General features: G+C 40.4%; 4 protein-coding genes across 8 annotated transcripts in view; 3 read left to right on the forward strand and 1 right to left on the reverse strand.

The window, feature by feature from the left end:
* The window catches only part of LOC144706295 (ras-related protein Rab11C), a 1,773-nt gene extending 229 nt beyond the window's left edge, over positions 1 to 1,544 (forward strand). The window contains exons 2-3 of the mRNA XM_078579177.1: positions 63 to 252; positions 917 to 1,544. Of these exons, the coding sequence (XP_078435303.1) occupies positions 88 to 252; positions 917 to 1,402 (651 nt within the window). The 5' untranslated portion in view covers positions 63 to 87 and the 3' untranslated portion in view covers positions 1,403 to 1,544. The remainder of the gene's footprint in view (positions 1 to 62; positions 253 to 916) is intronic.
* A 28,917-nt stretch (positions 1,545 to 30,461) lies between these two features.
* On the forward strand, positions 30,462 to 34,200 carry UPP (uracil phosphoribosyltransferase). 2 transcript variants are annotated; one of them, XM_078579356.1, is made up of 13 exons: positions 30,462 to 30,681; positions 30,777 to 30,854; positions 30,936 to 31,014; positions 31,147 to 31,205; positions 31,404 to 31,481; positions 31,603 to 31,684; positions 31,774 to 31,822; positions 31,909 to 31,970; positions 32,093 to 32,160; positions 32,247 to 32,302; positions 32,388 to 32,435; positions 32,520 to 32,599; positions 32,687 to 34,200. In XM_078579356.1, the coding sequence occupies exons 1-12, from the start codon at positions 30,550 to 30,552 to the stop codon at positions 32,584 to 32,586; spliced, it is 858 nt and encodes a 285-aa protein (XP_078435482.1). In that variant the 5' UTR covers positions 30,462 to 30,549; the 3' UTR covers positions 32,587 to 32,599; positions 32,687 to 34,200. The 2 variants fall into 2 exon arrangements, with proteins under 2 accessions (XP_078435482.1, XP_078435481.1); XM_078579355.1 differs by having other exon boundaries at positions 30,463 to 30,681; positions 33,844 to 34,200.
* LOC144706419 (transcription factor ILR3-like) lies at positions 33,735 to 35,904 on the reverse strand. Its single transcript, XM_078579357.1, has 5 exons — positions 35,507 to 35,904; positions 35,258 to 35,320; positions 35,094 to 35,171; positions 34,861 to 35,026; positions 33,735 to 34,089 (listed from the first exon to the last, which is right to left on the reverse strand). The coding sequence occupies exons 1-5, from the start codon at positions 35,626 to 35,628 to the stop codon at positions 33,847 to 33,849; spliced, it is 672 nt and encodes a 223-aa protein (XP_078435483.1). The 5' UTR covers positions 35,629 to 35,904; the 3' UTR covers positions 33,735 to 33,846.
* Positions 35,905 to 38,769: 2,865 nt separating this feature from the next.
* Positions 38,770 to 42,481, forward strand: NEDD1 (Transducin/WD40 repeat-like superfamily protein). Of its 4 annotated transcripts, none has more exons than XM_078580084.1 (11): positions 38,770 to 38,832; positions 38,943 to 39,167; positions 39,291 to 39,403; positions 39,497 to 39,757; positions 39,871 to 39,975; positions 40,122 to 40,187; positions 40,266 to 40,487; positions 40,562 to 41,050; positions 41,133 to 41,510; positions 41,586 to 41,759; positions 42,215 to 42,481. In XM_078580084.1, the coding sequence occupies exons 2-11, from the start codon at positions 39,002 to 39,004 to the stop codon at positions 42,320 to 42,322; spliced, it is 2,082 nt and encodes a 693-aa protein (XP_078436210.1). In that variant the 5' UTR covers positions 38,770 to 38,832; positions 38,943 to 39,001; the 3' UTR covers positions 42,323 to 42,481. The 4 variants fall into 4 exon arrangements, with proteins under 4 accessions (XP_078436210.1, XP_078436212.1, XP_078436211.1 ...); XM_078580086.1 differs by having other exon boundaries at positions 41,586 to 41,711; XM_078580085.1 differs by having other exon boundaries at positions 41,595 to 41,759.
* The last annotated feature ends 12,144 nt before the right edge of the window (positions 42,482 to 54,625 follow it).

The following is a 54,625-nucleotide window of genomic DNA, read 5'->3' on the forward strand; positions in this document are numbered from 1 at the left end:
GATTTCTTGCTTGATCCTCCAATGCGGGCTCCAATTTGCTTCTGATTGCTGTTCTTACGTAGATCGGTGGCGTGTTGGACGGCTGGGATGGCTCACAAGGTTGACCACGAGTATGATTACCTCTTCAAAATTGTGCTGATCGGAGATTCCGGCGTCGGGAAGTCCAATATTCTTTCGAGGTTCACGAGGAACGAGTTCTGCCTTGAGTCCAAGTCCACGATCGGGGTCGAATTCGCCACCAGAACACTTCAGGTGGTTTATCAACTTATTTGTCCGCGATCTATGTTTTCAAATCTTTGTCCGTGAGACGTTTGGTGATATCGAAGGATCGATCCTCTCGCCCACATGTCGAACATATGATATCTCTTTGTGTTTTCCTTCTCTCTCTCTCTCTCATGGAAGACGGCTGATCCCCGTAATGATGAGTCGCATGGAAGACGATTTCGAAATTTTTGTGCAGTTTTCTGAACGAGACCTGAGAATTTTAATTGCCCATTTATTGAACGCTCGATATTTTCATCGTGCAGGGATAAAGATGACGACAACTTTGAACACTTTGTATTCACAAGTTTTAGCGTGTCTTATATTTCCAGGAACTTGCAACTTCAGATTCTCGAGAAGAGAAACTGTCAATGGATCCCTTACTGATTAAAATATAACATTTCTTCAGGGAATTGAATTGACGATGTTTTACTCGGTTGATCTATTTTCTGCTTGATCTCGAGAATGCTCTGCCACATTGATAACACATCTGCGGTCAAGATGATAAATTTTACTTGTGTCTAAGATATTTCATTGTGATCATAACTGCAGAGTAAAATGTGATGTGTTCTGTCTAAGAATTATTCGTTTGCTTGGTCCAGTCCACTGTCTCACGAGATCTTGATGTAATTTTGCTTTGTTTCTTGGGCGACAGGTGGATGGAAAGACTATAAAGGCACAGATATGGGACACTGCAGGCCAAGAACGATACAGGGCCATAACCAGTGCCTACTACAGAGGTGCAGTGGGCGCCCTCCTCGTGTATGACATAACGAAGAGGCAGACCTTTGATAACGTTCAACGGTGGCTTAGAGAGCTGAGAGATCACGCTGATTCCAACATTGTTATCATGATGGCTGGTAACAAGTCGGATCTGGCCCACTTGAGATCTGTTCAAGAGGATGATGGCAGGACACTTGCAGAGAAAGAAGGGCTCTCCTTCTTGGAGACCTCAGCCCTTGGTTCTGTCAATGTTGAGGAGGCATTCAGAACTATACTGGGTGAGATTTATCAAATTGTCAGCAAAAAGGCTCTTGCAGCGCAGCAGAACGCTGCCGCCGCTGGCCCGCCTGGCCATGGCACCACTATCAATGTCTCTGATGTTGGCGGTGGCACCAGGAAGGCCTGCTGCTCCACATAAGCCCTTGAAGCATGTAGGACAAGCTGTAGGGGCTGGTCTAAATTTCTAAAGGTGTGCCACATCCCATCCTGTTTTCTTTCTTTTTTTTTCTTAAAAAAAGAAATTCTAAACATCATTTTGGAAGTTGCGTTTACTTTGAGCATCGCATGTTTTTTTTTGGCGCTTCTTTATCTTCAAATACTTCGTTATAGGCACATAGTATGTGTGTTTCGTACGGTGGAAGACTTGCATTTTTCTTGAGGCATCATCATAGAATGTGTGGTTTCACAAAGACATCACCTTGATTTTTCTATGATGACTTTTCTGAAAGGATTATTTGAATCATTTATATATTATATACAATTTTGTGTTCTTGTAAATGTCTCCTTGAAATCAAAGTCATTATGCAACTATAATGGGGGAGTGATGTACATATATCCCTCGTCAAACATCCGAGAGTAATTACATAAACATCATGATTCCTACTACGTTGATTATTTTACTCAAAATTTATGTCATGGAAGTTAGAAGTCTGTGACCTGGAATATTTGGAAAGTTTTCAAAATTTTTGTCATGCACGGATGCAAGATTTAAGCTTCAACTTAAGATTACCAAGTTGAGATGGGTTCATCTGGATGTTATCAAATCAATTTAATTCAGATCCAGATTTATAGCGGTACAAAATTTTCTTCAAGATAGATCTCTTGTGGAGAAGTTTCTTGTCTAGAATTAAAAATCTATAGACGCTCCATAAATTTCACATGAAAGATGAGCATATCTAGTCGGCCCACAAGTGAAAAAAGTTCATTCTACCATGTTGCATTGTATTTCCGATATAACAAATTAAAAAGAAAGAACGATTATTTTGCAATTATGATATTGTTGTCTATTAGGGTCATGTGTTCTGATTTATTATGACCTTTTTTATATCATTTACCACTTTCCGAATCTGACAAAAAATCATTTTTTTTACTCTCATGTGTTACTATAGGCATCTAGGCATGTGCATCTATTCCTCCTAGTTACCTATTTATTTTTCCCTTTAATATTTGTCAAATGATATTGGTCGGTGATTCAAAGTGCGGTTTACTTTGAAGGTGTCTGATATAAATATTTATTTATTTATCTAAAATTCAGCTTCTCTTTTTGTTTGTTTTATATCCAAAAATTCATAAGCTCTGACTGATAATTTAGTAAGTTAAATAAGTGTTTCTTTGTCATCGATAATATTGAAGAAATCATATGATATGGACATTCACAAGCCCAAATCTATCTGGTATAAATATTAATTCCCATGGGTTGAATCGCTCTGTTAAATCCCACAGATTTTAGACCATGCTCTGTAGATTGTGTTGCGCAGATCAAATGCTCTGTCTCATATTTATTTCCAGCTCTGGTGTTTGAGATCGATTCAGTTCCAGTTATTTAAGAGTTTTACACGTCGTAACATTTTTTTTCATTCCATTTACATGTTCGATTTCATCTTTTCTTCTCTTATCATAGCCTAGATCAGTAAGAGATTTGATCAGATATAGGTCTCAATGTGAGACATAAAGACAGCAGTAGAACACAACACTCTGAATTTGATAACCATTCGCTCACAATTTCAAAATCCTAACCATTATGCTTGGCACAGTTTTGAGTGGAACTTCTGTTTGTGTTTAAGTTTATGTCGTCTTGCCATTTTGGAACTTAAAACTTGGCTAAACCAATTTACGAAATTTACTCGAATTTGATAATGTGCACATTTGGGCATACTTCGGAAACTGGATTAAAAAGTTCTGTATAATTTGTATTTATTCTTACACTTCTTTTAGGCAATTGCTTTTAGGTTGCTATTGAAATAAGTAACGTAATATATATAACAAGACTATTGCTTCAAATGTTGGTTCACCTATCATTTCATATGATGAAATTAATAGTTTGATGACTTACCATGATTACTGATAAAGGTTGAAGACTCAAAAGAAGCTGAACGATCACTAAGGGTGATGAAATTCTCATGAGCATTTCCAAAATATGCCCACAACCATGATAATTCGAACATATTTTGGAAAATGGATTGAATCATTTTTTTGTGATTTTTATTGATTCGTACAGTTCTTATAGCTCACTAGTTTTAGGTTACCATTGAAATATGTAACACAATATATATAACAAGATTACTGCTTTAAATATGATGAATATAATAGTTTGACGAGTAATCAAGACCATTACTAAAAGTTGGAGAGTCAAAAGACGGTGAAGATTCATAAGTATGTGAAAAATGAAAACCATAAGCTCAAGGACATGAGACCATATCGACTGTGCAAGCGATTACGTAGTGGAAAGTATTACTAATTTATAGAAAATACTAACAGCCCAGTTCATTAGAATCAAATATCGAACTAATAATATTATTATTTCCCATCAACAATCAATAATCCACAGCCAATGACTGTCCTGGATGACTACAATATCAAATGTCAATGAATATAAAAAGCTATAACATATTGGACAAATGACATTTCTGTCTTGAGTTCCATCTAGTTTAATAAACATTCAAAATAGAATTGATCGCAATTTTTCTATGAAATGTTGGATTAATCATCCCTAAAGAAATGTTGACACTGTCATCTGCATGGCGACATTGATCGATTGTCAAATATTTATCTAAAAGAAATGAAAGGCAATACACATTTTCATCTTCCTATTTTATGAAAAATAGATGTAATAATCTATGGGATGATACTTAAGAGTTTTACAAGTCATTGGTAATCCCTAAAAATATATATTTATTGATATTTGATGGGCATAAAAGTCAACGATCTAAGTGTGGTATCTCGTTTGTGTAAGAACCTTATTCTTTAATCAAATTTGGCATAAAATAAAACTCCATTTGAGATTCTTTCTTCAAATTTGAAAACACATAAATTATGAATAAATCAGTGAAAAAACTTTATTTAGTGAGATAAAATAGGCAATATCAATAAATATGTTTATATGTAGCTTTAATTTCAAAATGATATAACAAAAATTCAATAATAATATATAGTAATATTAATCTGAATATTTTTATATTCTATATTTTGATCAATATTCCCCTATGACGTTTTAAGGAGCCCTAAACCATAACTGTCTCAAATAGGTAAATACAACAATAAATGAGAAGAACAAAGTTAACTTCAAAATACTATGTGCTGTCTTTTACCAACAATCCGTACACAGATTGGCAATGGAAATATTAACCCCACGTTACACCAAAAAACATTCTAAATATTTCTCAAACCCTGATATTACATTATCCAAGACACATTGTTATACATTATCAAAAAATCAGTTCAAAGCCCTATATCAATTTTCACAATCTCTCAAATTGAACTTTTACCTCATGTCAAGTGTACTCAGAGAAAATAATTGGCTCAGAAGTAATTAGCTAACACAAATGTGTCAATACTAACAATAAAATACCCTAATCACTCCATAATTTTTTTATTCCCAAATATAACATCTCTTAACTATCAAATAAACTTTGTATTCTTCAAATCAACTCTCCATCCCATTGATATTTATTTCATTTAATAGGATACTAAAATTTTCAATTCAGTTATGTTTTATGAGCTATATTTCTCTCATTTCTGACTACACAATTTCTTTCACAGGAAGAGGACTTTCTTTGATGTAATTTTTTAAAATAACCTGGAAGCGAACATATCAAAAAGAGATAAAAGTCACGAAACCCACAGGAGGTGTAAATAGTATAAATAAAATTTATTCCACATTTCTCATACCTGTGGCCACTAACTATGAATGTCATGCATACATAAATTACAATTGTTCAAATTTAACATTAGAGGAAGGTCTAAAATTCCTCCTTGTCTCATCATAGTGCTTGATTTTGTCCAAAGGAAAATTGATGTCATGCTTTATTGAATAAATATCAACTTGGATGATTGTGCCAATATATTTTTCTATAAATCGTTAAGACTTAAAAAAAACTACTCGATGATTTATACAACTTCTGCAGAGTTGAATCCATAACTGTTCACTCGTCGAATGTGTTTTTGGAAGACACATAGATGTTTGACCTTTGTATGTATCGACACAGTCCTTGAGATGTTGGATATCCTCATGATGCTGGATATATTGGAAATATGCAGAATGTGTCAGTTGAGGACAACTTAGGGTTGGGTAGATCTAGTTATAAAACACATGAAAAAATAATGGATGAAGTAATGTGGATAACCAAGAATGAAGTCAAGGATATTATGTGGCAGTCAAGCCGATCACACCACCGTGTTTAATTAAAGGTCATTGAATAAAATATTAGTTCATTACTATTCTATTGTGATGTTTATAATAAAGTCCATGAATATGTGTAATGACCTTATGAATTATGGTGAGATCATATTACAGTGATTGCTCGTCTTTCAACATGTATCCTAAGTATTCCTATCTGATGGATAGTCAAAATGGACATCGAATTATATGGATTGAAGAACACTATATGATCCTACTTTTACAATAAGTATGGTTGATCTTGTGGATGTTAGTGTGGCAACACTAAGGACACATATTGGGTGTTCTTTGGAGAAGGGGTTCACTTAATTAATCCAAAGAATCCCTGAATGGTATTATACCTAAAAGTTAATCAGGTTGATTCATGTTGCATTTGTATAAGTGATCCATTGACCTGAGACATCACGGACTTCTAGTGGATGGATTACTATATTTTGGCTACAACTCACGAGTCGCTAACGATAGGATTCAAACAAGTCATAGCTCAGATCTAGGAAGAAGTCCACGAAGATGATTGTGTGGTCAAGACGGGATCATCTGCCCTCGGTATAAGAGGAGATTGACTCACGTAAGACGATGCAGGTTAACCAAATCTAAGACATTGAATAAAACCCTTGTCCCCCATGTAGATGGCATACTCACAACATACAAATTTTCCTCTGTTAGTTTAAGGATTGGGAACAGCCTGGCACTACAAGTATGAAACTTAGCGATCGATTGTCGATATTATCTTTGTTATAATCAGTCATTCTTGTAAATTGTTGTCTCCAATGCAGATGCATGCAAAATGACATGATCAATGAATGAGACACAATAAATAAAAGGCAGGAAAAAGAATACGGAGGTTAAGCTCTACTAATTTGATAGAATGACCATGGACGACATAGGGATTGTGATAATGTGCTATTAATACAAAAGATCAGGCATATTACAGTAATTTGTGCATTAAAATTTCCTTAACTGTATGTTATCACATTTAAAAATGCTTAAAACACTCTTTAATGTAAATTTATAATTTTCCTCAAGTGATTGTACTCTCACACACTTTCTGAAATCATATCCATGAATAAATTATTTTTTAAGTCATAAAGTTTCTCTTGAACTGCTAAAGCTATTAACTAATGTTTTTCAATTTAACCCTTATTCGTCTCAAATTTTCTTGTGACTAAATGACTGCGAAATTAATCTGTATGGTAAAAGACTATTTGTATATTTATGTTGATTTTTAAATTTGCATTTCTTTCGTTATCTTTGAGTTTATGTGTCACGTGCCATGCATTGACTGTGATTAGGTACTTAGTGTTGGGTTCTATAGGCCTTGACATGGATGAACAAAAAAAAAACGATTCGCAGCGGAAGACTTTTGCAAATTGAACGTCATCAACAAGAACATTGAAATGAGGTACCTTTGCACGAATTTCATTCATGATTTCTTCGATCCCGGAGCGAGACGAGTCGAGCTGCTCAAGTGTGCAGCCTCTAGACGTATCCACGCATTCCTCGACACGTCGGATCTCCTCCTTCTTGTTGACGAGCCCCGTTCTTTCTCCATCGGCGTCATTACATCATCCCGATCACATCAGGGATGGAGAGGGGGTGTGGGGAGAGTGGAGAAGAAGGGGAAAGGCCCCTAAAAAATTCTGGCCTAGGTGAATTTCGTTCACGGGCTTCTCTTATTTACACTAAGTGGGTATTTTTCATAAAACCACCAAAACTTAAGTATATCTTCCGACATCCAAAAGACCATTTGCGTGTGACCCTCTAGGCCCATGTATCAGTCTAGTTAATGACTCCAGCGACCCAATAACCTTTATTGGCCTTCCAAATTAATTAACTATATCATCATATAGATTCATTAATGTCGGATCAATTTAACCCAATCGATAGGTCAAGACTCCGACACGTGGGGTGCCAAGCTATACCTCGTGTCCTAGAAGATACAAAGGAGTGTGTATCAACTCACTCATGGAACCTGTTCATCATCGGTTACCATGTATGTATAATCCCTCATCCACTTGATGCTCCTTGGACGACTTAAGGTATGGTCAACTGTCAAACCCTAATCGATCATCTGAGTTAGTACTGATGCATTCGGAAATCATCGGAGAACTCTTCTCCGATATTTCACTTCCTTGGCCAAGGACTTCATTGCATCATCTTCCTTGAGTTGTCACCTCTTATACCGAGGGTGGACGATCCCATCTTGACCACTCAATCATCTTCATGAACTTCTTGATGTACCCGAACTAAGACTATTTAGAATCCCATGATTAGAGACTCATTGGCCATAGCCAAAGTACAACCGTCTGTCCACAAGATGTCTTTGGTGTCTCAGGTCTAAGGACCACTTAGACAACCATGACGTGAATCAACCTGATTGACAGTTCGATATAATACCAATCAGGGATTCATACGGATCAATTCAGTGAGCTCTTTCCACTAAAGAGCACCCACTATCTATCCTTAGTGTCTCCACACTAATGGCTACGGGACCGGCCATACTCATCATATGAGTGAGGCTAGATAGTGCTATTCTATCTGGATACTTCAATGTCCTTCTCACATATCCTTTGAATAGGAATGTTTAGAACACATGCTTAACGTCTAGTAATCTCAATATTACGATCTCATCATAATTCACTAAGTTCGATCATCTATTCATGGACTTCATTATACACATCACACGTGCACTATAATGAATATGTTCTATTAATGAACATGGAACGAGATGTGGAATGTGTGATTGGCTTGCCGGCCACATATATTTCCATCACATAGCAAGTTCAGCAATTAGTTTACCTAATCATTGGGTGCCATGTCATTTTGATCTCATGATTTGCAAGGTCAGAATTACTCATTATGAACTAATTAGTTTATTTTAAAAAAATAGAGAGGGATGTGTTGTAGATTAAATTGGAGAAATTGATTAGCATTTAAGTCAAAAAGTTCTGATGTATACATGGCACGAAAGAAAGAATGAAGCCCTTTTCCTGCAATAAATGCACGTGGAAACACAATGACATGGTGTAATAAAAAATTGATTTAATAACAAGTAATTGTCACATGTCAGATAATTGCCACATGTTAAACACGTGATATGACCACACTAGAAGACTAGTATATTATATTTTATATTTTACAGTTATGTTTTTTTATTTCATGCATAGGATACACGTGGAAAATTGGATGCAAATGGATTAAGCTAAGAATAACGGGATTTTTTACACCAATCACAATGCAAATTTATGGGAAAGTGATGTGCGCATAGAGTTAAATAATTTGGTTGCAATTTGGTGGAGTTGCTCTACCATTCTTGATCCTATTTTTTGTCGTCAAAACTGATTACACATTTTAGAAGGTTAATATGACCATATTTGCATCTTTATTTGTATTGAATTGATCATATATGTGTGTTATCAAGCTTAAAATGATTAAATCCATTTTTAGAATAATGTTTTGAACTTTGTGATGTTTAAAATATTTTACGTATTTTTCTCATGCGAAATTATCAAAGAACATAATGTTTGAGTCATGATATAATTTTCTTGAATATTTTGGCATTATATTAGAAGCGATATCATTTTTAGTTCAACATATTTATTTCTATTTTTCTGAATCAACGACTATTTTAAAATTATTTAATGGCTCTTTATTTTTTCCGGACTTCCAAATTAGAGGAGAGACCAAATCGAAGGGCTGAAAATAGTACACATTCAAATAGCAATGTCTAACAATATAGAAGGATTTTTGGCTTAAAATTTTGAGCAAACCTTCCTTTCTCCTGACTCTTTCCAATCCATATGTTGGATCTATAAATAGAGCCTCAGATCATTGTAAAAACTATATTTAAGCTAACTTCCTCCTAGAGGGGCGGATTGAAAGAAAGTGAAGTTTTGAAGGTCCATCAAAAGTGTTCTTCGTGTCTTGAGTGCTTGGGGACATCAACATTTAACTAGAAATGTTGAAATACATGAGGAAAATGTTGGGATCGATGTCTTCTTTTGGCCATGGAAAACACATTCCATGGATGGGGAAGCATGTTGATCGATTCACAATCAATCTTTAAAACAAAATATTGTAACTTTTTGGGTAACTTATTCCGCCCTTTACCTGCTCACTTTGAGATCGTTCTGAAGCCGTTCACGTGTCCGACCTCTAGAAGTATCCATGCGACCACTTGGCATGTGGATCTCCATCTTTTCATCTTCAACTCTTCTTGGAAACTCTCTCCGTGGTTGATGTAGAGAATGAAGAAAGGGGGGCTCTCAAATCAGGCTTGCATGGGTGCTTAAAATGAGACCCCTTTCCCTCTTTATATTTCACTTAAGGTTTTTCTCAAAAACCCTCCAAAGTAAAATATATCCGCCAATTCCCTTATGATCTTTTGCGTGTGACCCTCTAGACCCATGTATCATTCTAGTTAATAACTTTAATGTCCCAATAACATTTATTGACCAAATTTATTAATTAACTATATCAACATATAGATTAATTAAATAAGGATCAATTTAACCCAATCGATAGGTTAAGTTTCCAGCCCGTGGGGTGCCAAGCTATACCTTGTGCTCTAGAAGATACCGAGTAGTCTCAAACTCTCTCATGGAACCTTTACCGTCATCGATTGCTGTATATGTATAATCCATCATCCATGCGAGACTCTCGAATGACTTAGGGTATGATTTAGCGTCAAACCCTAATCCATCATTCGATTAGTACTGATGCGTAACGGGGATCATTGAGAACTCCATCTTAAATATCCTCACTGGCCTAGCCAGGGATTTTTCTGCATCGTCGTCCTTGAGTCAATCTCCTCTTATACCAAGGGCGGATGATCCCATCTTGACCACTCAATCATCTCCGTAAGCTTCTTACTACATCTGATCTATAACTTATTTTAATCCCATGATTAGAGGCTCATAAGTCATAGTCAAAATGTAGTTGTCCACTCACGAGCTGTCTTTGGTGTCTCAGGTCAGCGGATCACTTATACAACCGTGACTTGAATCAACCTGATCGACATTTAGGTATAATACCATTCAGGGATTCGTACGGATCAATTCAATGAACTCTTTCTCTAAAAAACACCCACTATCTGTCCTTAGTGTTGCCACACTAATAGCTACAAGATTGGGTATACTTATCATATAACTAGAATCAGCTAGTGCTATTCTATCCGGATAATTTGATTGTCCATCTCGACTATTTATAAAATAAGATTATTTAGAATACATGTTTAAAGACTAGCGATCATTGTATTATGATCTCATCATAATTCACTAAGTCATTGCACATATTCGTGGACTTCATTATAAACATCACAAAGATTAATCATTAACACAAATATTTTATTCAATCAACTTAAATGAACGTGGTAGTGTGATTGGCTTGACGGCCACATAATATCCATCAATCTCCCACTTGGACTAAAGTCAATCACCCTTGTTCAACAATGCCATTGTTTGACAATGACGCTCAAAGACTTCATGAGCTAGTGGCTTAGTTAGTGGGTCTGCTATGTTGTCGATTGATGGAACCCTTTCCATCACAATATATCGTCGTGCAATGATCTCCCTAATCAAGTGAAATCACCTTAGAATGTGTATTGACTTCGGATGAGACCGTGGCTCTTTCGCTTGTGCTATTTCACCATTTTTGTCGCACAACAACGGAATAGGTTCTGAGATGGAAGGAACAATGCCAAGTTTCGTGATAAATTTCTTCAACCAAACTACTTCCTTGGTTGCCTCGGCTGTTGCTATGTCTTCAGCTTCTGTCGTCGAGTCTGCGGTAGTACTCTGCTTGAAATTCTTCCAAGATATCATGCCTCCGTTCACTGTGAATAGGAATCCAAATGTAGATCTACTATCGTCTGGATCCGATTGGAAACTTAAGTCAGTGTAACCCTGGAGCTTTAGCCCCTCTCCTCCATAAATCAGAAATAAATGCTTAGTCCTTCTCAAATACTTAAGGATGCATTTCACTGCTACCTAGTGTTCCTCTCCTGGGTCTGCCTGAAATCTGCTCGTAACACTTAGAGCAAAGGCAACATCAGGCCTAGTACATAGCATCATGTTCATGATGGATCCAATATCCAAAGCATATGGAACTTTAGACATCATCGCTCTATCTTTAGAAGTCTTAGGTGAGTGCTCCCAAGATATTTGAACTCCATGTCTCATCGGTATGCGACCTCTCTTAGAGTTCTACATGCCAAACCTTTTGACAATGGTGTCTATGTACATATATTGGGACAATCCTAGCAACCTCCTCAATCCATCTCTATAGAGTATTCCCAATACGTAGTTTGCCTCTCCCAAATCTTTGATGGTGAAGTTCTTGGATAACCATGACTTTACAGATGACAACATTCCTACATCATTCCCAATGAGTAGAATATCATCCACATATAAAATTAAGAAAGTGATTGCACTCCCACTAGTTTTCTTGTATACACACGGTTCATCTTCATTCTTAATGAAGTCATAAAATCTGATAGCCTCATCAAATCTGAGATTCCAGCTCCTCGAAGCTTGCTTTAATCCATAAAGGGATCTTTCCAACTTGCATGCCATATCTGGAAATTCCTTGGATTCACACCTCTTCCTATACACCTCTTCATATAGATCTCTTCCTCAAGGTTTCCATTGAGGAAAGCGATCTTGACGTCCATTTGCCAGATTTCATAGTCGTGGTGTGCAGCTATGGCGAGAAGAATTCTGATTCACTTTATCAAGGCAACTGGCAAAAATATTTCATCATAGTCAACTCCTAGCCTTTGATGATAACCCTTTGCAACAAGTCTTGCCTTGTATGTGTCAACTTGTCCATCTGCATCGATCTTTTTTAAAGATCCACTTACACCCGATAGGTACTATACCTTCGGGAGGGTCAACCAAGTCCCATACTTGATTTTGGTGCATGGAGTGGATTTCAGAATCCATAACTTCTCGCCATCTTTGAGAGTCAACTGAATCGTCGTATGTCAAAGGATCATCATCCTTAAGATGTAGTGTCTCGACTTCACATGATACAATATGTCCGATATAGTGATCAGGTTGTCTCACTTCTCTTTCTGACTTACGTGGCTCTAGTATAAACATGTTCATGAACTGAGCGCTCATCTGATGAGCTAGTATTTGTGTCTTGATTTGGAATTTCTTCCAAACTACTTTACTCCCACTATCTTCTCCTAGAAGATATTCATCCTCTAGGAAGATAGCCCTCTTTCAAACAAAAACGGTTTGTTCCCCAGGCTGGTAAAAGTAGTATCCATGTGTCTCTTTTGGATATCCCACAAATCGACACAACTCAGTTCTAGGTTATAGCTTTCCTAGGTCATGCCTCTTCATGTGGGCAGGACATCCCCATACTCTAGCATACATAAAATTCGGTCTTCTCCCTCTCTATATCTCATATGGTGTGGAAGTTACTGCCTTATTAGGTAACATGTTCAGTATATGTGCTGTTGTTTCAAGCACATATCCCTAGAGGAACACTAGTAGTTTTGAGAAGCTCATCATAGATCTTACCATGTCTAACAAAGTTTGATTTCTGCTTTCTAACACCCCATTCATTTGTGGTATATATGGAGGAGTCAGCTGAGTCAAGGTACCACTGTCCTTCATGTATTGAGTGAACTCTGTACTTAAGTATTCTCCACCTCGATCCGATCAAAGTGTTTTAATACTCTTTCCAGATTATTTCTCTACTCCTTTCTTAAATTCCTTGAATTTCTCAAGAGCTTCGAATTTATACTTCATTAAGTAGACTCATTTGTATCTAGAGAAATCATCGATGAAAGTAATGAAGTAAGAACAACCATCTCTAGCTTGGACAGGCATAGGACCACATACATCAGAATGTACGAGTTCCAAGATGCCCTTGGCACGCTCACCATTCCCTGAGAATGGTGATTTGGGTAACTTACTCCAAATCACATGTTTCATATGATTCAAAATCAAACGAACCCAAGTATGCATCCTTATGCAACTTTAGTAATCTTCCATTTCCAACATGCCCAAGCTGGCAGTGACATAAATAGGCTATGTTCAGTGATTGTTTACTACTCTTAGGAGAAACATACTTGGAGATTATAAGAGGAAACATCCATCAAGTACAACCCATTGACCAATGGTACAGATGCAACCAATTTATTCTGAAAATAAATGGAACAGCATTTGTTCATAATGGTCACAGTGTACCCCAGTCTATCCAAATATGAAACAGATACAATGTTATTTATTATGCTAGGAACATAATAGCAGTCTTCTAAAGATAGGAAATTGCCAGATGGAAGCTTTAGGTTCACTATCCCCACAATGAACAAAAACTCTTGTGCCATTTCCCACTCTCAGCTCCACCTCGCCTATGCTCAGCTTTCTTCTACTTGTCAGCACCTGAAGCATCACCATGCTTCTTTTGAGCTATCTCATTGAGGTACTTCTTGCAGTTCCTCTTCTAGTGGCCCTTTGTTCCGTAATGGAAGCACGTGCCTTTCTCGGCGTTGTCCTTTGTCGGTGGTGCTTTCACTCGCTTCTTCCCATTGTCTCGCCTTGAGGCAAACACCGCCTTTCTCTTCTTGTTGGTCCTACCAACAAAGAGAACTTGGGGCTTGTACTTCAGAAGGTTGCCCTTGGCGGTGGTAAGCATGTTAAGCAACTTTGGAAGATTCGTCTAAATTTTGTTCATGTTGAAGTTAACAATGAACTGGGAGAATGAATCAAGAAAGGATCGAAGAATGAAGTCCGTGCTCATCTCAACGGGGAGTTCAACTCCCAGCACTGCCAACCTTTCATCGACTCAATCATCTTTAGTACATGAGTTTGCACGAAAGAGGATTTGGTCATGCAAGCTCTGAATAGGCTCTTTGATATCTCATATCTTAGAGTCCTACTATGTTCATTGAATAACTCCATCAAATGGAGTACCATTGGCCTTGTCTCCATATCTTCTTGTTGCCTCTACAACTCATAGCACATAGAAGCTCGCATGTAGCATAATATCCCCTTCGCATCGCATGTAGAAGACCGTAGTGGAGCCATCTTTCCACTTCTGATATTCCATAATATCCCCTTCCGTTGCATCCGATGCAAGCTCTCTCGGGCCATTAGTTTCAAGGACGTAGGCTATGTGCTCAGTGATGTCGGACGTCATCGCAGACGTCGTCCAATCGACACCGAATATGATTGTTCGCTGCTGACAAGGGATAAAGTACCAGATTACCACAATGTTGTCGTCTGATAGATACCCTAACGGGTTATGTAACTATGAGATGATGATGACGTAGGACGACTATGGAAAAGGTGACTGAGGGGATGGATGGATGATGACGGGTAAAGGGTAATAGACGGGTTTGTAGGGAGGGATAAAACAGCCACAGAAATACACGCGGTCGGATTCGGACTTTAAACTGGTGGTGCAGCTCCGACCCTTGTCGAGGGCGAGAGTACTGTCTTCACCCACCGCGACGATGCTTAAGCACCGAAATCAATATCCGAATTCGCGTCGCGAGGGGACACTCGAGAAAGAGAGAGAAGAAGTGGGAAATCCAAACCAAATCTAATTCTGACGGCGGTGGAAACTTCTCAAGAAAATACTGGACGGAGAACACTTTCGACACCAAAGAGTTCATGTGTACCTCGGCACCGTAGTGCGTGAAGAGGTTGCAGGGAATTCAGATCGTGACGAGGCTGGGCGAATCCGGGCGTTGAGTGGGCCACTGGACGAGGAAGATTTTGGGTGTTCCGAGCGTTGAACGGCCCTGGTAGAGTCAGGCGTAGGCGGCTCGAAGCGCGTGCGGCTCGAAGCGTCGGACGACATCGACGACAACCGGCGGCCAGGGGCGCTCTGGGCGGCGGCCTAGGACTGCCTTGGGCGGCAGCGTGGGGTGGCCTAGGGCGGCGGCCTTGGGCTGCCTTGGGCGGCAGCCTGGGGCGGCCTGGGGCGGCGGCCTTGGGCTGCCTTAGGCTGCAGCCTGGGGCGGCCTGGGTGGCCCTGGCTGGGGCGGCCTGGGCGACCTTGGGCGGCCCTGTTGGGGCGGCCTAGGGCTGCTCGTGGGCAGCTCTGGCCTGGGCAATCTGGGGCAGCCTTGGGCAACCCTGGCTGGGGCGGCCTGGGCAGTCTTGGGTGACCCTGTTGGGGCGGCCTAGGGCTGCTCGTGGGTGGCCCTGGTAGGGGCGACCTGGGGCGGCCTTAGGTGGCCCTGGCTGGGGCGGCCTGGGCAGCCTTGGGCGGCCGTGTTGGGGCGGCCTAGTGCAGCTCGTGGGCGGCCCTGGCAAGGGCGGCCTGGGCAGCTGTGGGCGGCCCTGGCAGGGGCAGCCTGGGCGTGACCTTGGGCGGCCTGGTAGGGGCAGCGCGGGCGGCCTAGGGACGCCAGGTCTGAGAGAGAAAGAGAGAGAGAGAGAGATGAGATGAGGAAGAGGAAGAGATGGCTGGCGACAATGACCGGCGACGCGAGGAGGTGGTAGTAGCGCTGGCGACGGAGGCGCCGGGGTAGGGTTGAAGAAGGGATAGGGAGGCTTGGGTAGTCCTCCAAGAAGAGTTAAACAAAAACTCAATTCTTGAATTATGACTGCCTGATGTTTCTTGAAAACAATGGCCTATATATAGGCCTTGGAGGAAAGAGAAAATGATGAGAAATTAGAGACGAGAAAGTAAAGACGTGCGTCGTGTCACTCCAAAGGGCAGTTGTGGATCTGCCTCTTGCGTCGTGTCATGACGTGCATAGGGACGTGCGCGGGTGGAGACGTGCTTGTCGACGGCTGCAGTGTGTTGACTTTGGTGTTGACTTTGGTTGACCGTGGCGACGCGTTCAAGGATGATGTGTTGGCATCCTCGCCATCAGATGAATGCCCTACGTGTCCTACGTGCAGGCTCTGACTCGAGGGGGCGCCGAGCTCCAAGCTTGGACAGTAGTCGCTGGGTGACAGCGACGGGGGCCTCTCGAACCTCGTCGGAGAGACGAGGACGTCAACGGCCGAACAGACTCAATTCGTTGGGCTTGCACGTCAAGGACGTACTCGTCCGTACTGGTAAGACACTCACAATCGTAGTTATCTCTCATTACCCTCTCTCACTTACCTAGCCCGAGCGCGGTGGAGATGGGACAAAAGAATACTGCAAGAGAATAATTATACGAGCGAGGGGAGAGGACGGCGTACCTCGTCGACGGTGGCTCGTAATGCAAGATCTCATCTTTGTCGGCGGCGTGTCGGAGCAGGTGGAGTGGAGAGACGCCGGAGTACATACGACAGCTCGACGTGCAGCGGATGGTGCAGGAGCGATGCTAAAGGGCGCCGGAGGGGAGGCGGAGTCGAGGATGCTTGCGGGTTGTCCCAACAGTGGCCGAAGGCGTGGAGCCGGGATGCGGCTCGATCGTTCTAGTCGGCCGGAGTGGGCGTGGTGGTTGGTCGGTTCGTCTGGCTTGACAAAATAGATCGTTTGGGTCGTCCGGTTTGGTTGACGGGGTCAACCTGGCCGGTCGGGTTGTACAACGAATCCAACCCTCCGAGATTGACCGGCCCCGGTCGATCGGGTTGGATCGGACCGGCCGATTGGGTCAGACCAATCGATCAGTCGGGTCAGACGTTGCAGTCGGGTGCGGGATCGGGGTCGATCCGCGGCGGCCGGCGTCCACGCCGGGGGCCCGTCGACGTGCTGGAGGTCCGGCGTGGATGAGGGCAGCGAAGACCTTGTCCTATTCGTCCTGCCCTGGGGTGGTCTAAAGGCCGGCGGACGCCGGTCGCGGTCCGGCGAGGCAGGTCGTCGGTAGAGAGCCTGACCCGATGACGGGGAATGGAGGGGGGCGGCAGTCTCTGGCCCTTCTCGACTAGGTTGGATGCCCCTTTCCCTTCCCCTCTTCCTCTATCATTCTTCTTCTCCCTGTTTCTTCTTCTTCTTCAACCTTCCCTTTGTGTTCTTCTCTTGACGAGGAAGGGAGAGGCCAGCAGCTGTTTGATGAAATGTCTCTTAGAAAATCACTGGTCTCTAAGGACTTAGGGCACCCATCTCCTCCCTTATATGGGGGGAAGGGGGGAAATGGGCCCTAAGTGGGCCTTAACTGGTCCATTTGGGGAGCCCTTATAAGTGGGCTCCCCTTTACAAACAAAGATACCAATTCTACTGGCCATCGCTGAAACGCGACGTCGGCAACATCGTTGCCCAGTGCCGCGTTTGTGCATTGGCCAAACAGTTCAAGAAGAGCGCCGGGTTATACACCCCGCTACCAACGCCCAAGCGTCCTTGGGATGACGTTAGCATGGATTTTGTTCTAGGACTTCCCCAGACCGCACGACGAAACGACTCCGTCATGGTCGTCGTTGATAAGTTCTCGAAGATGGCGCACTTCGTGCCCTGCGTGAAGACGTCCGACGCCACGAAGGTCGCACAACTGTTCTTCCGAGAAATTTTGCGCCTCCACGGTCTGCCAGCTTCGATCGTGTCCGACCGAGACGCCCACTTCACGAGCTATTTCTGGAAGACCTTATGGAGTCTCCTCGGTACACGGCTCAAATTCTCGACTCCATACCACCCGCAGACCGACGGTCAGAAGGAGGTCGTCAATCAAAGTTTGGGCAACCTACTACGTTCTTTAGTGGGCGAACACCTCGCGACTTGGGATTTGATCATCCCTCGCGCCGAGTTCGCATACAACGCCTCGGTGAACCGCACCACCCGGTTGAGCCCGTTTGAGATCGTCTATGGCCAAGCCCCTCGTAGCCCACTAGACTTAGCACCTGTTGACCCGCATGTTAGGGTATCCGAGGATGGCATTGCATTCGCCCAACATATTTCTGCATTGCATCAGCATATTCATGATATGATCACGAGCCAAAATGCATTGTACAAGCAGTCTGCCGACTTGCACTGCCGACCCCGAGTCTTCGATGTGGGAGAACTAGTGATGGTTAGGCTTAGACCGGAGAGATACTCTCCCGGGACGCCTACGAAGCTACATGCTCGTAGTGCCAGCCCGTTCTCGATCCTCCGAAGGGTGGGCGAAAATGCCTACGTCGTCGAGATTCCTCCTACGTGGGGAATAAGCTCCATGTTCAACGTGGCGTATTTGGCTCCGTACCAGACCCCTTCTCACCCCCACACCCAAGCCTCTCTAGACCCATTCAGTGTGAGTGAGCTTGCCGCGACCACTCCCCCATTTGTTTCACCCGATTGGCACAAGGCGATCGACTATGTACTGCAGGAGATAATTGACTATGCAGGGGACGAAGTTTCGAGGAGGTTCTTGGTACGGTGGCTAGGACGAACCAGCGCAGATGACACGTGGGTATCAGAGGCAGAGCTCCGCCGCCTTCGACCGGATCTACTTCAGCAGTTGCCATTCGACACCCCTGACTCGCCGGAGTCGAGTTCTTCCGACCCCGGGAGGATTGATGGCGCAGCGCCAGCAGCAGCACCAGAAACATCTTTGGAGACGTCATCATTGTCTCCGGCAGCTCCGGCAGCAACCTCGGATACGTCTTCTGAGACGTCACCGTCTTCCCCGACACCGCCAGCCGTACATGTTCAGCCCGCTCGGCAAGCCAAAGCGACGGTAACGGACTTTTATCTTCGTCTTTACATTTTTGTTCGTTCATCGTTTTCTGTCATGAACTTCGTCGTTCGTTGTTTTCTTACGCACTGTGATCACGTGTAAGGAGGGAGGTTCGACCCTATAAGGATCTCCCCTCCCCCCTCCCTGTGTTCTTCTTTGTTCTCCTGGTCTTCCTTGTTGTTTTACTTCCTCGGTCCTAAGTCATAGGATGTCCTTTTATTATGTCTTTGGGTTATTTTTGGTCTAAGCAGGTCGCCCCATTTCCCCCCTATATAAGGGAAGAGGGTTGCCCTAAACAGAAGTTATCGATGAATTTTGAAGAACTATTTTCTCTCGACGGAGAATTAGGGTTCCGCCTAGGAGAAAGAGGAAGGAAGGAGCAAGAAGGAGGAGAAGAAGGAGGGCAGAAGGGGGGTGGAATAGATGGACCTGGGAGACGGCTGTTGTGGTCGCTCGCCCCCTCCCCTCCCCGCGCCTGGACTGTTGTCGTCGACGTAACCCTGACCAGGAGCTCTGGTTTTCTTCCCTGCCGGTACATTGCCGCCAGCAACCAGTTGCCACCACTGGTGCTCACCTCCGACGTCTCGGTGAGGCGCTTCGCGCCGATCCGCCCGGTCGGCGCCACCCGCCAAATCACCCGCTCTCGGCGAACTCTCGCCCGCACTAGGCTCGCGCTGCCGACGCTCCAAAGCCTTGCCATGTGCTCGGGTTCTTGTCCCGGCTCCGTCACTCGCCCGTGCACCTCCAGCTAGCTTGTCGGCGCTCCTGGCCCTGCAGACGGTCGTTCTTGCGCCCGGCGCAATCACCGCGCCCGCCCAGGGGACGGTGCCCCGTGCTGTTTGACCGTCCTGTTGCACCAACGATCTTGTCTACACCGGCCTCTGCCCCAACCGCGATCCCCTATCGCACTCACGCGGTGATCACTCTGGGAGTCTGGCTATGCTCGCCAGGGTGTGCCTGCGTCCCGCACGCCGCGTCGTGCCCGGTGCCGCACATACCCGCGCCTGTTACGTTGCACCGACCCTCCACCGCCTACGCCTGTCTCAGCCCCGGCCGTGGCCTTTACAGCGCGCCTGTGCGTCAAACTCTCTCGATGCCCTTGTGCACTTGCCAGGTCGCGCCTGCATCCGCACGATGCGTCGTGCCCGTCGTTGCGCTGACCGGTGCCCGCCCGGTTGCACCGCAGCGCGCCCATCATACTGGTCCCGCGTCCTGGACCGCGCCCTTCGGTCCGCCGTGACCCTTCCGTGTACCCTGATTGCCCGCTGCTACTGTACCCCAACGACCCTGCCGTCCGCCCCAGCGGAGCCTCCGTCACGACACAAGGACGATCGTCCCCAGAATGACGACGAGGTATGTCGTTCGCCCCCGTCCCTTATCTCTTGCAGTACGCTTTCATTTGCCTCCACCGCGCCCGGGTTAGACGTAGGTGAGTGTGCGAGGTTGAGTGACGAAGCATCACTGTCGAGCGTCTTTCCTGGTTTGGTACAAGTCGGTTCGCCCGCCGCGAGCGGGCAACCTTTGGTTGGAGACATCCCGTTCGGCGCCGTAGCAACCTCGTCCGTCCGGACCAGGGTCAGGAGGTCCACTTACCCGTCTCCGGGCGACCCCGTCGTCACCTGGACGTCGGCTCCCTTATTGCTTGTCGGCAGCTGCACGTACAACACCCCTACCCGCACTATTCATCGCAGGTCTACCCGTAGGACACCCGTGCCCGACGACCATCGACTTGACGTCGTGCATTGACGCTACGACACCGAGTACAACCCCCTCGGTGACGGCCGGACTTCGTCCTCGACATTGTCATGCATCAAATAATGTAAATAAATATTGTGAGTGATAAGTATGGGTGAGCTCCGCATCTTTGTAACTGGGTTAACATGCACTTGCATTGATCACTCCACCTCGTCTAGGGTTAGAATTTATTATATGATGGTTGGGGACGGCATAATGATCATCATTCTCTACAGGTATTTCAAAATTTTCTTGAGCTACATCCAAATATTTATGCATGTGTACCTCTACTAGTGACATAGATCATCTTACAGTATTGATCTCTCAATCATCTTACAGTATCCAACTTTTCCCACGCCTCACTCAAAGATTCATGAGCTCCTTGATTAAATCTGGCATGGCACTTTGATATTGCATTTGCTTTTCCAATGGAAATATTATTTTGTAAAAATGCACTTTCCATCTATTTGAAAGAATCAAAACTCATAGATAAGGACGTAAACCAGCTTCAGGTTTTATCTCTAAAACTCAAAGGAAATATTTTCATTTTTATAACATTACTATGATGAATATTATGTGGCCATCAAGCAAATCACACTTGCATAATTTATTTAAGTTCATTTATACAAATAGTTATTCATTATTGAATATAAGTCTTAGATGGATATAGTAACAAGTACACAGAGGTGAGTGAGTGGGAAAGATGGGATCGTTCATCCATGGTATAAGAAGAGATTGGCTCAAAGAAGATAATGTAGTTAAAACCTAGCCAAGGTAGAGAGGATATTGGAGAAGGCGTTCTCCAGATTATCTCAGTTATGCATCAGTACTAGTTGAATGGTGGACAACGGTTTGATTGTTAATAGTACACTAAGTCATTTGTGAGTCTCACACAAAAGGAATGTTATACATACACGGTAACCAATGACAATAAGGCTTGCATTAGAGAGTTTATTTTGTACTCTGCATCGTCTAGAGCACGAGGTGTAGATTGACATATTAATTTATTTAAATTCATCCTTCTTTTATAATATATATGCTGATTTAGTTAATTAATAAGGTGATATCTGTAATTAATTAATATAAGTAAATTAATCATCCTTAGTTAACTTATTTATTTATATGTTGATAACAGGTTGGGTAATAGTTATTCTTGGGCGATCAAGGTTGTTAATTAGAATGATAGATGTACCAAGAGGATCACACATAAGATGAAAAGACATTGTTGGATATACTTAATGTAAGGGACTTTTGAGAAAAATTGAAGTATAAATTGGGAGGGGCACCAATTTCAGGCACCCTAGCCAGCCAGACAGACTTGGGCTCTCCCTATCTTTGTTCTCTCTTTCTTCCTCAACTGAGAGATAGCCTAGATGGTGAGATGATCGATAAGATCTTAAGAGGAGTTGGAGAAGAAGAAATGGAGATCCAAGAGCCCCTTGATTTGTTGGATACTTCTACAGTCCAGTGAACAAACTGAGAGTACTCCCCAAAGAAGAAATTGAAGGGTGAAACAAGTTCTGAGCAAGGTGTTGACTAATGCAACAAAATGAATAATAATTTCATTCCAAAGCATAGAGTGAGTAACGGTTAAATCCGCAGAAAAAGTGAAGTTTCATTCAGAAATATATTCAATATTTTAAAATATATTTTTTGTGATATTCTATGAAATGATCTGAATCAAAAAATTCCTTTAAAAAGTTTTAGGGAAAAATATAAATACCTAACACAGTTTTATTAAATTATAAATGATTTATCAGATTATTAAGAAATTTTTGGGGAGTTTTAAGGGAAGTAATTGGTTAAGAAAACACAATATTGCCTAACCCAATGAAGTTTTTGAGGGTGAACAATCCCATGTTGACTACTCAATAATCTCTGTGGACTACTGTATTCGAGTTAAGCTTGTTTGAGTCTCATAGTTAGAGTTCTGATTAAAAATTTAGAATCACAAAAGTAAAAATTTAGATGCAGTTGGAATTTGATTGAAAATTTACATTAAAAAATAAAAAATTATAAATAAAATAAATATTTTTATAATAATCCAAGATGTAATGATATTATAAAAATCTAGGAGCTAAAAAAGTCACTAATTTTATTGGTGTGGCTTCAAGGCTTGTTTATGCACATGAGCCATGGATAGGCATGTGCTATACCAGACAACGCTAGCCCACTAGCACGGTTCTTCTATGGGCTTATTCATCCTTATTTTTCAAAAGAGTAACAGATAACATGGATCTTCTGCATTCATTTATATTATCTGTCACTATAGTTAATGCCTATTTATCATGATTATGATGCATATTATTGTTATTTTATGATATTTTCACCATTACCATGCCAATCCACTAAGTCATAATTTATAAGTTAATATAACATTAATAATATATTTTAGTCAGGGTTGACCTTCTCAATGGAAAACCATTTAAAATTACCCACATTAATTAAGTTTAGTTCTTTTGGGACTTAATTGAATAAACAGTGAAACTAGAGATGAAGGCAAAAATGAGAAGAATACAAGTTCTTCTAGTTTGATTTTTGTAGTCAAACTATTGATTCATGTAAACTAATAATTTTTATATCTAAATATCTATTTTGGGTGGCATGTGTAAAGAAGGTGAAAATAGAAACCGGTGGAGAATTTTTTATTAAAAAATATCTGATAAATTAAAATGTATGACTTTAGGGCTTAAAATGAAGTTATAATATTTATGTCATACATATGATGATTTTAGGGCTTAAAAAGCAAAAAACGTTATTGCCATGGCCCATAGCAACAAATGACATGGATGGACTAATCTGAAGATGTTTCAAACAGTCACTAGAGGTCCATGGGCCCAACTTGCAACTTATGCAGCAATGTATGGCCCATTGGAGCTCAAGAGGATTTTATGCATGCTAAAATTAAAAAAAACATTTTATACTATTCCATAACTTCAAATATTTCCCTATAGGATTACTTTTTTGAACTTTTATGCAGTTGCATGTGGAAGAACATTAGTCATTGGATGAGGATCTAATGACCAAGACTTGGACTCATTATGAACTCCATGACATACATGATGTGGCCTCTTCCTTGATATAATGTGGCACCATCTCAACCATCCAAGGTTATTAAAAATAATGAGCATTCAAGGTTTCTCACCTTCATTTGAGTCTATTTAAGTTTTTTTTTATCTTCTCAAGAATAGTACCTCAGAAATACTTGATTCATCGAGGGTGTAGTGATGTTTCTTTAGTAAATAATAGAGTGATTTGCATTTGCGACTTGGTTACAGTTGTCTTGGTATAAAAATATAGTAAATCCTTCAAGAAAACAATGAGGATCATCACCAACAGGTCGGAATTCTCTGAAAGTGAATAATCAGATGATTAACAACCTTTGAACTTGACTTGATGCTTATTGTTTTAAGGGTTATGGCTTGGAAAGATGTACGAATTGTTACTTATCATTTATAATGATCTAAAATTAATAATGGATATTTTGATTAAAATAATGAAGATTTTGATTGAATCCTCACCAGTTTTGCTCAGGTTTGCCACAAAAGTTCAGCAGTAACTTCAGACACATTTTTCTCATTCATTACCCATCTAAATATCACAATTTCAGTCGAAGTAGATGTGAATCTGACTCCTATTTCCATTGATATATAATAATTGCAACTATATTGATATTTGGCCCTGAAAATCATTTTTTCACTTCCGCATCCTCATGCGAGTTGTAATTTTTGGGCAGTGAATTGCATGATCCACAATCGATACTCAAATATCCAAATCGGATCATCTTATATATTTCAAATACTTTTTTCATCAGATTTTGATCCATAACTTATTCATCAGAATCTCAATTGGCAGCTGAATTTCTTGACTTTGCCTGAATGTCATTAATCATATTGAATTTAAATTTTAAGACTTGTAATTGAAAATTTGATATTAATGTTATCAGATATTCTAAATTTTCCAAAATTTATATGATAATTAAAACTTTATCTCTGTAGTTTCTAAAAATATAAAAAAAATGTAAAATTATATTACCATTTGGCCCTTAATTCACCTAAAGCCAATGGGTTGGTTTAAGCCAACATTTTGAACTGTGTTTTATTATTATTAAAAAATATAAAAACTACATTATCCTCTTTCTCCCTTAAAAATTCATGAGTTTACTTGGTCAACATACTCGCAAGAGTTGCCTTTATCATTTATTTTATTTAAAATTTTAATCTGACTTTGATCTGTTTTGACTCACTTGGCTTAGAATACTTTTTTAACTCTAATTAGATAAATAATATATTAAAAGTGTCAACCCTTGATCTTTTTGGATTCAACATGTACTCATCATCATACTCATCTTTACATTTAACATAGTTTGGAATTTTATTTTATTTACTAATCGTGTGCTAAAATGACCACATGATTTGTTCCCATCAGATACCCAATTTGCTCTCAATATCCTTGAAGATAAGTTCCCCAATTTCTAGATTGGATCAAAACCAATCGATAATATATGGGCTCACTCAATGCACATGCCCTAACTCTATGCACATGGCTTAACTTTGTGGATTAAGGTTTGGCGTGCAGCTAATCAATAACCATATAACATGAATGTATAAGATGTTCCATACCCAAATTGAAAAAATAAATATACATCACGGTTATTTTCATGCCATGATAGTTGATAAAATAATTGAATGGATATGAAAGCTTCATATTGACAAGTGTGAAATTGGTGTAACTGTGTATGTTTGGTAAGCCTATAACATTTTTTTAATTTTCATTGAGACAATATACTCTTCATAATGCAAGTGTGGTGCTTATAATGGTGTCCATGGATACATATTTCTAAAAAATTGTATTCTAAATATTCCTCAAGTATCTGGATATTTTGATTTCCTTCTCAAATATCCTTTGAAGAGAAATAGTTAAGAGTACATTAGTGAACTATGATGAGATCATACAACGAAGATCATTCATATTTAAATATATATTCTGAATATCCTCTTTCATGGATACTTGAAAAGGATATCAAAATATCTAAATAGAATAAAACTCTATAGTACAACTCATATGATATCCCTGACCCCCCACCCACTAGTGTGGAGACACTTTTGACGTGTAATTGTGGTTCTTGAGGTTAGATTGATCTGAATGAATCTATGAATGCTATAAATACTATAAATATACCTTTTGATCATGTTGATGGATGTCATGGTTGTGTAAATGTTCATTAGACATGAGACACCAAATATGTCTTATGGATGAGGTGTTGTGCTCTGACTATGCCATACAACTTTAAATGTATAGAATTATAAACTTAGCTTGCCCAAATCAGTGGAATATTAAATAAAATTCTTCAATGATTTTCCAAATCATCAGTACAAACGAGGGATGATTGACTAGGGTTTGATGATTGACACTACCCTAAGTCATTCAAATATTTTTTCTAGAGAGACTATATATATTTAGTTCTGTTTAAATATTTATAAAGTTTTACTATATTTTTTTGAATAACTTATATTTTTCCATTTTTTAGTATTTTAATGGGAGGAAAGGAGAAACTAAAGCCATGTCCTAGACAATAAAAATAGGTAAAATACACAATAAGTTCATCTTGAAGCCCATTCAAGCCCTCAATAAGAACCAGGTCAAATTCAGGCAATAATTGCGGGACTTACCAACAATTTGAATTTGAATGGTCTATTTTTAAATGTGAGGAGGAATGAATGCGGATCTAGTCTGGAAATAAAGTAACATTAGCCCTCCAAACTTTTTTAATTGAATCTGATGGCTAAGAGAGTTACAACACTTCCATTTCAACTCTTATCCCCTCTATGTGTATCTGATCTTGGATTTCTACTCCCAACTTGTTGTTGGAGGTGTAGTGTCTCAGATTTCTTTGATCCATTTATGTTCTAAAAGAGAGTGGAAGAGAGAGTTAAAGCGTGATCAACAACCTTGGATAAAATTCACCTCTTGGGCCTTTGGAGAACTAACAACCAAGTTCCTGCATCATGTATATTTTATAAGAATTTTCTTAACTTTTTCTTGAGATAATGGACAGCCTATAAAAAATATTTCCAACTCATCAAATAATGTTCCAAATTTCCCCCTGCAGCAAAACTTATAGTGTTTTTTGTCCACTACCCATCGCGGTCCCATTCTGATGTCTGACGTCACATCATTGTCCACAAATTAGGCACCATCCAGCATAGCCATGCTGCAGATTTTACTGTGGGAGGAGCGACCAATGGTTATAATATATTTTAAAAATATTTATTGCATTAAAAATAAAAATAAAAAACTCTATCAAATCAAAATAGATTATTAGAACCTATTCATATAATATACATTTGATTGGGTTTCCTTAGTTCCGGTGATCTTACTTTCTAGAAAATAGTAGTAAATCGAAGAAAATAAAAAATTACCTCAAAAAGTATTCTAAGATATATTTTAATCTCAATTTACTCTCTCATTACCTGCTCCTTGTGGATTTGACCCTTACTTTCCCTAAGGAAAACTTTAATAAATATTTTTGCATATATCAGAGCTCCATAGAAACATATTTTAACTCAAATTCTTATTTGTCATTTATAATAATAAACCTTATGAAAGATAGTTATAATACCATTAAGGGATTCATATAAATTTATTTGGAGAACAATTTATACAAATACTATCCTATGTATGTCCGTAGTATCTCCACACTAATGACTACGAGATTGGCCATACTCCACACTAATGTCCTTCGTGATAATCATTTGAAATGAATATCAGTACACATGTTGAAGGCTAATGACCACCATACTATAATCTCAACATAATTTAGTAAGTCATTGAATATATTCATGGACTTCAATTCTAATCATCGCAAGTGCATTATATTCAATATATCGTATCTGTGATTGTGTGGGACATGCAGGCTAGGCGGTAGTGCCACGGCACTGCGTGCGGACTTGTGCGGGTAAGCCGCACGGCTATGCGTGCGCGCTGCACGCATCCCGTGTGCGGGGTGTGGTGCAGAAGATATTCATCAAGGAGACTAAGGCATCAGCGCATAGAGAGCGTCGAGACGGCACGGGCGTTGGGCGTCCCGGGGGGTAGTGCTGGGCGCACAGCGCCTAGCTTGAGGCGCCGAGCACGACGGCGTCGGGGCGGACCGCACGCGATAGGTGTCAACGTGGGTGCTGGCGGCACATGGATCGTCAAGGCTGGGATGGGTGGGGGATGGCCAAGCACCATGCCCACGGTTGCGTGGTGCATGGTCGGGGGGCACGCGTGTAGCGGCCAGGCCAGCGGGCGTGTGCGCAGAGCAGCGGGCCTCAAGGCACAAGAGTGACGCTACCAAGGCGGCGCATGGAGCGTCAAGGCTGGGATGGGTGGCAGATGCCCAAGCACCATGCCCATGGTTGCGCGGCGCCTCGCCCAGGGGCACACGTGGAGCGGCCAGGCTAGCGAGCGCGCGCGTAGAGCAACGGGCCTCAAGGTGCAAGAGCGACGCTACCAAGGCGCGCAATGCCTCCTCTGATTACTTCTATATCATCCCTTGTCTTCCCCCATGTAATGTCCATGACTACGATTTAACCTCCTTTTGATATTAATGCAATGATCATATTCCCCGATGGAGCTGCGTCTCCACCTTCTTCCCGAACCCCTTGTATACAAACTTAAGCTATAGTGAAGACTTACCCTGCAACAAAACAAGGCTGTTTAGTGTTCTGCTCCAAGCACTGAGGGCGGCACACATTAGATTCGAGCATTGTTCCTACTTAGGATTTGATCGTGTGATACCAACTGGTGGCGACGACGTCAACGCATCGACATCGGACGCGTCACCACCATCATCTGAAGTCAGCACGACCGCTAAAGACATGCCACCATCGTCACCGGACCAAGTCCACACGCCAGCATCAGGCACGTCTCCATCCACTCACGCCCCCTCACGCATCCTGACACGTCGCCAAAGGCAGATCCAGAACTTCCCCCTGACGTGACACGAAATCACGTCGCTTGTTTTTATTTTTTTTTCTTTTAACTGTAGTTTCTCTTTCCTCCAAGGCCTATATGTATAATCCAATGTTTTAAGAAACAGTAGGCAAGTCATAATTTCAAGAATCGAGTTTTCTTTTAACTCTTCTTGGAGGACTTCCCCTAGCCTCCCTATCCCTCCATCTTCTAGTTCGTCGCCGCCGCTGCCGTCACCAGCGCCACGTCTCGCCGACCATCGCCTCCGTCCCTCCTTCTCCTTCCATTTCTTCCTTCTTCCTTCTCCCTCTCTTTCTCGCCCTTTCTCTTCTCTCGCCCAGATCGTCCAGCGCCCAGCACCAGGCCGCCTCACGCCCCAGCGCCAGGCCGCCCAGCGCCCGGCCGCTCCGCACCCGCGTGCGAGGCCACCCCGCGCTCCAGCGCCGGGCAACCACGCCAGCGCCAGGCCGCCTGCGCCAAGGCGCAAGGCAACCCGCCCAGCGCTAGGCGCTCGCGCGCCGCGCGAGAGGCCACCTGCGCCAAGGCGCAAGGCGACCCACGCCCAGGCACCTGGCCGTCCTGCGCCAAGGCGCAAGACAACCCTGCGCCCATGCGCTAGGCCTCCCCGCACCCGCGCGCAAGGATACCCCGTGCCAAGGCGCAAGGCAACCCCACGCCCGGGCGCCAGACAGCCCTGCGCCCGTGCGCGAGGCCACCTCACGCCCAGGCGCTTGGGCAATCCCACGCCCAAGCGCCAGGCTGCCCCGCGTCAAGGTGCCGGCGCCCGCTTGCGCCGACCCTGCTAGCGCCCGCGCGCGCCAACCACGTCGTTGCCCACGCACTCCAGCCCCGGCCGCGCCCGCGCTCAACTGCATCCGCTCAGCAGCCTCGGACCGCACTCGTCCATCACACTTCTCGCCAGGGCAGCTCAACGCCCGGAACGCCCATATATTTCGTCCAGTGGGCCATACAACTCTCGGATTGTCCAGTCACGACTCGACCAGAATTTCCCGCAACCTCTTCCCGCACTACAGTGCCGAGGTACACCTGAACTCTTTGGTGTCGAAGTGTTCTTCGTCTAGTGTTCCGTGAGAGTTCTCCACCGCCGACAGATTTGATTTGATTTGGAACTTCCTAAAATTCTCTCTATTGTGAGTTTTCCCCGTGACGTGAATTCGAGTATTGGATTTGGTGCTTTGGCATCGTCGCGGTGGTTGACAGTACTCCCGCCCTCGACGAGGAACGGGGCTGCACCACCATCATTTCATTGGTTTTAGGTTTTCGAACTCGATCGTGTGAACTTTGTGGCCTGTTTTATTCCTCTACCTAAACCTGTCTAGCATCCTCCACCGTCATTGTCATACCCGCCACCCGAGTCGGCTCTCCCCTGATCGTCCTACGTCATCCATCCCTCGTCGTCATTCCCGTCTCTTTTAGTCGTCCTGCATCACCAACCCCATATACTAATGCCCAACTCAATGGAGTTTATTTTCATAAAAATCTTAAAATTTTAATTAGTTTAAGTTTGGGGTATGAGAAGGCTGTGTTAAGTCTCTCTTTCCCATGACCAACCCATTATCATCTTCAGCAGGCCAGCAGATAAGAAGAGCAGCTGATCAGCGACAGAATCGGCACACCGACGATTCTCATGGCGATTAACGCGACGAAACCCATGTTGCAGGCTCCGCATTGGCCTACTCCGTGGCTCTCCTCTTCAAGAACATATCTCCTCGGATCCTCTTTCCTGCCTCGCTCCTCTTCCTGCTTCCCCCACAAGAAGGTTACAATAAACCCATGTCTTGTTTTCGCTCATCATTCCACACCCTGAAAATCTTCCGTCTCCGAAATCTCAAATTGGGTATTTTACGTTGACAGATTGCGGTGGCCTACGGAAATAGGAGGCGACGTTTTCTCCCGGCTATGGCGTCTGCCACCTCGAAGGATCGGATGCTGGTAATGCGAGGTGGAGTTGGAATTTTTCATTTTTTTCTGCGCGATTTCTGCAATTTGATGTAGAAATTGAGCGGGTTTTAGGTGTTCGTGCCGCCGCATCCTCTAATCAAACACTGGGTCTCTGTTCTGAGGAACGAGGAGACTCCCTGCGCCGTCTTCAGTACGTAATAAACATTTGTTTAGACATTACTAAAATTTCAAATCAAGAGGTTGATTACGAGAGGATCAGCAATAATTATTTTTAGTTGAGTTTCATCAATTTTAACCTTACAGTTTCTAATATTCAACGCAGAAAATGCGATGGCAGAGTTAGGAAGGCTGCTGATTTATGAAGCATCAAGAGACTGGCTGGTGAAGTACACTTGCTTTCTCTAACCTTCATAAATCCAAATTTTGTTTTTAGTGTGATGTTTATTGTAGTATATGAATCCGTACTTGGTGTAGAAAAAATCTTGTGAATAATTCACATTTTTTTAATAGTTCACCCAAGTTCTAAGTTGTTTTCTGATATGTGTTTACTAACAGATTTAACGTTTTTTCTGTCTTTAGCCTACAATAAGCGGAGAGATCCAAACGCCTATGGGCGTTGCCTCTGTTGAGTTCATAGATCCCAGAGAACCTGTAGTGGTAAATATCGTTTAATCTTTCATGATTTCTGCCCATACATAATAAATTATGACGTCATTTTCGTCTATTGTCCACTTATTACGAAGGAAGTATTTTCCTTTTGTTGGCTACTGCGCTGCAGGTAATCCCAATCTTGAGAGCTGGTCTGGCACTGATCGAGCATGCTTCATCTATTTTGCCTGCAACAAGAACCTACCATCTGGGTATGAAAATTAAGCACTCCTCTGAAGCATTAACGATAATTTCTCCATTACTGATTCTTTCTTCCTCTTTTTTTTCCCATTAAAAAAAGGATTCAAAAGAGATGAAACCACGCTGCTCCCATCGCTGTACTGGAGCAAGTAAGAACATGACAAAAATACTCATTTTTTAATTGCACTGGAGGCTTTTCATGCTTATAATTTCTGTGTATTGTTTCCTCTCTCAGCCTGCCCCAGAAGTTCTCGGAGGGTACTCGTGTGCTTCTCGTTGACCCAATGCTTGCGACCGGTGGGCGTTGATATTTTCTTAATTTTCTTGGATTATTTGGTTATTCGAATGTCAAAATTCCTTTTTTAGTTTTGCCCGTGTTGCAGATGTTATGACTTCATGTTCCTGCTTTTGACTTGCAGGCGGCACCATCGTCGCTGCCATTGACTTGCTCAAGGACCGAGGAGTCAAAAATCGGCAAATAAAGATTGTAAGCCCTTCAAAGTCAAAGTCAATGTCATTTTCCTTGTAGATATCTGATTTATTATGCATGGTCTATTTTTTTATTAATCTCAGGTGTCTGCCATTGCTGCGCCACCAGCGCTTCAAAAGCTAAGTTTGCAGTTTCCAGGGTAAAGATTGACAACCGATCGCATCCTATATACCAATAATAATCTATTCCATTTAGTGGGATTTCTGACTTGCTGAAGTTGGCAGGGTACACGTTTACACTGGAATCATTGACCCAGAAGTCAACGAAGAGGGGTATCCGCGTTGACTTTGCTCTTGTGCTCATTTATTTTCCTTTAAACTTGGTTTATCATCGTCCAATAATGCTGAAAATCCCAGGTTCATAATCCCGGGGTTGGGCGACGCCGGTGATCGAATCTTTGGAACCATCGACCAAGACAGTTGATCATTGACTTCAGGTTTCTCCCTTTTCATTATATGTTTCCTTCTTGTGGTTATATTCTCATTCATGCTTCACTATTTGTTTAATTATCGAAATCAACCAGTCCAAAAGGGCAGGTTAAGGTTTTGGGTAAACTCGGGGTGAGGATGGATTGTGGACCAACTGATGATCAGGTACACTGAACATGCCTGACGAGAAAGGGCAGATCTAGGGTTTTGTTATCCAGGCTAAGTAGTCTGATCTGGTATTTTAGGCAGCTTTTTAGTTTTTTTCTTTTCTCTTCATTAATCCACAAACCCTTTCCTTCTAAAATACAGTATATTTTTTCCATGTTATTTCCACTTTATATATTACGAATTTATTGAAATCGATCAAAATTCAGTATTTTGTGGTTCAAACAACTGAAAATTGTTTTGAAGTGACCGAAGTATAATCATATGAATTTGTAGCGGAAATGTGTACAATAAGTTGTGTAAAAATGTTTATGGTTAAAGCGTCAGCCTACTAAAAGTAAATAAAATGACTTAACTAAACTTAAATAATTGACTAAATTAAGTTGTCATGAATTTACGTTAAGTGTGTATAATTATGTAAATTATTACATAGAGTTGAAGCTCAAGGCTATGTAACACGATACATTGCATATTAAATGTTATTAATTAAAATTTATTTTCTACACTGGCGAAGATGAAACATCATTTTGGAAACAATCAAAGTTGAATTACGATCGGTAAATAATGAAGACAATGATGAATTTAATGGACTGTAAGCTCTACTATGCAGACCATAAAGTAAAGTTTGGTGATTAGATCAATTTCTTGTGTGTTGAAGATATAATGGGCCCCTTTGTTCATGATGATCATTCACAGATAGGTCTGTTCTTTGATCCGCTATTCTGATCAATCTGCTTGGTTTGATCGGCCCATTTGGTCAAACATAATGGGGCATATATTGGAGTGAATGGTAGAATGGACCAGACTATAGCCAATCAAATTGATCAGACTATTGATCAAGTTTCAGAACCCTACCTGACCCTGCCATAGTGGGTGTAGTCTTAAATTTTGTTGTTCGACGTTCCATATCTCCTCCTTTTCCTCTCCTTTCTCCCCCTGAAACAACCAAGTTGCAAATGGAACGATAAGAAACTCATAAAAGAGACAATTATGAAGCTTCTCCGGCTTCGTCAGATGCCACTGAATCAGGAATATAAATCTTTTATCTTGTCTTAAAATCATGCAACTAAAGATTCTGTTTTTGCAGTGGTTAGGCAACTGGGGGCCTGAGCACGTGATCTTGGGAGGTGTCGACGGCCGTCTGTGGCAGCCATTGCCACATGGCCATCGGCGATGGGAAGTAGCTTGCGAAAGACATGTTCTTGTATGCCGCAGGTGAAAACGGCACCGGTGGCGGTGCCACAACACTATCGCAGTTCTTCATCATCTGCTCCACTCTCTCCTTCTCAGCCTTGAGCTTCATCTTCTCCTCCTTCAACTCCATTTTCTCCATCTATCCACATAGAACAGAGAAAAAATGTTAATGTTCGACATGTCTGGGTGAGGATGACAATGATGACAACACCACGTGTTATCGTTGCGAGTAGACATGGTTGTTCTGTTCTGGTCGTTTAAAACGAACAAAAAATTCACACAAAAGAACTGCTCAGGTCCTTGTTCTTTGTTCTGTTCTTTTTCATTTTAAAAAACAAACAAAATTTGCACATTTGAACAAAATTCGCACAAAGCGAACAAAAGAACTGCACAAGGGTCTGCTCGAAGTTCTGTTTGAATCCGTTTTTGTTCTGTTCCGAAAAACCAACAGAACGAGCAATTAGGACAACTTCGCACAAAAAGAACCAAACGACCACGTCTAGTTGCGAATCTGGCGATTTGAAATTACTAAATATTATCATCATAAACGAGGTTTGATGACATTGACACTGTTGTCGTTTTAACCAAATTTTAACAAAAAATGGTGGTTGAACATTGTCATCTTGAACGAGGATTGATGACATTGACACAGTTGTTTTAACCAAACATAATAAAAACGATGGTTGAAGATGACAGAGGGTTGACATCAACCAGCATTGCCAAACTGTTAGTCATCCAAATCTGTCAACGGTACCCTCACTTTAAACACGGGCTGGAGACCCTCGCCTAATTCTGTGATTAATTACCAACTAATGGAGAACGAGAAAAAGGGGAACAAGGAAAGCTTTCATTAATCATTTATCTTCGATAATGTCAAATTTATTGTTGCCAAATATGAAGATGGAAATACCTTGAGAGATTTGATTGAACTCTGAAGAGATTCGTTTGATTCTTTGAATTTCTCTGCCTCGAAGCGAAGCTGTGAGAGGCGGCGGGCAGCGTCGCCCAGAATGGCGATTTTGTCTACGTCCTTGAGAGATTTCCCGGGTTCCAAAAGCGATAACAGATCCGTGAACCTGTTCATTTTGAATAATACAATATCAATATATGGCCGAAATTACAAGATTTGAAGCGGAGATCAACCTCTCAGTAAGCTTGTCCCTGCGCATCTTCTCTCTACAGGCTTTTGATCCGGGTTTCGCAGTCGAGACGGGGCGATTTCTGCGTCGATTTTTAGGATTTACAAATATTAGAGTTTCTATCCGCGGAAACGAAACATTTGTGCTTTTTTTCGGAGCCATTTGTACCTTTTCCTGGAGCCTTGATTGTGGTCGTCATCCTCTCTGGATGAAAGGTTCATGTCCAGCACGCTGACATCAAACAGAATCAAACGGACGAAACATGAATTCCGACATCAAAGATCGACACGCATAATCTTCGAAAGAGATCCAGAAAATAAATTTCGCAAGATTCATGATTAAAAATCGTTCTTCAACGACAGATCATCAGGAAAAATCGAGATTACGTATCTTAAAATCCATCCGAAATTCTAATACCTTGAGCGAGCCGAATCATCATCGATGTGCGCCTGCCAGATGAAATCAGCCGCATGGACCTCGTCATCTAGGCCGCTGTAGTCCACGAACCACGCCCCGTTGGCGTTCGCACCCGATCCCATCCCCTCTCTCGCTAAATCGGGATCGGACGACCGCGGATCACCAAAAACCAGGCGAAATCAAAGAAAATTCAAGGCGAACAGATGAACAATCCGAAAATCTCCAATTGCTCAATAGATCCGCTAATTCTTCAAGATCTGACAACGACGAAGACGATCAAGCAAAGAATCGCCGATGATCTCTCCTTCCGAATTCTTCCCCCTTCTCCGCGCTCCGGTAGACGATCGAGAGACAGTAGAGAGAGAAAGAGATAGAGTTAGAGAGAGAGATATGATGACGATTATTGATAAGGGCACGCGTTCGACACGACCCGCCGCGATGTCGACACGGTCCTCTCATTTATTAAATATTTTCTAGAGTGGCTGTGGGGTCCACTCCGCCGATCGAACGGTCAGGATTCATTCAGCCCTGTCCGTAAGCGCGTTTGGCCGGCCGACTTTAAATCCCACTCGCGACGGGGATATTTACAATTAAAAATGTTTGATCCCAATTCCCAACTGTCCACTACCGTGGTCATGACGTGGGACTTTCTTACACTGCCACGTGGCATTCCCGGAATATTATTTCAAAATACAATTAACTTATAATTTCCCAGCGGCCAAGATTTTTTCGCTTGTTCCGTCTCAAATTCCGTTAAATCGCAGCGCTGACCCGATGGTCAACGTTTAAAAGTCTATTGCCAGCACCACAGAGGTACAGCCAACTGTGGTGGTCCTAAATATCTAGGCATCATCAGCCAAAAGTCGAAGTCATCTAATAATGACGACTATAGTTCCGGATTGTCCCAAGACGTGGACGGTGGATGGGATAGGACGAATTTCCTCCCTTCCGATTTCCGGCTTCAGTGCAGGGATGTGGACGGGACAATTTTTTCGTCCGACGATACGAAAACCGTCCCGTCCATTCGTCTTGGGACGAGTTTCCGTCCCGTCCGGGAAAAAAACCGTCCCATCCCTCATACCAGACGAAAAAAAAACCCGTTTTATATTTTTAAAATATTAAAGGTATGCTAAAAACCCGTTCATATGGATTTTTCTAAGTTTTTTTGGGAAATAAGAGGAGAGAGAGTGCGAAGGGACATATGTACAATGACTTTTGAGCAGCGTCAGAGCTCGTAAAAATACAAGGACTTAATGCAAAATGTCACAACGAGGCCACGTGGCTATATCTCAACCGTCGGATGTGAATCCGGCAGTTTTTCGTCCTTCTCTGACCGTTCATCATCCGAGACCTCCAGACAGGACGGTTTTTTTTCGTCCCACGGAACCCGGAACAGTTCCGTCCAGTCGTCCCCGGGATGAATATTTGTCTCGATTTTCGTACATTCCCTTGGACGGGACGATTTTTTCGTCCTGGGACAAAAAATTGTCCCGTCCGCGTCCCTGCACTATAACGACGACATTGATCAATTCCATTTGTGACGTAGATGGTCTTCGTAGACGGCTTCCTCAATGATAACGTCAACGATGAGGATGGAGGGTCATGTACAAGCAGTGACAAGTTTCCGACAAGTGGACATTGGTGGCTGGTGACACTGTCCGGTAAGTGGCAGTTTTCTTCGAGCAGGACTAATAGAATATAGTGCATGGACATGGACAGGATGGTTATTTTGTCCATGTACAAAAAAATCATCCCGTCCGAGAGTTTGAACGAATGACAGGATGTAGGATAGTCCACCGATCTCAGAAGGGGAGGATTCTTTTGTCCATGGACGAAATAACGCTACCGTCCGAGCCTTGAACGGCGGACAGTACAGTTTCTGAATCTCGTGGGAGTACAGTAGGTGCCTGACAGCTCCAGCTGGCTGACACACGTGTTGTGCCACTTGTCAAATTCTGAGTGCCCTAATGCTGGCGGAAGCACTGTTTCATCCCAGACGCCGGAGGAGACAAGAATGTCTTAGACGGGACGGGACGTGGATGAAAATTTGGGGCGGGATGATTCAGACGAACCTCTAAAAATTGAGACGTAAGATGGGACGTGGATCATCCCATCCCGTCCATGGTCTCCGTCCTGGACGATCCTGCACTATAGATGGCAGAGGGTTGAGACTTGAAGATCCCAAGTTCACAACTTGCAAAGGACAGTCTCAAACAACTGAAAAGTAAAGAATTATAGTCGAGACATATACCTTTTTCGTAGTTAGCAACCATCATCGACCTAAACGACTACAAAGTTTAGGGACTCTAAGACAGACGACGTTGGCGTCGATGCCTGTTGACGAGGACGTCATACCAATCCCAATTCTCATGGGACCAGGCCTTGGTAGAAAGTTATCAGGCCCAAATAAAGTGGACAATCATAAGCCCATTTTGAAATGCATCTAAAATATTTGAAGTAACATTCTTCATACTTGCACTTAGGGAACGACACGTCCGGGACATGACGCCCCGGACGTGACGGGACGGATGACAATCCATGACAGATGACAATCCGTGACAGATGGAGATGTGACAAAAGTTTCGTCACGTCACTGTCCCATCACACATCTGAGGATTTCGGAAAAATCCATCACGTTTGTGTCACTGTCATGGTTTGCGGCGTCCCCATCACGTCCCTGTCACTTCCCCATCACTGGACGGTGTCACCGTTAAGTGTAACGGGAAAAAAGCCATGCGGAGGAGAGAGAATTATAGGGGCATATATCCAATTATCTTTGGACGGCATCCTGTTGCGCGCGTGAATTAATGCATGGACTTTTTCTGCAAAATGCCAAGAAATCGAGTTAGCAATACCACATGGTGAAATCTCGCCCGTCAGAAGCTTAAATCTAATGCTTTTTAGCTTTTTTGGTCATTTTTAAAATCCATCGCGGCTGTCGTCCGTGATGGCCATCCCGTCACGTCACACGTCCGAGGCCCCCTGTCACCGTCACGCCCAGTTCGTCATCTGTCGCCGTAACCATCACGGGCCCCTAATTTCGTCACCGTCACTGTCACGTCATCCGTCACGTCGCCGTCACCATGACGTGTGACGTGACGGATGACGGCTGCCATTCCCTACAGTTGCACTAAAACTAGGCCTTGAAAAATAAACAGTGATGAATTTCGAGAACATTAAAATATGAGGGTATAGTTATAATTTCTGAGAAAACGGGGTTATAACTAAAACGGGGTTTAGTGATAGTCCTTTTGAAGTTCAAATATGAGCAGAGTGACAGCAACCTTCGTCGTGGAAGCTGCCGACGCGTCGCGAACATCAACGACGTAAGAAAAATTTCTGGTTTTCGAGCAATTTCAGGAATTAAAGTTCTTTCTGAATCTCTGATCTTCTATAGGCATTGAAGCTTAGTCAATCGTTTTTCTCATTCTTGTAGGCGGTGCGATTATTGGTAGGTTTTGTATTTTGTTTGGCTTGTGAAGAAAATTTGAAGGGATGGGGGGCACGGTTCTCGCGGATTCGTCCGCGGCGCTCCTGGCTACATGCGGAGGAGACACCGTGAAGCTTTTCGATTTGACGATGGAGTCCGGGGATCCGTGTGCTCTCAGTTACTCGCCAGCTCCTGGATCCAACGTTAATGCTGTACGGTGGAATCACACCAGTAAGTATACTGGACGGAAATTCACCTCTTTTTTTGGATTTTTTATGTTAAGTAGTCTAAATTATTTGATCGGAAATCTACCAGCTTTTATATCTTTATGCTATTTTATGGGGGGTTGTGCAGATCTTGTTGTTGCCAGCGCTGGAGAAGATAAAAAGATCTCGCTTTGGCGAAAAAATGGGCAAAGTATGGGCGCATTACCACTGACGGACGCTGATGCTGGTGACAATATAAATGTCAGTGTTTACGTTTGTCAACTGTTCATCTAGTTTTTACTGACATCTAACGCTCATAATCCCAACTGATTCTTCGAATTCAACAACTTGTAGGAATCCATACACTCCATTAGTTTCAGTAACAAGGGTTCTAGATACTTGTGTTCTGGTGGAAGTAGCCACATCGTTAGGATATGGGATCTGCAGAGAAAACGTTGCATCAAATGGCTGAGTGGGCACACTAGTACAATTACCAGTGTAATGTATAACTTTAAAGATGAGCATTTGGCCTCGGTCAGCTTGAAAGGAGACATCATTATTCACAGCCTTTCGACCGGATCGCGCGCAGCTGAACTGAAGGACCCAAGTGGACAGGTTTTAGCATACCTTTATGGAAGGATTTTCAATCTTTATTTTTTCAAAGTCACTTCTCAACATTAGTCACTTATTGTCATTTCATCTTTTTATTTTGTTTATTTCTTGAGTAGGCCTTGAGGATTCTAGATTATTCCTGCTTTAGTCGGCACATTTTTCTGACGGCGGGTGATGATGGGTCTGTACATTTGTGGGATGCAACTATCCGCAGCCCTAAGGTTTGTGAACTTGCACTGTTGTACATGAGATTTTTCATTTTGGCAGAATTATAGATTGCTCAGATTTTTGGGTATTCATCCTCATACTTCCCAATAATTTTTGAAAATCATCTATTTTGTACTCATTAAAGAATATCTACTGACAGATGTCTTGGAATAAGATACATTCTGCTCCAACTGCTGGTGTCTGTTTTTCGCCTTCAAATGATAAGGTCTGATGTTCTTTAGTAAAAATATGCCTTGTCTTATTTATGTGCTGTATAATTTACCCTGTTTTTATCTCTTCCCAGCAAATTGTGAGTGTCGGCCTCGATAAAAAGTTACACTTGCTAGATACTGGAAGCCGAAGGCCTGTGTCATGCCTTCATCACGAGGCGCCATTCTCTTCGCTGGCAATTAGAGATGATGGCTTCATACTCGCTGCAGGAACAAACACTGGTCTCGTCGTTTTCTATGATCTGAGAGGAAAACCCCAGCCCTTGACTCTTCTTTGTGCGTACAGCAGTGTTGAGGTGCAGAACTACTTCTGAATGTGAATATGAACCTTCATTTACTTCTGGTTCTAAGATCTTCCTCGAATCATCAGGCAGTTACGAGCTTATGCTGGCAAAAATCTAAGCCTGCGATCGTGAATGAGAACTGCTTCAACGAGGTCGCTCTTCTCGGAAGCACCGGGGAAGACTCTGTTATCATGCCAGATCCGCTTCCGTCCTCGTCATCCTCAATAGGAGCTGCAAGCCCTGGTCCAGGGTCACCATCTGTTACGTCACAAGAATCAACTCCCTTTCGTAGCCAAACATGGACGGGCGGTTCTCTTTTAAAGTTGCATGCCCCTCGGATGAGTTCAAACCTGAAGGATGACATGGACGTCTTCTCCCCCCTCGTTGACGTTCAGCCCATTCCTCCTTCGCTTGGAAAATGGGGTTTTGAGAGAAACGAAGCCATGAAAGATAGTTTGGCTGGCGACAAGTCGATGCCTTTTTCTTCATCGGTACTGAAAACTTCCTTCTTGGAGGGAAATCTGGACTGTCATCCTATTTCAGACTGGAGGTCTAGCTCGTCCTCTGTCTTGCAGGTTCTTCCTCCTCTCCACCATAAAAAGATATTGACTTTAATTTTTTTGGAAGCATGATTCATCTTGGATTGCAATTTCTCAGGAGAATACATTGATCATGGGTTCATCATCTGCGTTGACCAGTGAGTTGACTGGAATATCCACAGCCACCCGCCGTCAGCCTCTTGCATTGTCTCGCTTTGTGCCCAGCACTTTACCAGATTCATGGGAGCCGTCGAGTACATCTATCAAGAGCTCCTTATCGGGGTCCAGTTTTGGACCAAGTGGAAATTTGGAGCCCTCTACTGCATCCTCGCTGGGGGTTGCCAAAACTCACATAGCACAAACCAATGCTGAGCTTCTTGGTTCATCAATGATGTCGGCACTATCATCGTCTTTGCCATCCATTTCAAAACGACTTCCCACCTCAGCCAGTGAGGATTTAGGAAGCAGCTCTGTAAAGCAAGAGTCATCATCTACGGTCAGAACTAGTTTTTATTCTTTATAATTTGATATAATAATTGACCTTCTTTCAAGGTTATTTTGTGATGGATAGGGTGTGCAGGGGGCTGCTGCTCACTCGGGAGAACAGACAATAGGGTCAGCGCCATTTTCCCTACAACTTGTTCAGCGCACTCTTGAGGAGTCACTGGGATCTTTGCGAGAGTCCATACACGAAGATGTGAGGAACCTCCATATTGAATTGCTAAGACAGTTTCACATGCATGAGGTTCTTTGTTTCTCTCTATTCTCTCTCTATTTTCTGTTTCCTCTCTTGGCCCTCTCTCTGTTCTCTATCCGGTCTCCCTTCTCTCTTCTTTATCTCTTTGTCCTCCCTCTCTCTCTTTTCTCCCTTGTGTTTGTCCCTCTCTGTTAATCTTCTGCGCCTCTTTTTTCTCTGCACCCTACTTGTTATCTCTTCACAGTCTCTACTTCACACTTTTCTGTTCCTTCTTCTCTTCCTTCCTTTGTGTGTATCCCTCTCTTCTGTCTTCCCTTCCCTCTTTCATCTCTTTCTCTCTTCCTCTCTTCTATCTTTCCTTGTGCGTCTCTCTCCCTCTCTCTTCTCCTATTGTGTCTCTCTTGTCTCTCCTTCTCCATCGCTTTTCTTTCTTCTCTCCTCTCTTTTTTCAATTTTTATAGGAAGATTTATTTTCCTGTTCTGAGGGAGTCTATCTGATGTAGGAGGAAGCAGCTGCATTTAAGAGCTCAGTTTTAGAAAAGATGGACGACCTGCTCAAGGAAGTCCAGAGTTTAAGGAGAGAGAATCAGCAGTTGAAGATGCTCTTGTAGACTAGACAGTCCATATCCATGGTACAGGTTTGGTGCATTCTGACCCATTTGATCTCATCTATTGATTTCACTTAACTATTCATACTGATGATCATAAAATTTCAAAGACTGTCAACCTATTTTTAGATAAGGTGTCATCCTAAAGCTCATTTTCGAGTACTCCAAAATATGTCAGTAAAGTTGATGCTACGATTTCATTCAGTCCATAAGTATTATTACCTCGCTATGCTCATATAACAGTACAAGAAAAGGCTCTCTGGTGCTGTGCTTGAAGAGAGTAATGATATCGGACAAAAATCTAGTATTCTTTAGGGCTTGTTTTATGCAGTTTTAGAAGACCATATTAACGTCAATAAAATTGTGGTTTAATGTGTATTATTTTGTTCAACATGATGCAGAATGTTGCATTGTTTTTGTAGAATATCTAATTTAGTTTTTAATCCTTGACTACATGACAAACTAGCTGACCCTTTAATTTCTGCTGAATAAAACTAAATCAATATCCCTTTAAACCTTATAAATTGCATAAATAGGCTTGATAACTCATTGACTTTGACTCCCAAAATTTCAGAAAATTTAATGCTCAAACGCGACATGGTTTCTTTCAATCCTACGTTGAAAAATAAAATCATGCCCAGTATCTAAATACTTATTATGAATACTATTGAAATACACGACTTAGTGTAAACAGTCTAAACATCTAAGCGTGGGCCATAACATTTGACTAACCAAATTAAGTCCCATGGATCAAAAAAATATTTATGGTATAGAACATAACAAAATCGTGTATTACCAAGGGTTCACTCGTCCATTTAGGACTTAAGCTGTTATACACTTACTTCCATATTCATAAATTACAAAAGGCATTTTAAGGAAATGCCTAAGCCTTAATTCTACTTCGAGATTCCCTAATTCTACTTCATGATCCATTTTCATAATTTAATATCCACAAAAGGCTTTAATATCTGAAAAATAACATAAATAATAAGCATTTACATGTAATAAGTATTTGTTATACTCAATTAGTCGACATATGAATGTCAAAATATTTAAATGTTTATTTCATTTATGTTTAATTTAAAAGTTCTTGAATTATTTATTTTCTAACGCATAAAAGATGACTTTTGATTTAACATGGGAGGAGCTTGATTATCGCTTAATTGAACGACTCAGATATCATGGGAGATAAAATGGAATAAGGTGCTCATTAAATGTTGCATCTGTATGGCCTAAAAGTTACAATTATGTCTAGTTATTGAAAACAAATCAAGTTACTATCTTGGCCAAATATTCGTGGGATTCAACAAAGATGAACTATGTGAGGTTGTTGACCTACACTACTTTTCCATTGCAAGACATGTTTTTTGATATAACTGTGGCCAGAGTCCACACTTTTATCAAAAAACATGAGACACAACATCAGATAGCTTCAAATATGTGAGACCCATTCAGAAATAAGTAAACAACCTGATTTTTCTTGATGTGATTTAATCCTCTAAAAGAATCTAGACCATTTATCTCTCCAATCATTTAGCAACAGCCAATATATTGGTTTGGATATAAAATTTATAAATATAATAACTGGTACTGTGGAATCCTACTTAAACAGTGATTGCAAATCCTTATAACTATTACTTAGAATTATTATCAAAATTTCTGGCCATAACCAAAGACATCTACATGATCCCTACTTTCAGTATTTTAATTCTTGTAAACAAAAGTATTATATTATAAAAGTATAGCCATACATGTTTAGACTTTATTAATCAATATCTATTCAATTCACCTCAACTGCCCCCATAATACTGTTGGGTTCTAGAGACCTAGATCTGGATGAACAAATCAAAACATTCCGCAGCGGAAGACTTAAACGGAATCATCACGACATCGATAAATCATTGAACAAATTTCCTCGACACAGATCGCATCCGTGATTCCTTTGATCGTCGAACGAGTCGCGTGGAACTGCTCATGTGTGTAGTCTCTAGAAATATCCATGTGGTCCTCGGCATGTCGGATCTCCTCCTTCTTGTTGAGAAACCTCGTTCACGCTCTGTCGTCGTCATTACACTGTACCGATCGCATCATAATAGAGAGGAGTCGTGGGAGAAAGGAGAAGAAGGGGAAAGCCCCTGAACAATTCTGGCCTGGGTGAATTTTGTTCAAGGCCTTCCTCTATTTATACTAAGTGCGTATTTTTCATAAAACCCCCAAAACTTAAGTATATCTTCCGACGTATAAAAATACCATTTGTGTGTGACCTTCTAGGCACATATCTCAGTCTAGTTAATGACTCCAATGGCCCAAAAACCTTTATTGGCCTTCCAATTAATTAACTATATCATCATATCGACTAATTAATGTCAGAATGAGTCTCCAACACGATAAGTTGATTGATAAGCCAAAAATTAGGTAATTAAATTCCATTTTCGTTGTTGATTTTAGCTTATGCAATAAAATTTATAAAACCTTAACTTAAGATGTATAATGATAAGTATAGGAATCGTCCAAGAGAAGCAAGTAAGGAATTCAATTAGTGATCTACTTGAATAATTTGACCCTAATTAGAGTTAATTTAATCTTCAATGAAGATCAAATTACCCTAATTAGATTAAGAATTTAGAAAGGAGGGTAGAAAAGATGGGAGGATTAGAAGAATTAGGGATCTCTAAATTGACTTCTTTGATCCAATAAAAAGGGTCAAGGGAGTCAAATCGAGGGGTGAAGAAGGAGATTTGGTCTTAATTTGTTTTGGAGAGATTTGGAAACCAAATTCACTAACTACTATCCCATAAACACACCTTAATCTTCCTAGAATTTAAACATTTTTATAACTTTTTTCTTGTTCTTAATTTGTAGTTGGACTAGTTAGATCAACTCAATGCTCACTCCTCTTGATCCTAGTAATGACTTGTACATTCCAATCAAGCCTAGCGATTTAGAGATTCAGACCAAGATCAAGAAGAATGATGAAGAAGTTCACTAACAAATCATCCAAATTACACTAACAATTCAAATGCAATGACATACAAAGCACCAAATGGGCTTGATCCAGGCTGGTTCTCCTCTCTGTCTTGCAGCTGTGAAAGATCCCCCTCCAGAATGACCTCCTCATTCCAAAATTCAGCTTTTATACTTAAATGGTAAAAATTACCATTTTACCCCCACTCAGTAATTAATTTTTATCAATCGATGTAGGGTTGATCTGAATAATCCAACCATACAGATAGAAAGTGGAGGTTGAGATGAGCAAATCCATAAAAATGATCTCAATCGGACTTCAAAATCAAAAGTTATTAATAAATAAAAATTGACCAATCTAAGCCGTTGTATCAATTTTAATTTATTTAATTTTATATTTTAAAACACACAATCATGTGTCGATCTCCCATTGTCTGGAAAAATCTTAACTTCTTTTGGGGAATCCTCTCACAGTGTGCCACATACCCTTGTCCTGAAATCAAAAGAAACAGAAAAATAAATGGAATACGTGTCAACATACATTTACCATTTTTTAAGCTTCACCCAATCATAGGATGTCACGTCACCTCCCGTGCGTGTGCTTTGTATGTGCCACCCTCAAAAGAGATGACTGCGAATAGCATTTAAGCCATCGGATTTGCATATGGCGATCGAGATATGGCCACGTGGCCCCGCTGAATCACTCTCTTGGATTCTTGCACACAAACCCCTGCCTTTATTCGCGTGTGCAATCCGACGCCGCCCAAAAATATTCATGCATATGCCCCTTCACTGTCTCTCTCCTCCATATTTCATAAAACCATACAAAAATCCCGTTTAATTTAATAATTTGCAACTATTTTAATTGGATCTTCATGCTTGTAATGGGCGACCGAGAGCTGTTTTAAGGGCACAATTGCAACAAAAATTTAAGAAAAAACCCCTCTGACTTTCGAATTTAACTTAAAGCTCCTATTTTTCTAATATATATATATTTTATTTGAATATTCATTTCTTCCTTGAATAAATTCCCAAAAATCCAATAAAATTCTAAAAATATATGGAAAATTCAGTAATTCGTCCATGCATTAAGTAACATTAAACTTAATTTTTAAACCTGCCATTTTCATTTAAAGATAATTATTCCAAGCTTCAATAAATTAGGGAAAAATCAGAAATTACTTGGAAAAATTAATTAAGATGTAAATATATGATAACAACCCTATTTTAGACTCTTAAAATGCATAAAACTGTGCGAATTATTTTAAATAAATACAGAATTCAGGGTGTTATCATCAATTTTATCCAATCAATAGGTCGAGTCTCCAACTTGAGGGTTGCCGAGCTACACTTCGATACACATGAGTTTATATCGACACATTCATGGAACATGTTCTTCATCGGTTATTGTGATATGTATAATCCCTCATCCACTTGATGCTCCTAGGATGAATTAGGGTATGGTGTACTGTCCAACCCTAATCGGTCATCCGAGTTAGTATTGACGCATTCGGAAATCATTAGAGAGCTCTTCTCTCAATATTTTACTGCCTTGCCAAGGACTTCATTGCATCATCTTCCTTGAGATGTCACCTCTTATATCAAGGGTGGACGATCCCATCTTGACCACTCAATTGTCTTCATGAACTTCTTGTTGCACCCAAACTAAGACTATTTAGAATCCCGTGACTAGGGACATGTACATCATAGTCAAAGTACAAATGTTCATCCACAAGATGCCTTTGGTGTCTCAGGTCTAAGGACCACTTACACAACCGTGACGTGAATCAACCTGATTGACAGTTTGGTATAATACCACTCAGGGATTTGGACGGATCAATTTAATGAACTCGTTCCACTAAAGAGCACCCACTATCTATCCTCAGTGTCTCCACATTAATGGCTACGGGACTGGCCATATTCATCATGAGTGGGACTAGATAGTGTTATTCTATCCGGATACTTTGATGTCATTCTCGTGTATCCTTCGAATAGGAATATTTAGAACACATGCTTAAATACTATTTATCTCTGTATAACAATCTCACCATAATTCACTTAGTCGGATCATGTATTCATGGACTTCATTATAAGCATCACACGTTCATTATAATGAATATGTTCTATTAATGAACATAGAACGAGGTGTGGAATGTGTGATTGGCTTGTCTGCCACACATATTTCCATCAAATACAAATAAACAAAGATGAAAAATTTGGATGTCTTGATCATTTTACATAATTGATGAGAGTTTTAATCATCGTCTTCTATTTATAAATGTGTTAAACGTATCCGAAAAATTATACATGGGGATCACATTGAATTGGATCTTTTTCAGGCCACTTAAACAAATTGATCTGATTGAATAAGTTTATGGATACCTCCATATGCTCTAGATCAAACTAGAAGATTGATATGAGAATTAAAAAATGGAATCAATTTTCAATCAAATCAAACATATTTTAACAATACATTTGATCTATGGAGGATCTGGTGATTAACAATTTAAATCTTGGTTAAATATGTGGTAAAGGAATTTGATTCATGAAAAAATATTATAATTTCTTACATGAGCATTTACTAAGCACAAAATCCACCGAGAAAAAAACTATTTCCTATATAATTATTTATATTTTTATAGGATTATACATTATAATTTAAATCTAATTTAATATATGAAATCTAGAGAAAATACATTCATTACGTGGAGGAAATATTTATCCCACAAAACCTACTTTAGCCAAATATGAAAGAATTACTACGGGAAATTTTCTAAAACTAAATAATACTTGTTTATAATTAAAAGTCCCTTATGGCTTTGTGATTGTGGCAGCTATAGACGGCTTACCCTTAAAAGTTTTAGCGCAAAACTGGAACGTCAGTTATGGTGCTATGCATTGATAAATTTTGGATTGTTGATCATTTTCTATCCCCCTTGATCCATATCATCCAATTCTCCAATTCTCCAATTCCCAAATATTTGTGTAATTAAATCAACCCGACAAGGGAGTAAAGTAAAAGGTACTTATTCCAGAATTAGATGTGATTCCATTTTGTCAAACCATGCGCCACAACACATTTAACACAGTAGGGTTGATTTAAATCTGTTATTTTATCTGTATCCTCCACGTGTCCAATGCATTAGAATGCAATTAGAATTAAAATCTGCCCTTTATTCATTGATTGCATATCTTTCAAGTTAAAAAGTTGTAATGATTGACACTTTGGCTGGAAAAAATAATCATTGGTTGCATCCAATAATTGGGCATAATCTAAACAAATCAAATTGTAATATATAGGGGAGCTGATTAAATTGTAATAAAATGCATTTAAATCCATAAAATATTTTTTTACCTCAACAAAAAGTATTCTGACATTTTGTTATAACTCTGATGCTATAAATTATGTAAAATTATGTAAATTTTGAAATAATAATAATAATATCATTCAAAAATCAGAATTAATTAGTTTAAGTCCAAATACCATGCAAATGTGATTATTTTAATGATAACAAACATGTAAAATTCTTGATATTACTATCATAATTAGCATGTTGTTTTTAACTATTACCCCTAACATAATCAGTATTAGTCCTGTAGCAATGCCCATTAGGTTATGTTTCTGTTGTCCATTTATCTTGAAATGAAGCAAGCTATGTACATCAAGAGTCAAAATATTAATCATATGCTTAATGTGAATTCTTGTATTTAAATTTACACCTTAGCCTTTCCAGGAATACCTAGAAAACCCCTCTTAGTATCGAGAGCGATTATTGTGATGAGTGAAGCTCAAAACTTCAGGAATGCTTAGTGTGAATGCTCCTCACTGGATTTGACACAATAAGCCGGCAATTCCCTCAGTTCACTTGTAGAATGGTGGGGATAACATCTTTCGCAAGAAAGATCCTTCTCTCAAGGGTGGTGGTACTTAGTGCTTGGGGTTTCCATTTTCTTTCTTCCTAACTCAAAGTAGGAATTAAAAATTGTTTCTTTTTTTCAAAGCACATAATATCAAGTGTGTATTAATGAAACATGGGTGATAATTCTCCAATGTACCTATGGATAGATATAAGAGAACAATGGATGGCTAAAAAGGAGGTGTTAGGGTAGGTAAAAGGGAATGGGTAGATAGATATCATTGGATAGCTTACTCCCAAGAATAGAAAAATGTGCAGAATAACGCAGAAGGGTGTAACTGAAGATGATGGTGAATGATATAGGTGTGACCAAAGCAAGCGAAAAACAAACACATATAGAAAATAATATCCATACAGAAACCAAAGCCAGGAAATCACATAATACTATTATTATTATTTTATGTTTTTATATTTTTTATTAGAAAATGGGTGAACAAAAATACAAATAATTTATTAGAAAATGAGGAAGTGTTGAGAAAATGGAATGCCATTGGTATAATTCATCCCATGGTAGTTGATGCCATCAAATATGTAGTGAAAAATATGTGTTTTATGATTTATATTATGGTTTATATCAGTATTATGCACCAAAAAGTATCACATATTCATATTGAAAATGAAATTAACACTCATTTTTTTAATTGGTCCTAACTAATGGGGTTTAATGTTGAAAAAGTATCATTCTTGAATCAAGATGTTTATTTTTCTCATTATTTCCTTGGAGCTTCATTCATAACAGAGCTTAGGTAGTTGAAATATTAATGGTGGAGAATAAATGGACCTAAAGCACAATGAAGACCGCTATAGAGCATACCTAATCCAGATCCCAAAAGGAGCTTAAGACAAGTCAAAGGAGAGGTCTACTTTTAAAGAGAAATTCAAGTGGGCGGTTGATGTTTCTTTACTATAAAGGGGGGAACAAAATTGACTGACCCAATTGCGGAATCCTGGCCACACATTTCAGGTTTCTCACATTGAGAATCTAGAATCCTTATTTATACCCTTTTTCTCCCACATTATAACTATCCCTTAATTCCTGTCCCAAACTCTATTTTGGCAGCCTTAACTGCGGCAGTGTTTCTTGGATCCACTTTTTTTGACGATCAGGTTGAGTGAAGAAGGGAATCAGATCATCAGGTTTGGGGGAAACTTAAGAAGAACACATCCTTGGCCCAAAAAGGAGGTTCCTGCCTTCCACACTAATTTTTTTCTGGCTTGGTTATCACAGGACATGCTAGCCAAGACCCAGGGCTCTCTAATGCCTCATAAGGCACTAAAAAACATCATCCTAAAGCTCTAGTTATTGCATTCTTACAAAACCAAAAAATGGAATACCAACACATATTTTTTGGTGTCGCCACGTCAACTTGGGGGTGTTCGTATGGGAATCTTAGTGCCCTCTGCTAAAAAAGTATTTTAAGCTATTTTATGTAGTTATTCTTTGATTTATTAACATTAAAATATTAAAATAAAGCTTATATTTGAAGTTATTCTCAACATAAGTTAGAGTTTCCTTCATTGCATTTGCTTAAAAAAGAAGAAAACTATTTCTTCTTATAGAGTTAGTTTTTGTTTTTATCTAAAAACTATAAATATATAATCACGTGGAAAAATATTCTAAATGATTTCTGGATCTCTGTGGTTTGACCCTTACTCAAATCTATTCTTAGTAAGGAAACATTATAAAGTTTTTGTTTAACCTTGGAGTTAACGATGACATATACACTTTTTTTTGGCTTATCAACTGGCCTTGTTGCCAGGGAGCCAGTTTTATCAATTAGTAATTTATTTTATTTTTTCTAACATTTATTTGAATGCAGAAAATGTTTAAGAGGGATCAGAAAGATGTATTATATTTCTAAAATATATTTTACGTAATCTTTTTTGTCTATTTATTGTAAACATCATGTCAAAGAAGGGAGATCCAACTTCTAAAAATTTTCAAGACAGAACCAAAGTGGTAATTGATGATAAGGCTGAAGAAATGGCAAATGACCATAATGCAAAACTTCCTGAAGAATGGAGAGGCACAAAAATAAGGGTTTCTGTGAGCCTAGTGGGAGTAAGACTAACACTACAATTAATGCTCCTATACTTGAAGGAGTTAAATTTAAAATTTATTATGTTATCCTAAACAATTTGCCTAACTTCAGAGGGCCAGCTATTGAAGATCCTTATATTTATTTAGAAGAAATTACCGATATTTGCTTTATGAATCAGATTTCAGGGATATTTCTAGACGTCATGAAAATGAATGTTTTCATTGATACATTGAAGGATATAGAAAAAAAATGGTATATAAATTTGGGTAAGACATTTGACTCGTGGGATGAAATTGAAAATTGTTTCTTCAAAAAGTATTACCCTATTTCGAAGAATAATGTGTACAAGAGAGCAATCAGGTCATTTAACCAAGGAGATGATAACTTTAGTGAAGCATGGGAAAAATACAAAGATGTCCTTAGGAAATGCCCTCATCATGGTCATACTAGAGTGCACCTGATTCAATTTTTTATGAAGTTTTGAATGATGTTTCTAAGAACAAGGTCGACTTATTTTGTGGAGGCACCATTCCCGATTGCTATGATGAAGAATTATTTGAGATAATGGAGAGGCTTGCTGAATTTGATCTTCACCACATTGGATTGAGCAAGAAAGGTAGAGAATTAGGGCATAAAATAGGAGGAATTCTGCACATTAAAGGACAAGAGGAAGAAGTCAAGCATAAAGCCGTGAGGGCTCGAAGGAATATCACTGAGAAGAACTTTGAACAAATAGTGGGAAGCATTGAGAAGATCGCTTCTAAAATTAGTAGTTCTAATGTTGTATATTCTTTATGTTCAACTTGTGGTGACAGGGATCTTGAGGAAGGTGAATGTCAAGGGGAAGAGGAAGTCAATGCACTTGACTTCAACCAAAGAAGGGGACAATGGTAAGGGCAAGGAAAATAACAAAGTTCACCCTTCAACCATAGTCTCCAAGCTCAAATTCCACCAAGAAATATTTTTGTACACCCTCAACATCAGCAACAATATCACGCTCACTCTACCTATCAATATAAATATTCTCAACCTGCTCAAAATTCTGAGCCTAATCAAAGTGATATTTTCTTGCAGATGTTCTAAAGGCAGAAAAATATGTTCATAAGATGGAGGGTGAAATTGAGAGATTAAAGAAAAGCCAAGTTGATGAAGGAAGAGGTAAAAGAGTGGAACTAAATTCCCCTAAATGTTTATTCCCAGCCCAAACTCTTATGAATCCTAAGAATATATTATTCATTGAATGTGAAAAAAATTCTTGTGACATGATTTGTGATGAAATAGATTCTTATGAGGAGGAGGTTCATGCCATTTCTAAGATAAGAAATAGCAAGGAGCTATCTGATCCTCATAACAAAAATTATAATAAAAGGAAAGAAGACCATGAACAGAATGAAGAGGTTTAGATCAAAAGAGGAGAATATCAACCCCCTATTCCTTTTCCAAGTGTAGTGAAATCTTCTAAACCATCCTCAGATCATGAAACAAGAATGATTGATGCATTTACATGTGCAACTGTCGTGTTTCACCTTGGAAAAATGTGTTGAAAGGTGTTCCGTCTATATCTAAATGTGTTAAAGATGATAACACACCTAGGAGAAACCCAGAAAAGGTTGATTTATCTGAAAATTTTAGTTCTCTGATTTCACATTTCATGCCTCTAAAAAAGAAAGATCCTGGAGGTCCTTTATTTAATGTGAAATTAATGGCATGATTTTTCCCAAATCATTTTTTTATTGTAGTGCAAGTGTGAATATTATGCCAATTTTTTTATTTGAAAGATTTAAATTTGGTGATGTTGAACCTATATGCATGGATTTACTACTCGTGGATGGATCTTTAAGACAACCATGTGGATGAGTGAATGATGTTTTGGTTAGAGTTAAACAATGCGCCTTCCCTGTTGACTTTATTGAGCCAGATATGAATGTGACTGGAAATTTTAGTTAATCAACTATCATTTTGGGTCACTGTTGGATTGGTTGACCTAACCCTAGGTCGTGAGACAAGGAGGGAGAGAGAAAGAGCAGAACAGAAAACAGAACAACTTCTTAACCCTAAGGTTTTCCCGTGTACCCTTTTTAATAAGGGGTACACGGATTGGGTACAGTTAATAGGCCCATTACTTATAACACAGGTGGGGCCCACTACTCATTAAGTAATACAAAACAAAATAAAAGAAAGAAGACTCCTCCTGTTAACACTCACCCATTATTTTGCCACAGAAAAGGCTGTCACAGATTTGGAAAAAAGGAACGGTTGAGTTAAAGGTTAGAGAGGAGAAAATTGAATTAAATATGACCAATTTCTTGAATATTCCTAAGGAATTTCAAGAAGAACTAGATACATGTGATCTTTTTGAAGAGGATGATGATGAAACAGTTGGTTATCTTCTTGAGATCCAATATTTAAATAAAAAAGACCCTACAATTTCTCTTGAGCTTCAAAGAGATCCCTCTCATCAAACCCTTGACTCAAATCATTGCAACATGCATTTTTGGATTCTTAAAAAATACATCCTGTCATTATATCTTTAGAACTAACCTGTAAACAAGAATGTGATCTTTAAAAAGTTCTAAGAGATTATAGACAAGCCGTAGATTGGACCTTGGATGACATTAAGGGCATTCCCTCTCATGTGTGGGAGCATAGAATTTTTCTTGAGGCTGGCTCAAAACCATGTAGACAGATTCAACGTAGGCTAAACCCTCATATGATTGAATTTATAAAAGAAGAAATTTTAAGATGGTTGGATGCTGGAATTAGTTTTCCTATTTTTGATAGTTCTTGGGTTAGTCCTGTTAATAATGGCTCCTAAAAATCTGGATTAATTTTTGAAATTAATGCTAAAGGTGAAGAAATTCAAAAGAGATTGGTCACTAGTTTGAAGAGTTTGCATTGATGGTAGAAAGTTAAATTTAGTGACCAAGAAAGACCACTATCCTTGGCCCTTCATTGGATATACTTTCAGGTCAGAATTTCTTATGCTTTCTTGCAGGTTATTTGGGTTACAAGAAAAAACTACAGTTACATATCCAATGGGAATATTTTTTTTTAAAAGAATGTCATTTGGATTATGTAATGTTCCTGCTACATTTCAAGGATGCATGAATTCAATGTTTTCTGATTTAGTTGAGATCTTTGTGGATGATTTTTTTTGTTTTTGATAATTCATTTGAGACATGTTTTCTCAACTTAGCAAAAGTTTTTGATATATGTAATAAAAACTTGGTTTTAAGTTGGGAAAATTCTCATTTTATGTTTCAACAGGGAATAATGTTGGTGCACAAAGTAAGAAAGAATGGGTTGGAGTTAGACAAGGCCAAGATCAAGATCATCAAGGAGCTACCTCTTCCCACCAACCTAAGGCAACATAGGGGATTTCT

This window comes from Wolffia australiana, chromosome 8 (genome assembly GCF_029677425.1).
Source record: "Wolffia australiana isolate 7733 chromosome 8, ASM2967742v1".
In the NCBI taxonomy this organism is placed as follows: domain Eukaryota; kingdom Viridiplantae; phylum Streptophyta; class Magnoliopsida; order Alismatales; family Araceae; genus Wolffia; species Wolffia australiana.

Bases quoted from the DNA above. Each gene is read 5' to 3' on its own strand.
- LOC144706419 (XM_078579357.1), bottom strand. From the start codon at position 35,628: ATGGGATCGGGTGCGAACGCCAACGGGGCGTGGTTCGTGGACTACAGC. The intron at 35,027-35,093 runs GTTGATCTCCGC...CAAAATGAACAG, and splicing joins AGGGACAAGCTTACTGAGAG to GTTCACGGATCTGTTATCGC. The intron at 34,090-34,860 runs GTATTTCCATCT...CTATGTGGATAG, and splicing joins GTTCAATCAAATCTCTCAAG to ATGGAGAAAATGGAGTTGAA.
- UPP (XM_078579356.1), top strand. From the start codon at position 30,550: ATGGCGATTAACGCGACGAAACCCATGTTGCAGGCTCCGCATTGGCCT. The intron at 30,682-30,776 runs GTTACAATAAAC...TTACGTTGACAG, and splicing joins CCTGCTTCCCCCACAAGAAG to ATTGCGGTGGCCTACGGAAA. The intron at 31,823-31,908 runs GTAAGAACATGA...TTCCTCTCTCAG, and splicing joins CCATCGCTGTACTGGAGCAA to CCTGCCCCAGAAGTTCTCGG.
- NEDD1 (XM_078580084.1), top strand. From the start codon at position 39,002: ATGGGGGGCACGGTTCTCGCGGATTCGTCCGCGGCGCTCCTGGCTACA. The intron at 39,976-40,121 runs GTTTGTGAACTT...ATCTACTGACAG, and splicing joins CAACTATCCGCAGCCCTAAG to ATGTCTTGGAATAAGATACA. The intron at 41,511-41,585 runs GTCAGAACTAGT...TGTGATGGATAG, and splicing joins AGCAAGAGTCATCATCTACG to GGTGTGCAGGGGGCTGCTGC.